Source organism: Palaemon carinicauda, chromosome 5, assembly GCF_036898095.1.
Source record: "Palaemon carinicauda isolate YSFRI2023 chromosome 5, ASM3689809v2, whole genome shotgun sequence".
NCBI classification, from domain to species: domain Eukaryota; kingdom Metazoa; phylum Arthropoda; class Malacostraca; order Decapoda; family Palaemonidae; genus Palaemon; species Palaemon carinicauda.
In genome coordinates, this window is record NC_090729.1 from 181,600,649 (window position 1) to 181,672,737 (window position 72,089).

At 41.9% G+C, this 72,089-nt stretch overlaps 2 protein-coding genes across 3 annotated transcripts in view; one reads left to right on the top strand and one right to left on the bottom strand.

The window, feature by feature from the left end:
• Positions 1-222, top strand: part of LOC137640697 (probable methyltransferase-like protein 24) — a 1,299-nt gene extending 1,077 nt beyond the window's left edge. Inside the window, exon 1 of the mRNA XM_068373191.1 lies at positions 1-222. This exon is cut by the window's left edge and continues 1,077 nt beyond it. Coding sequence (XP_068229292.1) covers positions 1-82 — 82 coding nt within the window. The 3' untranslated portion in view covers positions 83-222.
• Positions 223-25,117: 24,895 nt separating this feature from the next.
• MBD-like (methyl-CpG-binding domain protein 2) lies at positions 25,118-59,518 on the bottom strand. Of its 2 annotated transcripts, none has more exons than XM_068373193.1 (6): positions 59,272-59,518; positions 42,174-42,326; positions 41,145-41,292; positions 33,222-33,350; positions 26,327-26,443; positions 25,118-25,655 (listed from the first exon to the last, which is right to left on the bottom strand). In XM_068373193.1, exons 1-6 carry the CDS (start codon positions 59,391-59,393, stop codon positions 25,557-25,559), a joined length of 768 nt encoding a protein of 255 aa, XP_068229294.1. In that variant the 5' UTR covers positions 59,394-59,518; the 3' UTR covers positions 25,118-25,556. The 2 variants fall into 2 exon arrangements, with proteins under 2 accessions (XP_068229294.1, XP_068229293.1); XM_068373192.1 differs by having other exon boundaries at positions 41,145-41,313; positions 59,272-59,516.
• Between the last annotated feature and the right edge of the window lie 12,571 nt (positions 59,519-72,089).

Sequence of the window (72,089 nt, forward strand, 5' to 3'; positions counted from 1 at the left end):
GCCAAGAAATTTTCTTTTTGGTGATTTACATATTCCTGTATATCGTGAGGTGACTTTGATAAGGAGAGACTTCAGCTTGTAAATAACACTAGACAAATCATACCTTGATTAAACCTAACATTACGGTTAAGAATCCTGTATCTCTCTGAATCATTCTAATTAGTAGTCTACCACCTCTGTTTAGCGTACTATACTGAATGCCTAAATTGCACATGTAGGCTACAGTATGTATACATTAAAACATTAGTCTGCTTTTCTGTTTGTTTGGTAAATAAAAATATATCATGTTAGATTTAAATTTCTTTTCCTAATTCCTTACAAATGCACTACAATCAATTCAACAGCTTCCGTTTGCGAGATCTAAGAATACTGAGCATCATTTTATAATAAAGTACCTGTAAGGTTGTTCATGGTCAACACAGAATGCTTTTCATTAAAGACACTTGACTTACAGAATTGGGGAAGAAAGAAAACAGTTTATGCAAGCTAGAGTGTTAAGTAACATAATTTTGTGTGGCTTTTGGAGGTAAAAGAAACTTTTTCCTGTGTAATTTTGTGTAATTCTATTGCTGGTACAGTACAGTATTGGGATTTTTGTACTGTGATTCTAAATAGACGGTTGGCAAGAATGCCACAAACCTTAGCTTTATATCTATAAGATACATTTTATGCAAATGCTGAACTATGGCCTATCCTTAATATTTTCATTACATTACTCTTAAGAACTTGTTTATTTTGCTACTGCTATGACCTCTGCAAATATTGTAATTCTTTTACGTTATATAACTTTTGACTATTTCATACTGAATCAATAACAAAGGACAGGAAGGATACAAAAGAAATAAAAAAAAATCTACAAACTTGGTAATGCACCTAAATACATATCCTCATGGCTGCAAATACTGTACTAATATTTCAGTAACGAGTAAACTCAAAGCTATCAAGATAGAAGAATACCACACAGTTATATACATGTATGTAGTAATGGGTTACTTCATTATTTATTATCAACAGATTTACTTATGAAAATTCTGCAATGCAATGCTGCTATATCATGGAATTCATTAAAAGGTTTGATAAGAATAAGCCAAAACATTGTTTTTATTTCTTATGAGATAAATATAAGATTAAAAGTTCTGTAATATTCCCATTTAAATAATCTATTAATGGTACAATGTTTAAATTCTTAAGCTTCTGTTAATTGAATAACTTGCAGGTAATAGCCACATCTTTTTTTTTTTCATATTGGTTTTCAAATTGAATATAACAGTATGCATGAGTGTTGGGGCTACCGTATACAGCTGGCCCTCCTTATCGTGGGGTTTAGGCGACAGACACACCTGCAAAGCGCAAAACTCTAGGAATACTTGGTGCCCCAAGGTGGAACAACTCATAACCCCCAGCAATACAGACCACTCCCTATACGCAGTAGATGAACATACTAGGTAACCCACTATACTGCACTACATTATTTTCTCGTGGTGCGGTATTTTGTATACACTACAGTACAGTACAGTACTTTGAATACACACTGTACTTTTCACTCGGTACTGTAAAGAATGAATATTTATCCTACCACAATGGAAAAAAGTAACAGCACAACACCACTTACCGTTTACGTACGAAGTTCTACACAATAACATCTCATGATTCATGATGCAATTCTTAAGCTGTACTGTAGTGGACTGGTTGCATCCACTGAATGTGAAGTGTACTCGCAGTGTACATAGAAATGCTTATAATGTATACAGTAATATGTACAAGTAACACCTGTAAAAAAATACAGTACATAATTAGTTACAAATACAATTAAGGGATTTTTCTCTCTTTCCCTCTTATGTACAATATATTATGAATAGTACAGGGATTTACAAAAAAAAAGTTTAAATATCATGACAACTTACCAGATATCCTGCAAAACGGCACAGTTGGTGAGGTGGATGAGGATAAGCCGTGCAATTGTAAATGGATGAATGATGAAGGGACGGACCTGGAAGATGAAGCAGCTCTCTTAGGGGGCCATGGTGTCGATGAAAGAAGATCACATGTTGTTTGACAAACACAAATGGGAGATGCTTTCGCGATAACAAAAGCTGGGAAAGTGTGACATGGTCCGGGAGAGATGGGGTGTGGTGCAGGGAGGGAAACATTACTAAGTCTGGGTGCAAAGAGCACGGGTGGTTTGAAAACGTCGGGCCGCGTGCACCAGTACTAACCACGAATACATGAAATTTTTATATAATGGTTATATGATTCTCTATGCCCCTCTGATGGTCCAGCACTTTGATACAGTAAAGGGGCTTGAGTGTCCCAATGATGGGCTGGGCAATGGCGGTGGGGTAGTTTATCCACCCTGGCAGGCTCAACCATACCGCTAAGGCCAGTTCTGAGAGACCAGACCAAGACTGGACCCCTATAGGCCTTCTCCTTTATTTTAAGATAGGCAAAGGCTAGGAGAAGGAAAAGTCCAAAATCAAACCAAACAAGACCCCAACGGCGGAGCTTTCCAGCGCCGGCGGAAGAGGGCAATGCCTGTCGGGCAGGCAACAAGGCGGGCCTTGACATAACAAGAACCCGGCAACCCGATGCAACCAACATCGGAGAAGCCGCCTGTCTTATATGTCTTGAGCCGCGGTGAAAACGATGTGGGCCAAGTGTGTGTGCGTGGCCGTTGCAAAGCCACGACCACCCAAAACAATATACCCAGCTACTGGCATTCTGTCGTTTCCTCCACCCTTCTTCATCTCTTTCTCACCATCATCATCATCATCACCACCAGCAAGTCCTGAGGCGACAGCACTGTGGGTAAAGGGGGCAGGCCTGGATAGCTGGAAGCCCTTAGCCCACGACTGCACTCAGGCGGCGAGTCTAGGATTCAGTCGCTCTCTGGTGACGGTGCCGTGACACCAGAGTTCGGCAGCTGGACCCGTGACTGGGCTGGCCTATTGAGGACACCGCAGCCCACCTCACATGGGGAGGCCCCTAGAAAAGGTGGGGTAAACATCGGACACGGCAAACCCGTCTGGTCAGCTCACCGCGGCTGGCGGACATCCCACTAATGCGGTCGAAATAACAAGAAAAAAATATTAACCTTAGGTGCGTGGAACATCCGCACCCTCCAAGACGTGACGAACACCAACCGCCCGGAACGACGTACAGCCCTCGTCTGCAAGGAGCTAGACCGCTTCAATGTTGATGTGGCGGCTCTTAGCGAGACCAGACTACCCGAAGAGGGCAACATCAGGGAAGCTGGAACAGGCTACACCATCTTCTGGAAAGGCAAGGCCCTAGAGGAGCCTCGCATCCACAGTGTCGGCTTCGCCATCCGTTCCCAGCTAGTGCAGCAGCACAACCTCGCTCCCAAGGCCATCAGTGAGCGCCTGATGACTGTCCGCATCCCCATCACGCGGGACAGACATCTCACCCTGATCTCTGTCTACGCCCCGACTATGACCTCAACCGATGATAACAAACCTGCATTCTACACCCAGCTCGACCGCACCATCCAGGCAGTGCCCGCCAATGACAAGCTCGTTGTGCTTGGCGACTTTAATGCCCGAGTAGGCAAAGACCATCGCCTGTGGGAGGGAATCATCGGCCGCCATGGCATTGGAAATTGCAACGCCAATGGCCAACTCCTACTGGGTCTGTGTGCAGAACACCAACTTGTGGTAACCAACACCATGTTCCAGTTACCAAAGCGACAAAAGACCACATGGAGACACCCACGGTCTAAACACTGGCACACCCTGGACTACGTCCTGACCAGAGCCAGAGACCGAGGAGACGTCCGCATCATCCGATCCATGCCCGGAGCGGACGACTGCTGGACGGACCACAGACTCCTCATCTCCCGACTCTCCGTGACGACCCTACGACCACCCAGAAGGGCACCTGACAGTGTACCACACCAACGCTTTGATTGTAGTAAGCTCCGCAACCCACAGGTGGCACAGAACTACAAGGAGGCCTGCGAACAATACCTCGCAGACCCTGTGGGTCAGGCCACTGTTGAGCACCACTGGACCACCCTCAGAAACGCCATGGCCCGTGCCGCGGAGGAAACACTAGGCTACACCACCAAGAAACGGCAGGATTGGTTTGATGAGAATGATGCTAGCATCTCTCTTCTCATTGAAACCAAACGACAAGCACGCCTGACTTTGGAAAACTAATCAACAGCAGCTAACAAATGTGCTCACAAGGTGGCTGAAGCTGGTTGCCAAAGAGGTATCCGTGAAGCCCAGAACACCTGGTGGCAAAGAAAAGCTGCAGAAATACAGAGTTTCGCTGACCAACGTGACCTGCGCAGCTTCTATGCAGCAACAAAGGAAATATTCGGTCCCACACGGTCATCAGTGGGCAGCCTGAAGGACGCGGATGGGGCCACGACCATCACCGACAGCGAGGGCATCCTGGCCAGGTGGAGGTCTCACTTTGAGAACCTCCTCAATGACCAAGCAGACACCCCAGACGATCTCCTGCGAATGACCCCGCAGCATCCCGTCCGTCACTGGATGGCACTACCACCCTCCATCCATGACTTCAACAAGGCCCTGCAGCGCATGAAGCCCGGCAAAGCCCAAGCCCCAGACAACATCCCGTTGGAGCTCCTCACTCACGGTGGCCCCGGCTTGAGGAACCGTTTGATGCTCCTTATACTGAAAATATGGGAGACCAAGACCCCCCCAGTGACTTCCGCGATGCAAACATCATTACCATCTTCAAGAAGGGAGACAGGGAGAACTGTAACAACTACCGGGGAATATCACTACTTAGCATCGCGAGTAAGATTTTCGCTCGGATTCTCCTTGACCACCTCCTTATTCTTGCAGAAGACGTCCTGCCAGAGTCCCAGTGCGGCTTTCGACCTTCCCGCGGGACCATAGACATGATCTTCTGTGCGCGACAACTACAAGAGAAGAGCCTCGAACAACAACAGCCCATAATGTTCATCTTCTGGGATTTGAAAAAGGCCTTCGACAAAGTACCTCGACCTGCCATGTGGGCTGTCCTCAAAAGATATGGCTGCCCACCCGATTTTGTCAAGCTGGTGCGTGCCCTCCATGACGGAATGGTTGGGAGAGTCTGCCACCAGAACTCTCTTTCAGACCCATTCCCCATCAACGGCGGCCTGAAGCAGGGCTGTGTTCTGGCCCCGACGTGTTTCTCGCTATACACCGCAGCAATGCTCAACGAGATTCCCCCAGACACACCCTCAGTCGACCTACGTTTCCACATGGATGGAGGCGCTTTCAACCTCGCTAGACTCCACGCCAGAACCAAGACCACCTTGTGTGCAGTGCGAGAACTGCAGTATGCTGACGACAATGCCACCCCAGGTCAGACGGCAGAGGACCTGCAGTCGTTAGCTGATGCATACAACTCTGCCTACGAACGTTTTGGGATGCAAGTCAACACAGACAAAACCAAGACCCTCGTCCAACATCCACCAGGACTGATGCTCCCCAACTTCAATACCACAGTGAATGACCAACCGTTAGAACAGGTGGACCAGTTCTCCTACCTAGGGAGCATCCTAACATCAGCTCCCACAAGCAAAAAGGACGTGGAGAACAGGATCAGGGCAGCCCACTCCGCCTTTGGCCGACTCAACTGCCGCGTATTTAACAACCACGCACTGACAATGACCACCAAAATAATGGTGTTCAGGGCAGTAGTCCTCTCCACGCTCCTGTATGCATGTGAAACATGGACGCTATATAGAAACGATCTTAAAAACCTAGAACGCTTCCAACAAATGAAACTGAGGCAGATCTTGAAAATCCCCTGGGAGAGCCACACCACCAACATTGAAGTCTTAGAACGTGCCTCGCTGACCAGCGTGGTGGCCACCATCATCCACCACCGCCTCCGCTGGATAGGACACGTGCATAGGATGGATCCATCTAGGCTCCCAAAGAAAATATTCTACGGAGAACTGACCCGGGGCACCAGACCACGAGGAGCCCCGAAAATGCGCTATAAAGATCAACTAAAGCGCACCCTGGCTCTAACTGACATCGATCCTTCCTCATGGGAAGAAACAGCCAGGGACAGGAAAACCTGGAGGAGTACAGTACACCATGGCACCGTGGACTTCGAGGAGAGGAGGAGACAAAATGAGGAGGCTAGGAGAAGAAGGAGAGAGCGATTAGAACAGCCCCGCCCACCACCTACCCTCCCTTGTGAACACTGTCCGCGACTCTTCCACCACAGACTAGGACTTAACAGCCACATCAGACATAAGCACCCACCCCATAGATAGGAGGCTGATGGCTAACGACAGAACCCAATACTCGGACACGAGTGGGCGCCGACGACGACGACATCGAATAACTGAAGCCGTGAAGATGGAGGGCTGACAGTACTCCAACTGACTATTAAATCTAAACTTGTGATTCCATTGCTAATTAAATGTTAACATGACAATTATATTCTAGCATTTTTTCTCTCATGATACAATAAGTACACCCTATGGTTTTGAACCTTTCTCATCAAGCCTTAAAAAGACTCCAGAATTTTACAGCTTATTCCATATGTATTGATGAGTCTACTTTTGTAATCTTTGGCCCCTTGCCTGTTGTAGTTATTGTCTATTTTAATAAAATATACTGTTACCATCTTCCTTGTCACTGCAAATTTTCTATACAATGATGTGATTAACTATTTTTATCATTCATTTTCTTTACTTCCTGATTACACAGTACTCTCATAAAGGAACATATTTCAGACGTATGCTTTGACCCCATCTCTGCGAATCTACAGCTCTTTCTTTCTACACCACTTATTTGCATACGGTATATGTTACAGCGGCTTTATTGTTAAAACAACTCATATCAATAATACAATACTGTAACTAGATAGGCTATTTCATTTTTAGTTTAGGGTTGGTGTTGATTTACTGCTGACAGTTATCCATTTAATGACAGAAAGGTAGCAGTGACATACAATTTCTATAGAAAACTACCCTGTTATGAGCAAACAGCTTCTTCAATAGTGTAGAGACTACACTAGCTTTCTACAGTATCCCATCAGTATACACAGGAATAATTCACAAGGCTAATGCATGTCAGTTAATTTCCTATGCATTAAAGACACAGGCTGTAGTAAGCCCTTGGGTCACAAAGTTGCATAGATACAGTACAACACAGCTCCCATAAAAGAATATTATCTTTTTTTTAGCTTTCCTTATCCTTCTATATTCATATCCCCTTGTGTTTTTCAGTCCTATTTATGTTCCCAAGTAATAAAGTGTGATTTTGTCATAGATTATGACTTTACTACTGCATTAGTATATGAGGTGAGTGACTTCAGAGGTTATGTACAATGCTGTACAGGTCGTCATCATCATCACCATCCAGGTGCCATAACCCCAAGAACATCGGTAATCATGGTTCGCCATTCCTCTCTATTCCCGGCTTTCTGTAGCAACTGAGCTGCAGATATTCATCTGTATTCGTTTGTCTAGGTCTTCCTTTTGGCCTCCTTCCATCGATTTTACCAGTGAAAGAAAGATGTTCTAATTGTTGTCTTCTCACTGTGACTCGCAAACCACAATTGCCTACCTCTCACTGAAGCTAAGAGCTCTCGCCCATCTCCTACCTTTTCCAATAACTCCTCATTAGTTTTCCTCAGTCTATATCTTCAAAACAAAATTTATGCAGCCTGTCACCTCTTCTTGTCTGCTTCCCTCAAGATCCAAGATTCACAGCCATACAACAGTACAGACCAAACCAACAATTTCACAGACCTTCTTAAATTTATAAATATTTTCGAGTTGGTGACTAATTTCTTGATTTTGCCAAATGCATCTTTTGCCATGGATATTAGTTTCTTGGTCTCTTCTTCACATTTTCCACTACTTGTGACACTGCATTCCAAATAATTAAAACTTTTGGTATGAGTTTCATCATTGATTCTTATATCTGTTCTTGGAGGGATTTCCTCTTTGGTGATAACCATAACTTTCGTTTTCTCAATCTTTATTGACAAACCTCTTTCTCTGCTTGGTTGTTTATTCTTAAGTACTAATTAATGATTAAAGCTTGAAATTTACCAGGGAATCTGCAACAAGTGCTGTATTGTACTGCAGTATATGCGTTATCATTAGTATTGACTCCCCCAACCTTAATTCCTTCCATATCTCTGAGATCTCTCAGGGTTCCGTTCCAGCGACCCCGTCGTTAAGCAAATTATTCTCCTTATTTTGACTAATAGTACTAATTTTTAGTCATATATTATACACAGAACTATAGGTTTTCTTTACAAAGTATATTAAATCCTTATTTATTGTTTTAGACGTGGATTTCAAGGTTCCTAAAACGTAGGCTAGGCTAGATTATCAGCACTGAACAGCCTTTCTCTTGGCCACCAGTCGGCAATATTTCTATTCCCATATTATGATTTTTCCTCTCTTGTATACAAGCTATCTGCGAGCACAGTACAGAGAATATTACTCCAGTTACTTGTATGTATGTGACACAAAAAGAATAGTTTTATATAATAAAGTACAATAGACACAACTACTGTATGTACAATTACACTCACGACTGTGTTACCACTGCACTCCGCACTCATCGTAACTTCTAGAGATTTTAAAATCAATATCAGACTGGTTGTAAAGCCGCCGTAACTCCGAGTTGTCGTAAAACGAGCACACCATTAACCGATAAGTACCTGTATTTAGATGTGTTCCGACTTATATCAATCCTCGAGTTACAACACGTCATACGAATGGATCTTCATTGTAACTGGAGGATCTACTGTACTGTACAAAGAAAATGGAAGGGAATTCAAACATATGCGACTTTAAAATTATTAAAGTCTAATATGGGGAGCATTGGAAAGACCATTCTGTACTACTGTATATATGAGGAATGACCATACTACAGTATTGTATATATGAAGATATTGAGAGATTGGGTGTCCATAGGCTAGAAAAAAAGACCGAGAATGTTTACATGTGACAATAAGAGAAGAGAACCAGTGAGGTAGATAAATAAATATGAGTAACAATAAAAACTATCATTAACATTAATTCGTTTGACCACTGACTTGCATTTATGCTCTCAATAGATTTGTTTAGTTAAAAAGAGCAGAGAATTAGAACACGGTAGTGTAAAAGATGATGGACAACAAAGTAACAATATCAAGACGTACAATGCGGCACAAAAAATAAGAGAAACTTCACCTGTATACAGTATATAAAATACTTTTATACAGTAGAAAATCTACAGATGCCACAAATGGAACTTTATTTCACTTCTAACAACACAATGTAAAAAAAAATTCAATATAAAAATATTGATAATGATGACTTAGAGGCTGAGAGGGATAAGGACGCCCAGTTCAGCATAAACACTGTGCTAATGAAATTCACATCAAAAGTGAAGACAAACTTACTTTTAGAGAAGAGACTGGTCAAAAGATCCAAGAAATAAAAAAAGTCAAAGAATTCCCCATTCCGACCGACTGTAAAATACCCTGTGTCACATCTACTAATCACATCCTGGAAGTAAAGGCATGAAAAATTAATCCACCTAATTGACTTCTGAACAGCATCTGTGAGATTATGAATCGTGACAGTTTGGCGTCTGCAAAAAAGACAAAAGGGTTGAAGAACCATACATTCAAAAGTTACTGAAATAATTGCCAAATTTATAACTAAATAACTGTCTTGGGGAGATGACATTGTGGACAATTCAAAGTGCATTTAAATTCAAAATTTGAGTCAAGTAAAGTATGTAGATAGAAAGGCTCTTATCAAAAAGATAAATGAAAAACTTTGCTAAATATAAAAACGATTGTCATATATATAGGCAGATGAGTTCCAGCAATGTAGGTGAGACATGACATACCGGTACTTAATTTCATGATAGAAACTTAGGAATACTGTGAGTATAAGAGCATTTACATGGAACGTAATAAACTAGGTAACATGAAACAAAGAACTTAGGTTGATGCATTGGTAATCCAAATTGGATTTGAGCTTCATATATCAAAAAGCTAAGTTTCTCAACTGTTACTATCTTTAGCAACTACAGTTCCAGATTCTGTTAAATGAAATCAGTTACAGTACTATATATGCTTACAATGGTTTTCTGGTAACTACAGTATACCAAAAAATACTAGTGTAATTTTCTTTTGAAAACCCTACATTCCATCTTTCTAACAAATCACCTTCACCATAAAAATATATCAAAAGGGAGTACAGTCATTAATACTCATAACAAAAAAGCATTTACTGAAGTTAAATGGAGATGTTTTCATCTCATGATAAAGCCATTTATAACAATTATATTGATTTTTTTTTTATGCATAACAGGCAGCATCCATTTGGACACCACCTTGAGTGGTTTGTCTTGCTACACTTCTTCAAATCTTATATTATTTAGCTTATTCTTACTTCCATAGAAATTTTGGAATTTATTTGTAAAGATAAAATTAATGATCTTTCAATCTGAAATAATAGTGTTTTAATATAAAAACTATGAAGATGATATTTTAATTATAAAATAAATTTTTGAATATACTTACCCGGTGAATATATAATAGCTGCTGCTCCAGCGGCTCGACAGAAAACACACACAAAAACTCACGAGCGATCGCTATGAAGGTTGCGGGTGTGCCCACCAGCGCCAACTATCGGCCAGATACCACACATGCATGTAAACAAGCCTTCAATTCTTCTCGTCCCGCTGCGTCTCTATTGGGGAGGAAGGGAGGGCCTTTGATTTATATATTCACCGGGTAAGTATATTCAAAAATTTATTTTATAATTAAAATATCATTTTTAAATATTAAACTTAGCCGGTGAATATATAATAGCTGATTCACACCCAAGGCGGTGGGTAGAGACCAGAGTTAATTAAGTTTACAGCGTATATGCTTAGAGTTTTTGACAGTTATCAATATAACAAAACCCAAATATATAGGTACCTGGTAAGGAAGTTGACTTAGACGATTACTCTGCCTTGTAAGTCTGTCTTCCTCACGAAGCCCAGCGATCCTCTTAGGATGCTGAAAGACTCCCAGGAGCTGAAGTATCAAGGGTTGCAACCCATACAAACAGGACCTCATCAAACCCCTAATCTGGGCGCTCTCAAGAAATGACTTTGACCACCCGCCAAATCAACCAGGATGCGAAAGGCATCTTAGCCTTCCGTACAACCCAAAAAAACAATATTAAAAACATTTCAAGAGACAGATTAAAAAGGATATTGGAATTAGGGAAGTGTAGTGGTAGAAACCTCACCCACTACTGCACTCGCTGCAACGAATGGACCCAGTGTGTAGCAGTCCTCGTAAAGAGTCTGGACATCTTTTAAGTAAAATGACGCGAACACTGACTTGCTTCTCCAAAAAGTCGCGTCCATGATACTTTGCAGAGATCTATTTTGCTTGAAGGCCACGGAGGTTGCTATAGCTCTAACTTCGTGCGTCTTAACCTTAAGCAAACATCGGTCTTTCTCATTCAAGTGAGAATGAGCTTCTCGTATTAAAAATCTGATAAAATATGACAAAGCATTCTTTGACATAGGCAATGATGGTTTCTTAACTGAGCACCATAATGCCTCAGATTTACCTCGTAGTGACTTAGTACGAGCTAAATAGAACTTAAGAGCTCTAACAGAATACTCTTTCCAGTTCGTTGCCTACGATCTCTGATAAGCAAGGAATATCAAAAGATTTAGGCCAAGGACGAGAAGGCAGTTCATTTTTGGCCAGGAAACCAAGTTGAAGAGAACAAGTGGCTTTTTCTGTAGAAAAGCCGATGTTCTTACTGAAGGCATGAAGTTCACTGACTCTTTTAGCCGAGGCCAAGCACACTAGGAAAAATGTCTTGAGAGTGAGATCCTTCAGGGAGGCTGAATGTAATGGCTCAAACCTGTCTGACATGAGGAACCTTAGGACCACGTCTAAGTTCCATCCAGGAGTTGCCAAACGACGTTCCTTAGAGGTCTCAAAAGACTTAAGGAGATCTTGTAGATTTTTAATGTTGGAAAGATCTAAGCCTCTATGCCGAAAGACCAAAGCCAACATGCTCCTGTAGCCGTTGATCGTGGGAGCTGAAAGGGAGCGAACCTTTCTCAGATGTAAGAGAAAATCAGCGATTTGGGCTACAGAGGTACTGGACGAGGACACAGATGTTGACTTGCACCAGTCTCGAAAGACTTCCCACTTCGACTGGTATACTCTAATGGTAGAAGCTCTCCTCGCTCTTGCAATCGCACTGGCTACCTCCTTCGAAAAGCCTCGAGCTCTTGAGAGTCTTTCGATAGTCTGAAGGCAGTCAGACGAAGAGCGGGGAGGTTTTGGTGTACATTCTTTACGTGGGGCTGACGTAACAGATCTACCCTTAGAGGAAGACTTCTTGGAAAGTCTACCAGCCATCGAAGTACCTCGGTGAGCCACTCTCTCGCGGGCCAGAGGGGAGCAACCAACGTCAACCTTGTCCCTTCGTGAGAGGCGAACTTCTGCAGTACCTTGTTGACAATCTTGAATGGTGGGAATGCATACATGTCCAGATGAGACCAATCTAGGAGAAATGCATCTATGTGTATTGCTGCTGGGTCTGGGACTGGAGAGCAATACAGTAGATTGGAAGTCTCTTGGTCATCGAGGTTGCAAAGAGGTCTATGGTGGGTTGACCCCAAGTCGCCCAAAGACTCTTGCACACTTCCTTGTGGAGGGTCCATTCCGTAGGAATTACCTGACCCCTCCGACTGAGGCAATCTGCTAAGACGTTCAAGTCGCCCTGGATAAACCTCGTTAACAGGGAGATGCCTCGATCTCTTGACCAAATGAGCAGGTCCCTTGCGATCTCGTACAGCGTGAGGGAGTGGGTGCCTCCTTGCTTGGAGATGTATGCCAAGGCTGTGGTATTGTCGGAGTTGATCTCTACCACTTTGTTTCGGAGGAGACTCTCGAATTTCATCAAGGCCAAGTGGACTGCCAAAAGCTCCTTGCCGTTGATGTGCATGCTCCTTTGACTTGAGGTCCACAGACCTGAGCATTCCCGACCGTCCAGGGTCGCACCCCAACCCAAATTATTATTATTATTATTACTTACTAAGCTACAACCCTAGTTGGAAAAACAGTATGCTATAAGCCCAGGGGCTCCAACAGGGAAAATAGCTCAGTGCGGAAAGGAAAAAAGGAAAATGAAATATTCTAAGAAGAGCAACAACAATAAATATCTCCTATATAAACTATAAAAACTTTAACAAAACGAGAGGAAGAGAAACAAGATAGGAGAGTGTGCTCGAGTGTACCCTCAAGCAAGAGAACTCTAACCCAAGACAGTGAAAGGCCATGGTACAGAGGCTATGGCACTACCCAAGACTAGAGAACAGTGGTTTGATTTTGGAGTGTCCTTCTCCTAGAAGAGCTGCTTACCATAGCTAAAGAGTCTCTTCTACCCTTACCAAGAGGAAAGTGGCACTGAACAAGTACAGTGCAGTAACCCCTTGGGTGATGAAGAATTGTTTGGTAATCTGTGTTGTCAGGTGTATGAGGATAGAGGAGAATATGTAAAGAATATGCCAGACTATTCAGTGTGTATGTAGGCAAAGGGAAAATGAACCATAACCAGAGAGGAGGATCCAATGTAGTACTGTCTGGCCAGTCAAAAGACCCCATAACTCTCTAGCGGTAGTATCTCAAATCCGACGCGTCTGAGAATAGGACGTGGTTTGGGTTCTGAACTGCTAGGGAAAGTCCCTCTCTCAGACTGATATTGTCGTTCCACCAATTCAGGCATGCCTTTACTGGTTCGGAGACCGGGATTGAGACCGTCTCTAACGTCTTGTCCTTTTTCCAGTGAAAGGCTAGATGGAACTGGAGAGGTCGAAGGTGTAACCTTCCTAGCGAGACAAACTGCTCCAGGGATGATAGAGTTCCTACTAGACTCATCCAATTCCTGACTGAGCACCGTTCTCTCTTCAACATCAGTTGGACTTTGAGCAGGGCTTGCTCTATTCGGGTGGCAGACGGGAAAGCCCGAAAAACTGGACTGCGAATCTCCATCCCTAAATACAGTATAGTTTGGGATGGGATCAGCTGGGACTTTTCTAGGTTGACCAAAAGTCCCAATTCCTTGGTCAGATCCAATGTCCAATGAAGATCCTGCAGACAGCGATGACTGGACGAGGCTCTGAGAAGCCAGTCGTCCAAGTACAGGGAGGCTCGGATTCCCGATAAATGGAGGAATTTTGCTACATTCCTCATAAGCCTCGTAAACACGAGAGGAGCAGGACTTAGGCCAAAGCACAGGGCCTGAAACTGGTATACCACATTTTTGAAAACAAACCTCAGAAACGGTTGGGAATCTGGGTGTATAGGGATGTGGAAGTACGCGTCTCTTAGGTCGAGAGAGACCATCCAGTCTCCCTTTCTGACCGCTGCTAAGACTGATTTCGTGGTCTCCATGGTGAACTTTGTCTTCGTAACAAAGACGTTGAGTGCACTGACGTCTAGCACCGGTCTCCAACCTCCTGTCTTCTTCGGGACTAGGAAGAGACGGTTGTAAAACCCCGGTGATTGAAGGTCCGAGACTTTCACCACCGCTCCCTTCTCTAGCAATAGAGACACTTCTAGGTTTAGGGCTTGTCTCTTTGACTCCTCTCGGTACCTGGGAGAGAGGTCGATGGGGGAAGTCGCTAGAGGAGGTTTGCGTACAAATGGAATTTTGTACCCCTCTCTGAGCAACCGAACAGACTGTTGGTCTGCGCCCCTCTTCTCCCAGGCCTGCCATTAGCTCTTCAATCTGGCTCCTACTGCTGTCTGAGGCTGTGGGCAGTCAGACTCTGCCACGTGAGGACTTGGCTCTTCTCTTCTTTCCTCTCTTTCCCTCGGCACGAGTACTTCCCCTGCTGGGAGCTCTGCCACGAAAGGGCGGAATAAATCTGGACGCCGGAGTGTCGATCCTGGGTCTAGCAGAAAAGGATGTAGAAGGAGTCCCTTTGCGAGCAGATGACGCCACCAAGTCATGGGTGTCCTTCTGCACGAGTGAAGAAGCTATGTCCTTAACCAATTGTTGCGGGAACAAAAACTTTGATAAGGGAGCAAAGAGCAGTTCTGATCTCTGACAGGGAGTAACTCCTGCCGAAAGAAAAGCGCAAAGGGACTCTCGCTTCTTTAAGACTCCCAACGTAAAAGAGGAGGCGAGCTCATTGGAACCATCGCGGATGGCTTTATCCATACAGGACATAATCAGTAAGGAGACATCTCTATCAGCCGATGAGATTATCCTACTTAAGGCTCCCAAAGACCAGTCAAGGAAGTTGAAAACTTCAAAGGCTCTGTATACGCCTTTCAGCAGATGGTCAAGGTCCGAGGAGGACCAACTAATCTTCGAGCGTCTCATGGCTAGGCGGTGGGGAGAGTCTACGAGGCTTGAGAAGTCACCCTGGGCAGAGGCAGGGACTCCCAAGCCGAGAACTTCTCCCGTGGCATACCAGACGCTCGATCTAGACGAGAGCTTTGACGGAGGGAAGGCAAAGGCCGTCTTCCCCAAACTCCTCCTGGTTTCTAACCAGTCGCCCAAAAGTCGTAAAGCTCTCTTGGAAGAGCGAGAGAGCACTAGCTTTGTAAAGGCTGGCATGTTAGCAGGTAAGCCTAGAGCAAACTCAGACGGTGGCGAACGAGGAGCAACAGTGATGAAGTGTTCGGGAAAAAGCTCCTTAAAAATTAACATGACTTTCTTAAAGTCCATTGATGGAGGAACCGTTCTAGGTTCGTCTACATCCGAAGGATGGTCATCATGATGAGGGTCAGCAACGTCCTCATCTGAAGGATCCTCATCTGACAACTGCTGAGTAACAAGCAAAGGGGTTGGCAATGCTTGACAAGCAGAGTCCACACGCACTGGTGTATTAGTAGCAGTCCAGGACGCTACGTCATGTAACTGCTTAACAGTCTGTGAACTGTCAACAACAACAGGAGCGGGAGGACGCTCGACGTCAACTCGAGACTGTTTTGACTGCCTAGTCTGAGCAGTCAAAACAACTCTAGACTGCGGTGGTTGACGCTCAGCGTCAAAACAAGTCAACTCCGCTGGTTGGCGAACGTCCTGAACGTCAACAAGAGCATTAGGAAGTGGTTGAACGTCCATATGCGGCTGAAAGTCAACACGTGACTGCATCGAGTGAGGCTCTACAAAGCGTGACTGACGTGACTTAGCTACGCCAACGTCAACAGGACGAGCAAAGGCTCGTTTGGGCGGCTGAAGGCCAGGATCTCGATGAGTAAAGCGGCTAGGATCATCGCGAACCTTATCGGCAGAATAGTCTTCCATAAGGGAGGCGAGCTTAATCTGCATGTCTTGCAGTACAACCCATTTAGGATCAACGGGGATGGGTGCGGTAAACGACGGGGTTAACGTCTGAGACGGCACAACCTTGCCTACACCAAGACTCTCTGAGCCTGTGTAACGTTGATGCTTAGGCGGCGAGCAGTCTTCCGATGACTGCAAAGGGTCAGAGCTGTCCCAATGGCTACAGCCAGGACGCTGGACCTGTCCTGAAGGGACCGACTTTCGCTTAAGGGGCCTAGAAACCTTGCTCCACGGTTTCTTATGCGAAAAGCCTTCGGATGACGAGGAGAAAATGGTCTCTCTCGTCTTATGGTAGGGGCGATCTTGGTGAGACACGCCTGATACCATAGAGGGAACATCTGTTCGCTGATCAAGGCCTCTCGAACCCATAAGTCGTATGACATTACTTCTCCCCTGGGCTTGGGAGCTTGCAAGAGGTCTCGGACTAGGTGAACGACAGGCACGAACAGACGAACCCTCGGTCGCAACACTGTTCACAACACTTTGCGCACTAATCACTTTCCCACGATTTTCCGCTGTGGCACTCTGACACTTAAGCTCTTTAACGTCAGCCATGAGTTGATTACGATCTGTTGCTAACGATTCCACTCTTTCACCCAAGGCATGAATGGCACGCAACATGTCTCGCATCGATGGTTCCTGAGTGCCAGTAGGGGGTTCAGGCACAACCACTACAGGGGAAGGATTAGGTTCAGGGGCATGTGGAGAGGAAAAATCTACTGACCTAGAGGAACTCCTCCTTACCCTATCTCTCTCTAGCTTACAAGAATACTTGTCGTATTCGAGCCAATCGAATTCCGAAAGGCCCACGCATTCCTCACACCGATCTCCTAATTGACAGGTTTTACCCCGACAATTAGAACACACAGTATGTGGGTCGAGAGAGGCCTTTGGAAGATGCCTATTGCAATCCCTAGCATTACACTTACGAAATCTAGGGGCTTGTGAAGCGTCAGCCATTTTGAATTAGTCAAAGAAAGTCCAAAAAACAATCCAAGTCATCAACAATTAAATCTGTCCAATAAAGAGTTCAAGAGTTTAAGTTGAGGAAAAACACCTGCACTGCGAAAGCTCAAACCAAAATGAAGTACTTCACCAAATATGTTGAGAAAACTCCAGGTTATACAGCGAGTATTGATACATCTTGTCGTCAAGGTCGACAGAGAAGAATTGAAGGCTTGTTTAAATGCATGTGTGGTATCTGGCCGATAGTTGGCGCTGGTGGGCACACCCGCAACCTTCATAGCGATCGCTCGCGAGTTTTTGTGTGTGTTTTCTGTCGAGCCGCTGGAGCAGCAGCTATTATATATTCACCGGCTAAGTTTAATATTTAAAATGTTATTTTTATAATAAAATAAATTTTTGAATATACTTACCCGGTGATTATATAAGCTGCAACTCTGTTGCTCGACAGAAAACTCTACGTTAAAAATCCGCCAGCGATCGCTATGCAGGTAGGGGGTGTACTTCAACAGCGCCATCTGTCGTGCAGGTACTCAGTACTCAATGTAAACAAAGAACTCAATTTTCTCCTCGGTCCACTGCGTCTCTATTGGGGAGGAAGGGAGGGTCCTTTAATATATAATCACCGGGTAAGTATATTCAAAAATTTATTTTATTATAAAAATAACATTTTTCAATATTTAACTTAGCCGGTGATTATATAAGCTGATTCACACCCAGGGGGGTGGGTAGAGACCAGCAATAAATGTTTACATTATTATGAGCTAAGGATTTTTTATTTCATTTTAGCAGTTATCAAAATAACAAACTTAAAATAAATAAGTACCTGGTAAGGAAGTCGACTTGAACAATTACTCTGCCTTATTAAGTACGTCTTCCTTACGGAGCCTCGCGATCCTCTTAGGATGCTAAGCGACCCCTAGGAGCTGAAGTATCAAGGGTTGCAACCCATACAACAGGACCTCATCAAAACCTCTAATCTAGGCGCTTCTCAAGAAATGACTTTGACCACCCGCCAAATCAAGTAGGATGCGAAAGGCTTCTTAGCCTTCCAGACAACCCAAAAACAATAATAAAACATTTCAAGAAAAAGATTAAAAAGGTTATGGAATTAGGGAATTGTAGTGGTTGAGCCCTCACCCACTACTGCACTCGTTGCTACGAATTGTCCCAGAGTGTAGCAGTTCTCGTAAAGAGACTGGACATTCTTAAGATAAAAAGACGCGAACACTGACTTGCTTTTCCAATAGGTTGCGTCGATTATACTTTGCAGAGATCTATTTTGTTTAAAGGCCACGGAAGTTGCGACAGCTCTAACTTCGTGTGTCCTTACCTTCAGCAAAGCTTGGTCTTCCTCATTCAGATGGGAATGAGCTTCTCGTATTAACAGTCTGATAAAATAGGATAAAGCATTCTTTGACATAGGCAAAGATGGTTTCTTAACTGAACACCATAAAGCTTCAGACGGGCCTCGTAAAGGTTTAGTTCGTTTTAAATAGAACTTAAGAGCTCTTACAGGGCATAAGACTCTTTCTAGTTCATTTCCAACCATACGATAAGTTTGGAATATCGAACGATATTGGCCAAGGCCGAGAAGGCAGCTCGTTTTTGGCTAGAAAACCAAGTTGTAGAACATGTAGCCGTTTCGGATGAGAATCCGATGTTCTTGCTGAAGGCATGAATCTCACTGACTCTTTTAGCTGTGGCTAAGCATACCAGGAAAAGAGTCTTTAAGGTGAGATCTTTCAGGGAGGCTGATTGTAGCGGTTCGAACCTGTCTGACATAAGGAATCTTAGTACCACGTCTAAATTCCAACCAGGTGTAACCAAACGACGCTCCTTCGTGGTCTCAAAAGACTTAAGGAGGTCCTGTAGATCTTTATTGTTGGAAAGATCTAAGCCTCTGTGACGGAAGACTGATGCCAACATGCTTCTGTAACCCTTGATAGTGGGAGCTGAAAGAGATCGTTCTTTCCTCAGATATAAGAGGAAGTCAGCTATTTGAGTTACAGAGGTACTGGTCGAGGATACGGATACTGACTTGCACCAGTTTCGGTAGATTTCCCACTTCGATTGGTAGACTCTAAGGGTGGATGTTCTCCTTGCTCTAGCAATCGCTCTGGCTGCCTCCTTCGAAAAGCCTCTAGCTCTCGAGAGTCTTTCGATAGTCTGAAGGCAGTCAGACGAAGAGCGTGGAGGCCTTGGTGTACCTTCTTTACGTGTGGCTGACGTAGAAGGTCCACCCTTAGGGGAAGTGTTCTGGGAACGTCTACTAGCCATCGAAGTACCTCGGTGAACCATTCTCTCGCGGGCCAGAGGGAAGCAACTAGCGTCAACCTTGTCCCTTCGTGAGAGGCGAACTTCTGCAGTACCTTGTTGACAATCTTGAACGGAGGGAATGCATATAGATCTAGATGTGACCAATCTAGGAGAAAGGCATCTATATGAACTGCTGCTGGGTCCGGGATTGGTGAGCAAAATATTGGGAGCCTCTTGGTCATCGAGGTTGCGAAGAGATCTATGGTTGGCTGGCCCCAGGTGGCCCAAAGTCTCTTGCATACATCCTTGTGGAGGGTCCATTCTGTTGGAATTATTTATCCCTTCCGACTGAGACAATCTGCCATGACATTCAAGTTGCCTTGGATGAACCTCGTTACTAGTGATATGTCTAGACCTTTTGACCAGGTGAGGAGGTCCCTTGCGATCTCGTACAACGTCAGAGAGTAGGTCCCTCCTTGCTTGGAGATGTACGCCAAAGCCGTGGTGTTGTCCGAGTTCACCTCCACCACTTTGCCTTGAAGGAGAGACCTGAAGCTTTTCCAGGCCAGACGTACTGCCAGTAGCTCCTTGCAGTTGAAATGCATTGTCCTTTGACTCGAGTTCCATAATCCCGAGCATTCCCGACCGTCTAATGTCGCACCCCAGCCTACGTCCGATGCGTCCGAGAAGAGAACGTGGTTGGGAGTCTGAACAGTCAGGGGAAGACCCTCTCTTAGGTTGATATAGTCCTTTCACCAAGTCAGACAAGACTTTATCTTTTCGGAAACCGGGATCGAGACCGCTTCTAGCGTCTTGTCCTTTTTCCAGTGAAAAGCTAGATGGTATAGAAGAGGACGGAGGTGTAGTCTTCTTAGTGACACAAATTGATCCACGGATGACAGCGTCCCTACCAGACTCATCCACAGCCTGACTGAGCAGCGTTCCTTCTTCAGCATCTTCTGGATGGATAGCAGGGCTGGGGGCTGATCGTCTTGTTCAGCAACGTCCTCATCAGAGGGTTCCTCATCCGAAACTGATGAGGAAACGGCAACGGAGTGGGCAACGTCTGACTCGCTGAATCCGGTCGCACTGGTGGATGCGTAACGGAGCCGGACGCAATATCATGGAACTGCTGCACAGTCTGTGAACTGTCAACAACCATGGGTGCGCGAGGAAGCACAGCGTCAACCCGAAACTGTCTAGACCGTCTGGGTTGTGCAGTCAACACCCTACCGGGTTGCTGAGGTTGACGCACTGCGTCAAAACAAGTCACCTCTGCTGGTTGTTGAACGTCCTGAACGTCAACAACCACCTCCGAGCGTCGCTTAACGTCAACGTGCGGCTGGCAACCCACACTGGGTCGCATCGGTGGAGGAACCACCTCAACTGGCAGACGCGAGTAGGTTACCTCAGCGTCAACAGGGCGCACAACCGACCGGTTGGAAGGTTGTTGGCCAGAAGGTTCTTCTCCGCATTTAAGACCTCTATCAAGGACGCAAGCTTGGACTGCATGTCTTGCAGCAAAGCCCATTTAGGGTCTACGGGAGCAGGTGTGGCAACAGACGGGGTTAGCGACTGAGGCGGAACCGTTTACCATCCCTGAAAGCCTTGTTATGCGTGACATAATAGTACAGCAAAACTTCAAAGGCTCGACAACAGCTGAGAAGTTGACCTGTAAACAACTTGGAGCGTCTCCTGGCTAGGCGCCAGGGAGAGTCTACCAGAATTGAGAAGTCTATCTGGGCAGAGGCATGAACTCCCAAGCCGAGAACTTCTCTCGTGTCATATCAGACTCTCGCTCTATAAACCAGTTTAAAAGAAGGGAAAGCAAAGGCTGTATCCCCCAAACTCCTCCTGGTGAAAAACCAGTCGCCTAGCCAACGTAACGCTCTCTAGGAGAGCGAGAGAGCACTAGCTTAAAAACAACGGCTTCGAAGTAGCTAGGCCTAGTGTAAGTTCTGACGTTTTAGGCGAACGAGGAGCAGCAGTTACAAGATCCGGACGAAGATCCTTAAAAAAATCATCATGATTTAATTAAAGTCCATAGGAGGCTAAGCAGCTTAAGGCTCCTCTCCATCTGACAGAGTCCTCAAGGGAATATCAGTAGGAGGGAGAACAGCAACTTCCTCATCTACAGGAACCTTGTCCGATAAAAGCTGAGTCTCTCACTGGTGCATTAGTAGCGGACCAGAACGCAACGTCATGTAACTGCTTGACAGTCTGTGAACTGTCAACAACTGAACTATCAACCACAACAGGTGCGTGAGGACGTACAGCGTCCACTCGAGACTGCTTTGACTGCCTAGACTGAGCAGTCAAAACAACTCTAGAATGCGGAGGTTGACGCACAGCGTCAAAACAAGTCAACTCCGATTGTTAGTGAACGTCTAGAACGTCAACAGGAGCATCAGCCAGTGGCCTAACGTCCAAATGCGGCTGAAAAACCACACGAGACCGCATCGAGTGTGGTTCTAAACAACCTGACTGACGTGACTAAGCTACGCCAACGTTAACAGTAAGCACAAAGGAACGTTAAGTTGGCTGAAAGCCAGGATATCGATGAGATAAACGGCTAGACTCAACGGACTAATCGACAGAATAGTCTTCCATAAGGGAGGCAAGCATATACTGCATGTTTTTCCATACAACCCCTTAAGGATCAACGGAAATGGTTGTGGTAATAGACGGGGGTAACGTCTGTGACCGCAACACTTTGCCTACAAAAAAAGACTTTCGGAGTCTGTGTTACGCTTTTGTTAGGCGGCGAGCAGTTATCCGATGACTGCATAGGGTCAGAGCTGTCCTAATGGCTGTAACCAGGACGCTGGACCTGTCCTGAAAGGACTGACTTTCGCTTAAGGGCTTCGAAACCTTGTGACAGGTTTCTTGTGCGAAAAGCCTACGGATGGCGAGGAGAAACAACGTCTCTCTCGTCTTATGGTAGGGGAGATCTTGGTAAGAAACACCCAATACCATAGAGGGAAAACGTCTGTTCGTTGGTCAAGGCCTCTCGAACCCATAAGTCTTTTGACATTACTTCTCCCCTGGGCTTGGGAGCTTGCAAGAGGTCCCGGACTAGGTGAACGACAGGCACGAACAGACGAACCCTCGGACGCAACACTGTAACACTTTGCGCCTCGGACGCAACACTGTAACACTTTGCGCAAATCACTTTATCACTTCGATTTTCTGTTTTGCACTTATTTCTACCTGAAACACGCAATTCTACCCTTCATTAAAAGGTAGTAATTGCGAAATTAGTCGTATAATGCACACTCATAATACCAGCAAAAAACAGAAAACATATTTTAAGATAAAAAGAAAAATCAGTGGCTGGGAAAGAGACTAAACACTAGTTCATATAACTACGTTTTCAATCTCTCACCGCACATAGCCTGGGGACGAGAATAAAAACCTAAAAACGTATTATCCTTCCTCCCCGTACAGAGACTAGGGACGAGAGTAACACGAGAACAACGTTACCCGCTTGAACGGAACGTTTTCTCTCCTCTCTCTCCCTCCGTCTCTATCTCTCTCTCTCTTTCTCTCTTGATTTCGCACCTAAGAGAAGAGCCCAATTATATATCGTCAAAAAAACATGTTATTTGACTAAAGGAAAAAACTGAAAGGTTTTTCAAATAAAAAGTTCCTTTAAATTAGAATTTAAAACATTTAAGCTAAGAAAGAATGAACAAAACGTCAGAATCGATTTACTCTTACTGCAAAGTGAAATCGTGATACACTCTCTCTCTATCGTAACGATAGAGCGCATGTTGAACGTCCTGAACGTCAACAACTGCGTAGCATAAAAAACTAAACGTTAGTTCATCTTTGAAAACAGTACGAAGACTATCAAAGAAATTCTTTCATAAAATATTACATTTAAAAAGTTTTAAATCCTTTAAAAGCTAAAGACGATATAAAGGGCTCAATGTTGATTAACTTCGGTTTCCAAGTTAGGACCGCCTACTCTCAGGAAAGGTCTATATAAACAAAGCATTAAAATTTATTTTATATGTTTATAAAAAATGGAAAGTTAATCGAAGAGGCCTAATAAAGGCGGAGAGATATAAAATATATAGAGGAAAATCTATAACGTGATAAGATAATTACTAAAAGCCTAAACACACTTCCGTCTAAGGGAAGGGTCGGCCATTTAAAAGTGAAAGAAAGTCCATACTCTCTTTGTCACCATAATTAAATCTATCCAAAACGAGTTCAAGTTTTGAGATGAAGATAAAACACCTGCATAGCGAAAGCTCAAAACTAGAATAGTGTACTTCACCAATAGTTGTGAAAACAAATCCAGTTAGCAACAGCGAATTAGTAGGTCTTGCCGGTAGCCCGACAGAGAGAAAATGAGTTCTTTGTTTACATTGAGTACTGAGTACCTACACGACAGATGGCGCTGTTGAAGTACACCCCCTACCTGCATAGCGATCGCTGGCGTATTTTGAACGTAGAGTTTTCTGTCGAGCAACAGAGTTGCAGCTTATATAATCACCGGCTAAGTTAAATATTGAAAAATTAAATGTTTCCAATAAATTCTACAAATACTAAAATACTATACTGTAATTAGATATACATTACCAATGATACTTACTAATGCAATTACATGTATTGTTTCAAGACAAGTAAGAATGACAATTAGATATACACTACCAATGATACTTACTCTCACAATTATTGTTTTCAAGACAAGTGAGAACCATAATTAGATATATACTACCAATGATACTTACTCCTGCAATTATTGTTTTCAAGACAAGTGAGAACCACAAGTAGATATACACAACCAATGATACTTACTCAGGAAACTACAGTATTGTTTTCAAAACAAGTGACAACCATAATTAGATATACACTACCAATGATACTTACTCCTGCAATTATTGTTTTCAATACAAGTGAGAACCATAATTAGATATACACTACCAATGATACTTACTCCTGCAATTATTGTTTTCAATACAAGTGAGAACCATAATTAGATATACACTACCAATGATACTTACTCCTGCAATTATTGTTTTCAATACAAGTGAGAACCATAATTAGATATACACTACCAATGATACTTACTCCTGCAATTATTGTTTTCAATACAAGTGAGAACCATAATTAGATATACACTACCAATGATACTTACTCCTGCAATTATTGTTTTCAAGACAAGTGAGAACCATAATTTGATATACACTACCAATGATACTTACTCCTGCAATTATTGTTTTCAAGACAAGTGAGAACCATAATTAGATATACACTACCAATGATACTTACTCCTGCAATTATTGTTTTCAATACAAGTGAGAACCACAAGTAGATATACACTACCAAGGATACTTACTCCTGCAATTATTGTTTTCAGTACAAGTGAGAACCATAATTAGATATACACTACCAAAGATACTTACTCCTGCAATTATTGTTTTCAAGACAAGTGAGAACTATGACAAGTTACCTTAAACCCTTAATCCTAAAAAAGCATGCATTGTTTGGCTAATCCATCATAATTCAAGTACAGAAGGATAATGTCAGCAGAAAACAACAATGCATGGTTTACTGTATATATAATTTTAGCAGTAAAAAGTATCAGATAATCATATTACATAAAATAACACTGAATTCAGAATTATAACACATTGGTTTTATATTCCATACTTAAGATACAATGGTTCATTCACTTAAAAAACATTTATTATTTCAGACGATATCTCTAATCACCATTAATAACCATCTACTTTTACATAAGCTATACGAAAATATCTTTTGAGCATGGGGATGTAAACTGATAACTGAGATCAACTAGCCATCTCTAAAAACTTTAAAGTGAGTTCATAGTCAAAATCATCTACAAATATTATGGTACTGACAAGGTATAAAAGAAAGTATTGTGTATTTGAACAGTATGGTACCTATACCATCCAATTCTTAGCTACAGTATTTGCAAATGATGAAGAAAACTAGCTTAAAAGGATATGGCAATGCCTTTTTACGGCTCCAAGCCTTTCAAAGCCTCTTGCAGCTGCTGTCTAGCATGATCGACACGTTCTTCCTGCTGGGTTATGTCCTTATCTTGAATCTGGACAGCCTGAAATATTTGTGGAAAGAGAAAAACTTCAATAATTTTCATACCAAAGAACTACAAACAAATCTCTTCTATTACTTATACAATAATTGGCACCTCCGGTTTTCAGCAAGTGAAGAATAAGATATTACTTTCTCAGACTTTAGGCAATGTAACATAATTGAGGAATCAGATTTTTCAACAATGTATAGAACACTATACAGTACGAATAAAAGCAATATTTGAGACATAAAGATATAATTTGGGGCAATGACAACATGAAAAATCTTAGATGAATAAAAAGCTTTTTAACACATCCATTACTGTATTATCAAATGTACTGTACAGATTACAGAAAATCATTTTATAATTAAAAAAAAAGAATAATGTAAAATTTCCTTGACAATTTTTCACTTAAAACTGGATACTTTTCAAGTGAATATGTACATTCTTGGATGATTTATGGATTTGGGCCAATGTCACAATGCTGGGGTCAGGGAGGCCATTTAGCACTCACATGCAACTCGAGGGGAATCTTGTAGTTGTGATACGAGGAAAAATATAAGAGGTTGGCTAACAACATGGAAGACAGGAAGAAGGAATGGAAGCAATGCAGAGTAGAAGTGGATATTAATAGATTTTAAAATAACCTAAAGACTTCAAAATTCACTCTTTAAGACTAAAATTGAACTTACAGCTACAAGAGGTTGGTTTGGATTGACGAAGACCCCAGGGTTTTTCTCCAGGTACTGTTTAGCTTCTGTCTGACCAGTAATGGGGCCAGGTAACAGATGCAGTGCTGTGGCTAAACTCTGCAATGAATAAAGTTTTGAGATATTTAAAAATAAAAGTTAATCTAGTCTTCCATGATATAAAATTTCGAGACAAAATATCAACAAGAAAATCTAAAACTCTTAAAAATGTTATTTTCCTTAGTAAAATAAATTTTTGAATATACTTACCCGATGATCATATAGCTGCATCCCTGCTGCCCGACAGAAAAAGTCTACAGGAGGAATACGCCAGCGATCGCTATACAGGTGGGGGTGTATATCAACAGCGCCATCTGTCAAGTAGGTACTCAAGTACTCGATGTCAACAACGAACCAATTTTCTCCTCTGTCCCACTGGTTCTCTATTGGGGAGGAAGGGTGGGTCCTTTAATTTATGATCATCGGGTAAGTATATTCAAAAATTTATTTTACTAAGGAAAATAACATTTTTCAATATCAAACTTACCCGATGATCATATAGCTGATTCACACCCAGGGGGGTGGGTAGAGACCAGCATAACAAGTTGACATTATGAGCTAAGTATTCCGTATTTTATTTTAGCAGTTATTCAAAATAACAAGCATAAAATAAATAAGTACCTGGTAAGAAAGACGACTTGAACAATTACTCTGCCTTTTTAAGTACGTCTTCCTTACTGAGCCTCGCGATCCTCATAGGATGCTGAGCGACTCCTAGGAGCTGAAGTATGAAGGGTTGCAACCCATACTAAAGGTCCTCATCAAAACCTTTAATCTAGGCGCTTCTTAAGAAATGATTTTAACCACCCGCCAAATCAAGTAGGATGCGAAAGGCTTCTTAGCCTTCCGGACAACCCAAAAATATTTCAAGAGAAAGATTAAAAAGGTTCTGGAATTAGGGAATTGTAGTGGTGGAGCCCCCACCACTACTGCACTCGTTGCTACGAATGGTCCCAGAGTGTAGCAGTTCTCGTAAAGAGACTGGACATTCTTAAGATAAAAGACGCGAACACTGATTTGCTTTTCCAATAGGTTGCGTCGAATATATTTTGCAGAGATCTATTTTGTTTAAAGGCCACAGAAGTTGTGACAGCTCTAACTTCGTGTGTCCTTACCTTCAGCCAAGCTTGGTCTTCCTCATTCAGAAGGGAATGAGCTTCTCGTATTAACAGTCTGATAAAAATAGGATAAAGAATTCTCTGACACAGGCAAAGATGAATTCTTAACTGAACACCATAAAGCTTCAGACGGGCCTCGTAAAGGTTTTAAAATAGAACTTAAGAGCTCTTACAGGACATAATACTCTTTTTAGTTCATTTCCAACCATACGATAAGTTTGGAATATCGAACGATATTGGTCAAGGCCGAGAAGGCAGCTCGTGTTTGGCTAGAAAACCAAGATGAAGAACATGTAGCCGTTTCGGATGAGAATCCGATGTTCTTGCTGAAGGCATGAATCTCACTGACTCTTTTAGCTGTGGTTAAGCATATCAGGAAAAGAGTCTTAAAGGTGAGATCTTTCAGGGAGGCTGATTGAAGTGGTTCGAACCTGTCTAACATAAGGAATCTTAGAACCACGTCTAAATTCCAACCAGGTGTAACCAAACGACGCTCCTTCGTGGTCTCAAAAGACTTAAGGAGGTCCTGTAGATCTTTATTGTTGGAAAGATCTAAGCCTCTGTGACGGAAGACTGATGCCAACATGCTTCTGTAACCCTTGAGTGGGAGCTGAAAGAGATCGCTCTTTCCTCAGATATAAGAGGAAGTCAGCTATTTGAGTTACAGAGGTACTGGTCGAGGATACGGATACTGACTTGCACCAGTTTCGAAAGATTTCCCACTTCGATTGGTAGACTCTAAGGGTGGATGTTCTCCTTGCTCTAGCAATCGCTCTGGTTGCCTCCTTCGAAAAACCTCTAGTTCTCGAGAGTCTTTCGATACTCTGAAGGCAGTGAGACGAAGAGCGTGGAGGCCTTGGAGTACCTTCTTTACGCGTGGCAGACGTAGCAGGTCCACCCTTAGGGGAAGAGTTCTGGGAACGTCTACTAGCCATCGAAGTACCTCGGTAAGTTATTCTCTCGCGGGCCAGAGGGGAGCAATTAGCGTCCACTTGTCCCTTCGTGAGAGGCGAACTTCTGCAGTACCTTGTTGACAATCTAGAACGGAGGGAATGCATATAGATCTAGATGAGACCAATCAAGTAGAAAGGCATCTAAAAGAACTACTGCTGGGTCCGGGATAGGTGAGCAAAGTATTGAGAGCCTCTTGGACATCGAGGTTGCGAAGAGATCTATGGTTGGCTGGCCCCAGGAGACCCAAAGTCTCTTGCATATATCCTAGTGGAGGGTCCAATATGATGGAGTTATTGTCCCTTCCTACTGAGACCATCTGCTAAGACATTCAAGTTGCCTTGGAAGAAACTTGTTACTAGTGAAAAGTCTAGACCTGTTGAACAGGAGAGGAGGTCACTTGCGAACTCGTACCATGTCAGAGAGTAGGTCCCTCCTTACTAGGAGATGTACATCAAAGCAGGGAGTTGACCGTGTTCACCTCCACTACTTTGCCTTGAAGGAGAGACCTGAAGCTTTTCCAGGTCAGACGTACTGCCAGAAGCTTCTTGCAGTTGAAATGCATTGTCCTTTGACTCGAGTTCCATAATCCCGAGCATTCCCTACCGCCTAAGGTCGCACCCCAGCCTACGTCCGATGCGTCAGAGAAGAGAACGTGGTTGGGAGTCTGAACAGTCAGGGGAAAACCCTATCAAAGGTTGATAAAGTCCTTTCATCCAGTCAGACCAGACTTATCTTCCGGAAACCGGGATCTAGACCGCTTCTAGCGTCTTGTCCTTTTCCAGTGAAGAGCTAGATGAAACCGAAGAGGACGGAGGTGTAGTCTTCCAAGTGACACCAATTGAACCACGGATGACAGTGTCTTAACCAGACTCATCCACAGCCTGACAGGGCCGCGTTCCTTCTTCAGCATCTTCTGGATGGATAGCAGGGCTGGGGGTTGATCGTCTTGTTCAGCCATGTCCTCATCAGAGGGTTCCTCATCCGAAACTGATGAGGAAACGGCAACGGAGTGGGCAACGTCTGACTCGCTGAATCCGGTCGCACTGGTGGATGCGTGACGGAGCCGGACACAAGATCATGGTACTGCTGCACAGTCTGTGAACTGTCAACCATGGGGAAGCGAGGAAGTACAGCGACAACCCGAAACTGTCTAGACTGTCTGGGTTGTGCAGACAACCCCTATCGGGTTGCTAAGGTTGCCGCACTGCGTCACAACAAGTCACCTCTGCTGGTTGTTGAACGTCTTCCTAGTGACACACTGAACGTCCACAACCACCTCCGAGAGTCGCTTAACGTTAACGTGCGACTGGCAACCCACACTGGGTCGCACCGGAGGAGGAATCATCTCAACTGGCGGACGTGAGTAGGAAATCTCAGCGTCAACAGGAGGTACAACCAACCGGTAGGAAGGTTGTTGGCAAGAGAGGTTCTTCTCCGTAAAAAATCCACTATCAAGGACTAAGCTTGGACTGCATGTCTTGCAACAAAGCCCAAGGTCTAAGGGAGCAGGTGTGGCAACAGACGGGGTAGCGACTGAAGCGGAACCATTTACCCTCCCTGGAAGCATGTTATGCTTTAATTAAAGTCCATAGGAGGCTAAGCAGCTTAAGGCTCCTCTCCAAATGACAGAGTCCTCAAGGGAATATCAGAAGGAGGGAGAACAGCACTTTCTCATCTACAGGAACCATGTCCGAGAAAAGCTAGGTTATCTCAGTGAGGGTTACACTGGTGCATAAGCAGCAGACCAGAAGGCAACGTTATGAAACTGCTTGACAGTCTGTGAACTGTCAAAAACTGAACTGTCAACCACAACAGGAGCGTGAGGACATACAGCACTGGTGTATTAGTAGCAGACCAGAAGGCAACGTCATGTAACTGTTTGACAGTCTGTGAGTTGGCAACAACCAAAGTTGTGTGGGGAAGCCTCAACTCCTGACTGACTAGTTTGCTGCGGGCGAGTGGCGGTAACCACAGTGTGTTGCGGAGGCTGACACACCGTGTCAAAACACGGCAGCTTGTGGTAGCTCACGCACGGCAACGGAGTGCTCCGTGCGTCTGTGGGAGTCATCATACGTCTGGCAGGGTTGACTGTGCATGGGTGGAGGAGCTCTCACAACAAGAGTGTGGGAGCAGGCAGCCATGCCGGGCGCACAACCGTGGTAGGCTGTAGGCCCACGGGTGCATCGTCAACCTTCTCCGCAGCAGAGTTGCCAAATTAGCGATTTTGTGCTAATTCATTGCCTTTTACAGTATTCTATTTTAGCTACTTTCTTTAGAGAAATTCCATATGACTTTAGCTACTTTCTAGCTACTTTGCAAGCCTATCTAGCGACATTTGAAAATTTGAGTTGGCAACCCTGCTCCGCAGTCGGAGTGTGGGAGCTGGCAACAACAAAAGCGGAGTGCTGGTGCGTGGGAGGGACTGCCGTGGGTTGCGGATCATGCCGCATTGCGGCAAAACACGGCAGCTTGACAGCACCTTCCCACTGCTGATGCGGTAGCTCACGCATGTCAACGGAGGGTGCAGCATGAACATGCGTCTGGCAGGGTCGACTGCGCATCGGTGGTGGAGCTCTCACAGGTGGAGTGTGGGAGCAGGCAGCCGCAGTATCTGCTGAGCGCACAACCGTGGCAGGTTGTAGGTTAACAGGTGCAGTGTCAACCTTCTCAGCACGATACTCCTGCATGAAGGAAGCAAGCTGAGACTGCATATCTGCAGCATAGAACACTAGGGTCTATAAAAGACGGCAACAAACGGAGCTACTGTCCGTTGTGACTGAGGGTCTAAAACAGCTGGTGCGGCAACAGACGGAGTTACTGCCTGTTGCGGAACCACCTTGCCTCTCTCGGAAGGTGTGCAGTCGTCGGATGACTGCAGCGAGTCCGAACTGACCCAGTGGCTACACCTAGGCCGTTGGACTTGCGCGGAAGGGACCGACTTGCATTTAAAAAGCAGCAAGATTGGTCCATGGTTTCTGCGAGAAACCTCTTCCGCAGACGAGGAATAAATGGGCTCTCTCGTCTTTGTGTGGGTGGGGTGATCACGTCGGCAACGTGTGTAGATACACCCGAAACCACGGAGGGAAACGTCTGTTCGTCGATCAAGGCCTGTGGAACCCATAAGTCCTTCGACATTACATCTCCCCTGTGGCTTGGGAGCTTGTAAGAGGTATCGGACTAGATGAACAACTGGCACGAACAGACGAACCCTCGAACGCAACACTAACACTTTGCGCATATCACTTTATCACTTTTGATTTTCTGTTTGCACTCATTTCACTGAAATCGAAACTTTAACTGATTTCCACCTGAAACACGCAATCCTATCCTTCATTAAAAGGTAGTAATTGCGAAAACAGTTTACAATGCAACAGAAAAACATAATTAAAGATAAAGAATTCAGTGGCTGGAAAAGAGACTAAACACTAGATCAAATAAACTACGTTTAAAATCTCTCACCGCATAAAGCCTGGGAACAAGAATAAAACTCTAGAAACGTTTTACCTTCTTCCCCTACAGCGACAAGGGAGAAGAGTAAAAAAAAACGAGAACAACTTTACCCGCTCGAACGAAACGTTTATTCTCCTCTCTCTCCCTCCGTCTCTATTCTTCTCTCTCTTCTCTCTTGACTTAGAACCAAAGAGAAGAGCCCAATTATATATCGTTAAAACATATTATTTGCTAAAGGAAAAAACTGAAAGGTTTCCCAAATAAAAAGTTCCTTTATTTAGAATTTAAACCATTTAGGCTAAGAAAGAATGAACGAAATGCTAGAATCGGTTTACTCTTACTGCAACGTGAAACCGTGAAATACTCTCTCTCTATCGTAACGATAGAGCGCATGTTGAACGTTCTGAACGTCAACAACTGCGGAGACAAAACTAAACGTTAGTTCATCTTTGAAAACAGTACGAGACTATCAAAGAAATTCTTTCAACAACATAAAATTAAAAAGGGGTATAAATTCTTAAAAGGTAAATACGATATGACGGGCTCAAAGTTAATTAACTTCGGTTCCAAGTAAGGACCGCCTACTATTATGAAAGGTCGCATATAAACAAACATAAAAATTTATTTTTATAAGTTTATAATAAATGGAAAGTTAATCGAAGAGGCCTTAAAGGCGGAGAGATATAAAATAAATAGATCTATAACTTGTTAAGCAAAATTACCAAAAACCTAAACACACTTCCGTCTAAGGGAAGGGTCGGCCATTTAAAAGTGAAAGAGAGTCCATACTCTCTTCGAGTCCATACTCTCTTCGTCACCAAAATTAAATCTATCCAAAACGAGTTCAAGTTTTGAAATGAAGATAAAACCCCTGCATAGCGAAAGCTCAAAACTGGAATAGTGTACTTCACCAAAACGTTGTGAAAACAAAACCAGTTAGGGACGGCGTATTCAGTAGGTCTTGCCTGTGGCACGACAGAGGGAAAATTGGTTCGTTGTTGACATCGAGTACTTGAGTACCTACTTGACAGATGGCGCTGTTGATATACACCCCCACCTGTATAGCGATCGCTGGCGTATTCCTCCCGTAGACTTTTTCTGTCGGGCAGCAGGGATGCAGCTATATGATCATCGGGTAAGTTTGATATTGAAAACATAGTCTTCATAATGTAAAATTTTAAAGACAAAATATTCATCAGAAACTCTCAGCAAATGTAAGCTTGGAATACTAGCTAACTTTGCATATACTATATAATAGTAATTACAATATCTATCACAACTATTATAATTTAAATTTTTTTCCACAAAAATTGTACCTGCAATACAGTCTGGTCTTCCACGTTTGGTCCAACGGCTTTAAGAGCAGCAGGTAAATCAACATGACGCATGACTTCTGTCTGGGCATCAAAGGCCTGTAGACCTTGTAGTCTTTTCTCCCAGAACAGCTGAAAAATTAATAAGACAACTTTGTTACCAATTCCCTACACAACATTCCTTTTATTCTCATAACTAAATACCGGTAATATCTATAATTCAGTAGTATTTTTACCCTTCTTTTAAAATGTTATTTTCCTTAGTAAAATAAATTTTTGAATATACTTACCCGATGATCATATAGCTGCATCCCTGCTGCCCGACAGAAAAAGTCTACGGGAGGAATACGCCAGCGATCGCTATACAGGTGGGGGTGTATATCAACAGCGCCATCTGTCAAGTAGGTACTCAAGTACTCGATGTCAACAACGAACCAATTTTCTCCTCTGTCCCACTGGTTCTCTATTGGGGAGGAAGGGTGGGTCCTTTAATTTATGATCATCGGGTAAGTATATTCAAAAATTTATTTTACTAAGGAAAATAACATTTTTCAATATCAAACTTACCCGATGATCATATAGCTGATTCACACCCAGGGGGGTGGGTAGAGACCAGCATAACAAGTTGACATTATGAGCTAAGTATTCCGTATTTTATTTTAGCAGTTATTCAAAATAACAAGCATAAAATAAATAAGTACCTGGTAAGAAAGACGACTTGAACAATTACTCTGCCTTTTTAAGTACTTCTTCCTTACTGAGCCTCGCGATCCTCATAGGATGCTGAGCGACTCCTAGGAGCTGAAGTATGAAGGGTTGCAACCCATACTAAGGGTCCTCATCAAAACCTTTAATCTAGGCGCTTCTCAAGAAATGATTTTGACCACCCGCCAAATCAAGTAGGATGCGAAAGGCTTCTTAGCCTTCCGGACAACCCAAAAATATTTCAAGAGAAAGATTAAAAAGGTTCTGGAATTAGGGAATTGTAGTGGTGGAGCCCCCACCACTACTGCACTCGTTGCTACGAATGGTCCCAGAGTGTAGCAGTTCTCGTAAAGAGACTGGACATTCTTAAGATAAAAGACGCGAACACTGATTTGCTTTTCCAATAGGTTGCGTCGAATATATTTTGCAGAGATCTATTTTGTTTAAAGGCCACGGAAGTTGTGACAGCTCTAACTTCGTGTGTCCTTACCTTCAGCCAAGCTTGGTCTTCCTCATTCAGAAGGGAATGAGCTTCTCGTATTAACAGTCTGATAAAAATAGGATAAAGAATTCTCTGACATAGGCAAAGATGAATTCTTAACTGAACACCATAAAGCTTCAGACGGGCCTCGTAAAGGTTTTAAAAAAAAAGAACTTAAGAGCTCTTACAGGACATAATACTCTTTTTAGTTCATTTCCAACCATACGATAAGTTTGGAATATCGAACGATATTGGTCAAGGCCGAGAAGGCAGCTCGTGTTTGGCTAGAAAACCAAGATGAAGAACATGTAGCCGTTTCGGATGAGAATCCGATGTTCTTGCTGAAGGCATGAATCTCACTGACTCTTTTAGCTGTGGTTAAGCATATCAGGAAAAGAGTCTTAAAGGTGAGATCTTTCAGGGAGGCTGATTGAAGTGGTTCGAACCTGTCTAACATAAGGAATCTTAGAACCACGTCTAAATTCCAACCAGGTGTAACCAAACGACGCTCCTTCGTGGTCTCAAAAGACTTAAGGAGGTCCTGTAGATCTTTATTGTTGGAAAGATCTAAGCCTCTGTGACGGAAGACTGATGCCAACATGCTTCTGTAACCCTTGAGTGGGAGCTGAAAGAGATCGCTCTTTCCTCAGATATAAGAGGAAGTCAGCTATTTGAGTTACAGAGGTACTGGTCGAGGATACGGATACTGACTTGCACCAGTTTCGAAAGATTTCCCACTTCGATTGGTAGACTCTAAGGGTGGATGTTCTCCTTGCTCTAGCAATCGCTCTGGTTGCCTCCTTCGAAAAACCTCTAGTTCTCGAGAGTCTTTCGATACTCTGAAGGCAGTGAGACGAAGAGCGTGGAGGCCTTGGAGTACCTTCTTTACGCGTGGCAGACGTAGCAGGTCCACCCTTAGGGGAAGAGTTCTGGGAACGTCTACTAGCCATCGAAGTACCTCGGTAAGTTATTCTCTCGCGGGCCAGAGGGGAGCAATTAGCGTCCACTTGTCCCTTCGTGAGAGGCGAACTTCTGCAGTACCTTGTTGACAATCTAGAACGGAGGGAATGCATATAGATCTAGATGAGACCAATCAAGTAGAAAGGCATCTAAAAGAACTACTGCTGGGTCCGGGATAGGTGAGCAAAGTATTGAGAGCCTCTTGGACATCGAGGTTGCGAAGAGATCTATGGTTGGCTGGCCCCAGGAGACCCAAAGTCTCTTGCATAAATCCTAGTGGAGGGTCCAATATGTTGGAGTTATTGTCCCTTCCTACTGAGACCATCTGCTAAGACATTCAAGTTGCCTTGGAAGAAACTTGTTACTAGTGAAAAGTCTAGACCTGTTGAACAGGAGAGGAGGTCACTTGCGAACTCGTACCATGTCAGAGAGTAGGTCCCTCCTTGCTAGGAGATGTACATCAAAGCAGGGAGTTGACCGTGTTCACCTCCACTACTTTGCCTTGAAGGAGAGACCTGAAGCTTTTCCAGGTCAGACGTACTGCCAGAAGCTTCTTGCAGTTGAAATGCATTGTCCTTTGACTCGAGTTCCATAATCCCGAGCATTCCCTACCGCCTAAGGTCGCACCCCAGCCTACGTCCGATGCGTCTGAGAAGAGAACGTGGTTGGGAGTCTGAACAGTCAGGGGAAAACCCTATCAAAGGTTGATAAAGTCCTTTCATCCAGTCAGACCAGACTTATCTTCCGGAAACCGGGATCTAGACCGCTTCTAGCGTCTTGTCCTTTTCCAGTGAAGAGCTAGATGAAACCGAAGAGGACGGAGGTGTAGTCTTCCAAGTGACACCAATTGAACCACGGATGACAGTGTCTTAACCAGACTCATCCACAGCCTGACAGGGCCGCGTTCCTTCTTCAGCATCTTCTGGATGGATAGCAGGGCTGGGGGTTGATCGTCTTGTTCAGCCATGTCCTCATCAGAGGGTTCCTCATCCGAAACTGATGAGGAAACGGCAACGGAGTGGGCAACGTCTGACTCGCTGAATCCGGTCGCACTGGTGGATGCGTGACGGAGCCGGATACAAGATCATGGTACAGCTGCACAGTCTGTGAACTGTCAACCATGGGGAAGCGAGGAAGTACAGCGACAACCCGAAACTGTCTAGACTGTCTGGGTTGTGCAGACAACCCCTATCGGGTTGCTGAGGTTGCCGCACTGCGTCACAACAAGTCACCTCTGCTGGTTGTTGAACGTCTTCCTAGTGACACACTGAACGTCCACAACCACCTCCGAGAGTCGCTTAACGTTAACGTGCGACTGGCAACCCACACTGGGTCGCACCGGAGGAGGAATCATCTCAACTGGCGGACGTGAGTAGGAAATCTCAGCGTCAACAGGGCGTACAACCAACCGGTAGGAAGGTTGTTGGCAAGAAGGTTCTTCTCCGTAAAAAATCCTCTATCAATGACTAAGCTTGGACTGCATGTCTTGCAACAAAGCCCAAGGTCTAAGGGAGCAGGTGTGGCAACAGACGGGGTAGCGACTGAAGCGGAACCATTTACCCTCCCTGGAAGCATGTTATGCTTTAATAAAAGTCCATAGGAGGCTAAGCAGCTTAAGGCTCCTCTCCAAATGACAGAGTCCTCAAGGGAATATCAGAAGGAGGGAGAACAGCACTTTCTCATCTACAGGAACCATGTCCGAGAAAAGCTAGGTTATCTCAGTGAGGGTTACACTGGTGCATAAGCAGCAGACCAGAAGGCAACGTTATGAAACTGCTTGACAGTCTGTGAACTGTCAAAAACTGAACTGTCAACCACAACAGGAGCGTGAGGACATACAGCACTGGTGTATTAGTAGCAGACCAGAAGGCAACGTCATGTAACTGTTTGACAGTCTGTGAGTTGGCAACAACCAAAGTTGTGTGGGGAAGCCTCAACTCCTGACTGACTAGTTTGCTGCGGGCGAGTGACGGTAACCACAGTGTGTTGCGGAGGCTGACACACCGTGTCAAAACACGACAGCTTGTGGTAGCTCACGCACGGCAACGGAGTGCTCCGTGTGTCTGTGGGAGTCATCATACGTCTGGCAGGGTTGACTGTGCATGGGTGGAGGAGCTCTCACAACAAGAGTGTGGGAGCAGGCAGCCATGCCGGGCGCACAACCGTGGTAGGCTGTAGGCCCACGGGTGCATCGTCAACCTTCTCCGCAGCAGAGTTGCCAAATTAGCGATTTTGTGCTAATTCATTGCCTTTTTTACAGTATTCTATTTTAGCTACTTTCTTAAGAGAAATTCCATATGACTTTAGCTACTTTTGCAAGCCTATCTAGCGACATTTGAAAATTTGAGTTGGCAACCCTGCTCCGCAGTCGGAGTGTGGGAGCTGGCAACAACAAAAGCGGAGTGCTGGTGCGTGGGAGGGACTGCCGTGGGTTGCGGATCATGCCGCATTGCGGCAAAACACGGCAGCTTGACAGCACCTTCCCACTGCTGATGCGGTAGCTCACGCATGTCAACGGAGGGTGCAGCATGAACATGCGTCTGGCAGGGTCGACTGCGCATCGGTGGTGGAGCTCTCACAGGTGGAGTGTGGGAGCAGGCAGCCGCAGTATCTGCTGAGCGCACAACCGTGGCAGGTTGTAGGTTAACAGGTGCAGTGTCAACCTTCTCAGCACGATACTCCTGCATGAAGGAAGCAAGCTGAGACTGCATAACTGCAGCATAGACCACTAGGGTCTATAAAAGACGGCAACAAACGGAGCTACTGTCCGTTGTGACTGAGGGTCTAAAACAGCTGGTGCGGCAACAGACGGAGTTACTGCCTGTTGCGGAACCACCTTGCCTCTCTCGGAAGGTGTGCAGTCGTCGGATGACTGCAGCGAGTCCGAACTGACCCAGTGGCTACACCTAGGCCGATGGACTTGCGCGGAAGGGACCGACTTGCATTTAAAAAGCAGCAAGATTGGTCCATGGTTTCTGCGAGAAACCTCTTCCGCAGACGAGGAATAAATGGGCTCTCTCGTCTTTGTGTGGGTGGGGTGATCACGTCGGCAACGTGTGTAGATACACCCGAAACCACGGAGGGAAACGTCTGTTCGTCGATCAAGGCCTGTGGAACCCATAAGTCCTTCGACATTACTTCTCCCCTGGGCTTGGGAGCTTCTAAGAGGTATCGGACTGGGTGAACAACTGGCACGAACAGACGAACCCTCGAACGCAACACTGTAACACTTTGCGCATATCACTTTATCACTTTTGATTTTCTGTTTGCACTTATTTCACTGAAATCGAAACTTTTGATTTTCTGTTTGCACTTATTTCACTGAAATCGAAACTTTAACTGATTTCCACCTGAAACACGCAATCCTATCCTTCATTAAAAGGTAGTAATTGCGAAAACAGTTTACAATGCAACAGAAAAACATAATTAAAGATAAAGAATTCAGTGGCTGGAAAAGAGACTAAACACTAGATCAAATAAACTACGTTTAAAATCTCTCACCGCATAAAGCCTGGGAACAAGAATAAAACTCTAGAAACGTTTTACCTTCTTCCCCTACAGCGACAAGGGAGAAGAGTAAAAAACGAGAACAACGTTACCCGCTTGAACGAAACGTTTATTCTCCTCTCTCTCCCTCCGTCTCTATCCTTCTCTCTCTTCTCTCTTGACTTAGAACCAAAGAGAAGAGACCAATTATATATCGTTAAAACATATTATTTGCTAAAGGAAAAAACTGAAAGGTTTCCCAAATAAAAAGTTCCTTTATTTAGAATTTAAACCATTTAGGCTAAGAAAGAATGAACGAAACGCTAGAATCGGTTTACTCTTACTGCAACGTGAAACCGTGAAATACTCTCTCTCTATCGTAACGATAGAGCGCATGTTGAACGTTCTGAACGTCAACAACTGCGGAGACAAAACTAAACGTTAGTTCATCTTTGAAAAGAGTACGAGACTATCAAAGAAATTCTTTCAACAACATAAAATTAAAAAGGGGTATAAATTCTTAAAAGGTAAAAACGATATGACGGGCTCAAAGTTAATTAACTTCGGTTCCAAGTAAGGACCGCCTACTATTAGGAAAGGTCGCATATAAACAAACATAAAAATTAATTTTTATAAGTTTATAATAAATGGAAAGTTAATCGAAGAGGCCTTAAAGGCGGAGAGATATAAAATAAATAGATCTATACTTGTTAAGCAAAATTACCAAAAACCTAAACACACTTCCGTCTAAGGGAAGGGTCGGCCATTTAAAAGTGAAAGAGAGTCCATACTCTCTTCGAGTCCATACTCTCTTCGTCACCAAAATTAAATCTATCCAAAACGAGTTAGAGTTTTGAAATGAAGATAAAACCCCTGCATAGCGAAAGCTCAAAACTGGAATAGTGTACTTCACCAAAACGTTGTGAAAACAAAACCAGTTAGGGACGGCGTATTCAGTAGGTCTTGCCTGTGGCACGACAGAGGGAAAATTGGTTCGTTGTTGACATCGAGTACTTGAGTACCTACTTGACAGATGGCGCTGTTGATATACACCCCCACCTGTATAGCGATCGCTGGCGTATTCCTCCCGTAGACTTTTTCTGTCGGGCAGCAGGGATGCAGCTATATGATCATCGGGTAAGTTTGATATTGAAAAATCAGATTTTACATATATTACTGTCTACAACAAGCACATAATTTTGAGGTCACGTGATTAAACAAGACTAAGTAACATTAGTAAGACCTAAATTATACTTTATATCCCTAGACAATGTTAAGCAATGCACACTCCAGTGTATGGTCAGCAGTTAAGACCCATACAAAGCAATGTGCTGAGTGAACAGTTGAACATCTGAGCTTTTGAAAATAATTTAAAGCTCTCATCTATAATCGATAAAACTTTAAAAAATTACCACTCATCAGCATGTCGTACCAAATATAAACATACAGCATGTATGACATTAAGAACTCTCTAAAAGCCAAGGTTATATCTAATTGGAAATATGATTTTATACAGTGAGATACGTTGCAATGTAAACGGTAATTTTCACATACAGGATGGGGTAATATCCACCATCGTAAAGGCCGTTATATAATGTTTTTATTTCTTTGTGTATTACTTTGATTGCATATATGAATCATTGACTAGTATTGATTTGCTGTATAAATTATGTTCTTATTAGTATATTATGGGTTGAAATCATCAAAAGACAGTTATAAACAGTCATACTGGCTTTAAGGTAAAAAATACACACAATATTTCATCACACTTATAGAACAGTATTACATAATCGAGCGTGTGTCCTTATTTTATAAGTTACTAGAATATATGAGTACTATATGGTTGAGTATATAAACTGACCAAGTTGGCTCACAGAGTTAATTAAATGCAGTTTCTCAAGAGCAATTTTTACTGTCTTACAAATCAATATTGATAATTTAAAGCATTTAAAAGTCTAATGTAGTTTTCTAAGATATATTAATTAGAGAAGTCATAAAAGATTTAATATTGTACAAATTTACTTTTAAAGACTATTCTAACAGTTTAATACGATAACAGCCCACCATATAGATTCATACTGGATATTATTGAAAGTATGCACATAGTAATTCAATGGATTATTCATCTAAGAAAGTTCACACAAAAGGTCTTAATAGTGGTGTATTCTTCAGGATAAAATTCCAATTGTGAAATAAAGCAAGTGACCATTATAATTTTTTGTTTCTTCTAATTCATCCTGTAGCATACACAGTCCACCACAACTATAATGATGAAAAACTATTTTAAAAATTACCTGTTTAGGTTTTTCTTGTAGGCCATGTTTAATCTCCAATTTTACTTTACTGGATGGCTGGGTCTTTACAACTGTGACTGGCTGCTTAAAAATGGAAGCCGTCTGGCGGATGGGAGGTACCAATGAAGCATCATTTCGCATGCCACGGCTTGGGAAAGACGGATGCAAACTATAATTCCATTAATATCATATTTTCTTTTAATGTATTTTAACAAATCAATTATCAACAAAACAATTGTATTTTAACAAATCAATTAGCAATTAACAAAACCACTAAGTTCAGCACTTAACTCTCATGTACCTGGTCAATTGGATTTGAATCTTCAGTAATTATCTACAAACAAATATTACTAGATGTAGAGTATTGTGGCTCACTGAATATCATATAAAATAATCATAAAATAATAATTGCATTGCACTGAAAAGAAAACAACACTAAGGACAGCATTCATTAACATTTTACCCTTAAAGCAAGGAAGGACATGTTTATCACCTGGCAATACTTACTGGTTTTCTTCCCCAAAGAGGTTCCTAACGTAAAAACTGAACCAACCTTCATTAACAAGATATGAGTAGAGTACAAAGTACTAATGCTGACAAAAGTAGAAAATAATGAGGAGACAAGAGACACTTGACATTGTTTCTGATGAAAACTCCACCTTCTAGTGATTATACTTCTCTGAATTTTTACCTCTGAATGAGATTTAAAATCTTATTACATATAGATATAAGAACCATACAGACTTAGTAAAATATTAGCAGTAATGGTAAAAGTAACAAGTCATATGGTGAAAGAGGCTTAGGAGAAAGGTTTGTTGAACGAAGATGCTTTCAAAATAAATAATTGGATATGATGGATCAAGGCAGCTAACCCCTTAGTTAAAGTATAGAGATTAGGACGAAGAAGAAGTATGTATAATAAGTGAATAATATACTACACTACATAATATTAAGGAAAGTGAATGCAGATATATTAAAAAATTAGATCTTACTGTAAATACAGATTTATTGGAATAAATGCACATTTACCTGTAGTCAAACAGAGTTCCTCGAGGCTTTTTATTCTTCCTAAGAAGAACAGGATTCACTTTTCCCGTTCTAAAGTCAAATGATGAAAGATCTACGGTGTCACCTAGATAGCGTGCTAGCTGTGGCTTACTGCGAAACTTTTTACCACTTGGGCTGAAAAAAAGTTAAAATTATTTAAATAGTAGTAGAATACTTGATACAAAAACATACGGGTTCATAAAAACTTTTTACCATTTGGGCTGATAAAAAAAAAGTTAAATTATTTAAATTGTAGTAGAATACTTGATACAAAAACAAATGGGTTCATAGAAAGAAAGGTACAGTAGTTTAGTTACAAGTTGCCAAAAAAGGTGAAAACATAAATAACTTTGATTATTAATAGAACAAAAGTAAAACCAGCTTGTGAATAATTTCACATGTAGCAACTCTGGCTAAATTAAAAACTCAATTGGATATTCCTCAGATTTTGGCAAATTTGCATGGAAATGACAAACTTGTACTGTTGTGAATGGAATAATTTTCATACAGGCTAAGCCCACCAATTAACAGCAGAGCGTATTACCTTTGGTTATTCTTATACGTGTACTGTAATAAGCTATGTGGAATAAAATTTTTGGAATAATTGCACTTTTGAAGGGTATCACCTAATGGCAAAGTCTAGCTGGGCAAAGTTTTTTATGGTAAGGAGTTAGGTTAGGTAGGATTTGGCTAGGTTAGGTTACTAAAGGAAGATAATACTTTGCAACAACAACCAGAATTAAGCTACTGTATTCCAAAATATCAATACCATTCTTAATTTAACACCTGTTCTTTTGAAATGGAATTCAACTTAGGCTAGGCTATTATGAATATCTCAGGAGAAATGGAATATCTGTCAAAAAACTATTAGTACAACAAGCAACTCCATTTGATAAAGGGACTCCAAGGAATGTAGCTATCAAAATAAATACAGAAAGTCCTTAACTTACAAACTCAATAGGTTCCAAAAAAGGGATTTTGACGAAGGAAAAATCTATTTCTGGCCGAGGAACCTGTGTCGCCCAGTGAAATGCTCCTTAAAGCACCATTTCAAAGGTATAAATACTGCTAAATATACCAGAGAAAAAAAGTTGCATGGAATGCTAGAAATATATCCAGCTCGCTCACCCCTAAAAGGGTGTCGGTATTAAAACTGGGGCGAGTGATACCACTACCAGAGATCCCTTTCCAATTAGACTTCTCCCTCCTCAAAATCCCCCGTTACTGTAAGTAGAACTTTGTTAAAAACTGGCCTAGGATAGGTTCCACCTAATTCTCATGCCTATGATTTACGGCTACAAAAGTCAACACATAGTGCAGTTTCATATTACAAATGTCATCTTGCTTACTGCATTAAAATATATGGTATTATTTTTTACAGTATTTCATTATGAACTTTTTATACAATATCCGAGTTTTATGATTTCAGTTGGGTTTGTTTGTAAGTTGAGGACCTTCTGTACTTTTATGAGGTCTTAACCTAACCTTATAAGGTATAGCTAAAACTGTACATATGTACAGTACTGTACATGTAGGTTTTGTAAACTTTTACATGTTGATTGTCAATATGTAATTAGTATCTGTATAATGAAAAGTTTATATATTTTTAGAGAGAAGTCACTCTGCTGTTGTGAAAATAATCTATTTAATGCTCAATCAGTTGTTTTAGTTGATACTGTACTACTCTATACTTATTAACTTATGTGAATTGTGTCTTTATAAAATGCTAAAGGTCTTAAATACATTTTACTAAAAGTTGAAACTCACTAACGTACAGCATATACAACCTGTTGACAACTATATAATAAATACATTCCTTACGTTAATTTTGTGTTACTAACAGCCATTCACCTCCAACAACCAGTGAGAAACAATTTTCTCATCTAAATCTAAAGAAACAAAAAGATGCCCAGATACTCATCAGAGGGTGTTTAGGTCTACACAAACAAAAATTATCCTCATTACAGTATAACATTTTAAAAATGTTATTTTCATTAGTAAAATAAATTTTTGAATATACTTACCCGATAATCATGTAGCTGTCAACTCCGTTGCCCGACAGAATTCTACGGAAGGGATACGCCAGCTATCACTATACTAGAAGGGGGTGTACTCACCAGCGCCACCTGTGGCCAGGTACTGCAGTACTTCTTGTTGACACCACCTCAATTTTTCCTCGGTCCACTGGTTCTCTATGGGGAGGAAGGGTGGGTCAATTAAATCATGATTATCGGGTAAGTATATTCAAAAATTTATTTTACTAATGAAAATAACATTTTTCAATATTAAACTTACCCGATAATCATGTAGCTGATTCACACCCAGGGAGGTGGGTGAAAACCAGTGTACATGACTAAAGGATAGCTAAGTATCCCGTATTTCATATAATCAGTTATTCAGAATAACAATGAAATAATAAGTACCTGGTAAGGAAGTCGACTTGAACCGTTACTCTGCCTTTAATAAGTTCGTCTTCCTTACTGAGCGCAGCGTTCCTCTTAGGAGGCTGAATCAACTCTAAGGTGCTAAAGTATACAGGGCTGCAACCCATACTAAAGGACCTCTACACAACCTCTAACCCAGGCGCTTCTCAAGAATGAATTGACCACCCGCCAAATCAAAAAAGGATGCGGAAGGCTTCTTAGCCTACCGTAACAACCCAAAAAACAACAATAAAAGCATTCAAGAGAAAGGTTAAAAAAGGTTATGGGATTAAGGGAATGTAGTGGCTGAGCCCTCACCTACTACTGCACTCGCTGCTACGAATGGTCCCAGGGTGTAGCAGTTCTCGTAAAGAGACTGGACATCTTTAAGATAAAATGATGCAAACACTGACTTGCTCCTCCAATAAGTTGCATCCATAATGCTCTGCAGAGAACGGTTCTTATTAAAGGCCATCGAAGTGGCTACGGCTCTCACTTCGTGGGTCCTTACCTTCAGCAAAGCAAGGTCTTCATCCTTCATGTGAGAATGGGCTTCTCTAATCAGAAGCCTTATATAATACGAAACTCCGTTTTTGGACATGGGCATCGAAGGTTTCTTGATTGCACACCATAAGGCTTCTGACTGTCCTCGTATAGGTTTTGACCTATTAAGATAATATTTCAGAGCTCTGACAGGGCAAAGAACTCTTTCTAGCTCGTTACCCACCATGTTGGAAAGGCTAGGAATTTCAAACGATCTAGGCCAAGGACGTGAAGGAAGTTCATTCTTAGCTAAAAATCCGAGCTGTAAAGAACATGTTGCAGATTCGGATGTGAACCCAATGTTCTTGCTGAAGGCGTGAACCTCACTCACTCTTTTAGCTGTTGCAAGGCAGACGAGGAAAAGAGTCTTGAGGGTAAGGTCCTTGAAGGAAGCTGACTGGAGAGGTTCGAACCTAGGAGACATAAGGAACCTTAAGACTACGTCTAGATTCCAGCCTGGAGTGGGTAAACGACGTTCTTTAGAAGTCTCGAAAGACTTAAGGATGTCTTGAAGGTCCTTGTTGGAAGAAAGGTCCAAACCTCTGTGGCGGAGAACTGAAGCCAACATACTCCTGTACCCTTTAATCGTAGGAGCCGAAAGGGATCTCTCATTCCTTAGATGTAATAGGAAGTCAGCTATTTGGGTTACAGAGGTATTGGTAGAGGAAACTGCATTGGCTCTACACCAGCTTCGGAAGACTTCCCACTTGGATTGGTAGACTCTACGAGTGGATACCCTCCTTGCTCTGGCAATCGCTCTGGCTGCCTCCTTCGAAAAGCCTCTAGCTCTAGCGAATCTTTCGACAGTCTGAAGGCAGTCAGACGAAGAGCGTGGAGGTTTGGGTGTACCTTGTCTACGTGAGGTTGACGTAGAAGGTCCACTCTTAGAGGGAGAGTCCTGGGAACGTCGACCAGCCATTGTAGTACCTCTGTGAACCATTCTCTTGCAGGCCAAAGGGGAGCAACCAGCGTCAGCCGTGTCCCTTCGTGCGAGACGAACTTCTGAATGACTCTGTTGATGATCTTGAACGGTGGGAATGCGTAAAGGTCGAGATGGGACCAATTCAGCAGAAAAGCATCCACATGAACTGCTGCTGGGTCTGGAACTGGGGAACAGTACAAAGGAAGCCTCTTGGTCATGGAGGTGGCAAACAGATCTATCGTAGGCTGACCCCACAAGGTCCAAAGTCTGTTGCACACGCTCTTGTGAAGGGTCCATTCCGTGGGGATGACTTGATCTTTTCTGCTTAGGCGATCTGCTGAGACGTTCATGTTGCCCTGAATGAACCTCGTTACTAGAGTGAGGTTTAGACTTCTTGACCAAATGAGGAGGTCCCTTGCTATCTCGTACAGGTTCCTCGAATGGGTCCCTCCCTGCTTGGAGATGTAAGCCAAGGCTGTGGTGTTGTCGGAGTTCACCTCCACCACCTTGCCTAGCAGGAGGGACTTGAAGTTCATTAGGGCCATATGAACTGCCAGCAGCTCCTTGCAGTTGATGTGGAGCGTTTCCTGTTCCCTGTTCCATGTTCCCGAGCATTCCTGTCCGTTCAAGGTCGCGCCCCAGCCCGAGTCTGATGCATCCGAGAAGAGATGAAGATTGGGGGTCTGAATCGCTAACGATAGGCCCTCCTTGAGAAGGAGGTTGGTCTTCCACCACAAGAGAGTGGTCTTCATCTCTTTGGTGACAGGAATAGAGACTGCTTCGAGTGACAAATCCTTGTCCCAATGAGCTGCTAGATGGAATTGGAGAGGGCGGAGGTGGAGTCTCCCTAACTCGACGAACAGGGCTAACGATGACAGGGTCCCTGTTAGACTCATCCACTGTCTCACCGAGCAACTGTTCCTCTTCAGCATGCTCAGGATGCATTCTAGGGCTTGGCTTATCCTTGGGGCCGATGGAAAAACCCGAAAATCCTGACTCCGAATCTCCATTCCCAGGTAAACTATGGATTGGGAGGGAATGAGCTGGGACTTTTCTAAGTTGACTAATAGACCCAGTTCCTTGATCAAGTCCAAAGTCCAGTTGAGACTCTCCAGACAGCGACGACTCGTGGAGGCTCTCAACAGCCAGTCGTCTAAATAAAGGGAGGCTCTGATGTCCGATAAGTGGAGGAATTTTGCAATATTCCTCATCAGATGCGTAAACACCATAGGAGCTGTGCTTAGGCCAAAACACAGGGCTTGGAATTGGTACACAACCTTTCCAAAAACGAATCTCAGGAAAGGTTGGGAGTCTGGATGAATAGGAACATGAAAGTAAGCGTCTTTCAGATCCAACGAGACCATCCAGTCCTCCTGCCTGACCGCTGCTAGGACCGACTTCGTCGTCTCCATAGTGAACGTCTGCTTGGTGACATAAGCATTGAGCGCGCTGACGTCCAGCACCGGTCTCCAACCTCCTGTCTTCTTGGCCACCAGAAAGAGACGGTTGTAGAAGCCCGGGGATTGATGGTCCCGGACTATAACCACTGCCTTCTTCTGTAACAGGAGCGACACCTCCTGGTGTAACGCTAGCCTCTTGTCCTTTTCCTTGTAGTTGGGAGAGAGGTTGATGGGAGAAGTGGTCAGAGGGGGTTTGCGGCAGAATGGTATCCTGTAACCCTCCCTTAGCCACCTGACAGACTGGGCGTCTGCACCTCTTCTTTCCCAAGCTTGCCAGAAGGTCTTGAGTCTGGCTCCTACTGCTGTCTGGAGAGGAGGAGAGTCAGTGTTTGCCTTTTGAAGTCTTGGAACCTTTCCTAGACCTGCTCCTGGAAGAGTCTGGACGGGAGCTTCCTCGGCTGGGGGCTCTGCCACGAAAGGGCGGAATAAACCTTGTAGCAGGAGTATCAGCCACTGGGGTGCGGTAAGTCCTGGGAACTGAGGGAGCAACCTTAGCTTTACGAGCTGAAGAGGCCACAAGATCATGAGTGTCCTTCTGAATCAGGGCCGCAGACAAATCCTTGATAAGCTCTTCGGGGAACAAGAACTTAGAAAGCGGAGCAAAAAGGAGTTGAGACCTTTGACAAGGAGTGATGCTGGAAGAAAGAAAAGTACAAAGTTGCTCCCTTTTCTTAAGAACTCCTGAAACAAACATTGATGCAAGCTCGCCGGACCCATCCCGAATTGCTTTATCCATGCAGGACATTAAAAGCATGGCTGAGTCCTTGTCCGCAGGGGAGGTCTTCTTGCTCAAGGCCCCCAGGCACCAGTCGAGAAAATTGAAAATCTCAAAGGCACGAAATACACCCTTTAAGAAGTGGTCTAAGTCGGAGAAGGTCCAGCAGACCTTAGAGCGCCTCATCTCTGATCTACGAGGAGAGTCGACCAAACTTGAGAAGTCAGCCTGGGCAGAGGCAGGGACTCCCAAGCCTGGTTCCTCTCCTGTGGCATACCATACGCCCGCCTTAGAAGTGAGCTTAGTAGGTGGGAACATAAAGGAAGTCTTCCCTAGTTGCTGTTTGGACTGCAACCAATCCCCTAATATCCTTAAAGCTCTCTTAGAGGATCTAGCAAAGACGAGCTTAGTATAGGCTGATTTAACAGGTTGCATGCCCAGCGAAAACTCAGATGGAGGAGAGCGGGGGGTAGCAGAAACAAAATGGTCCGGGTATACCTCTCTGAAAAGAGCCAGGACCTTACGAAAATCAATGGGTAGAGGAGAAGACTTGGCTTCCTCCACGTCCGAAGAGGGATCTAGGTGCGCGGCTTCCTCCTCAGAAACCTCATCACCAGAGTGTAGCGAAGTGAGAGGTAAGGTAACAGCGGTATGCTGAACAGCAGAATCTGAACAAGCGGGTGCATAAACACTTGTGGCTTCATCCTCAAGTCTCTGTTGCTGAGTTAAAACCTGAGGTTCAGGCTGCAAAGACTGGTCAAGAAGAGTAGAGGAAGGTAGGCGCATGGGTTGAGGTGGCTGACTCCTAGCATGAGCTTCTTGTCTCAAGAGTTGCGCTTGCTGCAAGGGTTGCGGATGCGCAGTAGCAGGTTCCTGAGGAACGAGTTGAGGTTCCTGAGGTGTGAGCTGCGAGAGCTGAGGTAGCGGCTGCGCAGAACGCAGTTCCTGTCTCGCGAGTTGAGGTTGCTGAGGTGCTTGAGGCTCTCGCCTTGAGGAGAGTTGAGGTCGCTGCAGCGAGAGCTGAGGTGTCTGCCTCATGGATGGAAGAGGTTGTCGTACCTCAAGAGGTTGTTGCTTCGATGGTCTAACCGCAAGAGGAAGAGGAGGAAGTAAGGCATAAGACTCCTGCTCCCAATGTTGAGGTTGTCTTAAGGAAGGCGGAGGTTGCTGCAACCCGCTGGTAACTGGCAACTCAGAACGCGGTAAGGTAGCCTGAGGAACCTCAACTTCGTACGCCTGGCAGACTGGACTGCGGTGAGGCGGAGCGCTCGCAGGAGGAGGTGTAACCTTCTCAGCCTGAAACTCACTCATTAAGACCGCAAGCTGTGACTGCATGGACTGCAGCAAAGTCATCTTGGGGTCAACAGACGCTAAGGTCTGCTGAGGCAAAGCCTTAACAGAAGATGAGGTCTGTTGAGGCATCGCCTTACCTCTCTTAGGAGGTGTGCAGTCACCTGATGACTGCGGAGAGTCAGAGCTAATCCAATGACTGCAACCAGGTTGTAGAACTCTTGAGGTTTGGACTCTACGTTTAAGAGGTCTTGAGACCTGAGTCCAGCGTTTTCTCCCCGACATTTCTTCTGCAGACGAGGAAAATAAGGGCTCAATCGTCTGCGGGTGGGAGTGACGGTCTCTGTAAGACACGCCCGCAACCACCGAGGATACTTCTGTGCTCCGATCAAGGCCTGCCGAACCCTTTTGCCCTTCGACATTGCTTCTCCCCTGGGCTTGGGAGCTTGCAAGAGGTCCCGGACTGGGAGGACGACTGGCACGCACAGAAGTACCCTCACGCACAACACTGACACTGACACTAGCACTCGGCACCGCACTGACACTAGCACTTGGCACAGCACTGGCACTATCACCTCCCACTGCACTTTTGACCTTAAGTTCTTTGACGTCTGCCAAAAGAGACTTATGGTCACTAACCACCGATTCCACTTTGTCACCTAAAGCCTGAATGGCACGCAAAACATCGGACATATCAGGTTGAGCACAAATAGTAGGTTCGGGGGTAGCCACTACAGGGGGAGGAAAAGGTTGAGGATCATGAGGTGAGGAAAAAAGTGAAGAGCGAGAAGAACTCCTCCTAACTCTCTCTCTCTCTAACTTGGTTGAATATTTAAGGAATCGAACAAATTCAAGTTCCGAAAGACCGGCGCATTCCTTACATCGATCTTCCAACTGACAGGGTCTTTCCCTACAGTCAGAACAAGCGGTGTGAGGATCAACCGAGGCCTTCGGAATACGCCTATTACAAGACCTACATCGTCTATGGGGTGGGGCTTGTGAAAGGTCAGACATCTTGAATCAAAGAGCTAGTCAAGGGGGATTCCAAATCAAGCAAAAGATCGTTAACCGTTAATCAAAACCAAATAAAAGCTATCTAAGCTAATAGAAGAGTTTCCAGTATAGCGAAAGCTGAAATCTTAGAGAAATACTTCACCAAAAACCGTGAACAATACTCCAAAATTATAAGCGTATCCAAGAACGTCTTGCCGGAAGCACGACAGAGGAAAAATTGAGGTGGTGTCAACAAGAAGTACTGCAGTACCTGGCCACAGGTGGCGCTGGTGAGTACACCCCCTTCTAGTATAGTGATAGCTGGCGTATCCCTTCCGTAGAATTCTGTCGGGCAACGGAGTTGACAGCTACATGATTATCGGGTAAGTTTAATATTGAAAAAATACTGTTAATTTCAATATTTTATTTTCTTTCTATTTCACTAACAATCGTTACAATTTCTTGGTTATAACATTGAAAATCAATTTAGCTTTTCAATTTAATGAGTGATCATTGTATCATTAGTTTATCAATGTAAAGTATCTAAATCTATTCTGCTGACAAGTGAAAAATATTAAATGGTGACATGATAAGATGATGAAATGAGAATATAAATATACCGGTACCTGTATTCATACTGGTTGATCAATTAAATACACAATGTGTGGTTAATAGAGCAATATGTTTCTCCATTATAATTTGATGAACTGTAAAAATACATTTATGTTCTTTATTATGTAAAGAATGTACTTCATGTAGGTCGATAATCATTGGTATATGCCATTAGACTGTCCAGTTCCTATGGTTATGAGTTTTTGTAAATTCTGAAGTTGAGTATGATGCAACCTCCCTGGTTGGGTTAGGTTATTATTACTATTATTATCATTATTACTTGCTAAGCTACAACCCTAGTTGGAAAAGCAGGATGCTATAAGCCCAGGGCCCCCAAAAGGGAAAATGACCCAGTGAGGAAAGGAAACAAGGAAAAATAAAATATTTAAAGAACAGTAACAACATTAAAATGATATTTTAATTATAAAATAGATTTTTGAATATACTTACCCGGTGAATATATAGCTGCAACTCTGTTGCTCGACAGACAAACTCTACGGAAAAAACTCGCCAGCGATCGCTACACAGGTTGCGGGTGTGCCCAACAGCGCCATCTGTCGACCAGATACCCAGCTCTTATGTAAACAAAGACTCAATTTTCTCCTCGTCCCACTGCGTCTCTATTGGGGAGGAAGGGAGGGTCATTTAATTTATATATTCACCGGGTAAGTATATTCAAAAATCTATTTTATAATTAAAATATAATTTTTAAATATTTAACTTAGCCGGTGAATATATAGCTGATTCACACCCAGGATGGTGGGTAGAGACCAGTAAGATATGTTTACATTTTATGAGCTAAGAGTTTTTTATTTCATTTTAGAAGTTATCAAAATAACAAAAACAAAATAAATAGGTACCTGGTAAGGAAGTCGACTTGAACAATTACTCTGCCTTTTAAGTACGTCTTCCTTACGGAGCCTCGCGATCCTCTTAGGATGCTGATCGACCCCTAGGAGCTGAAGTATCAAGGGTTGCAACCCATACAACAGGACCTCATCAAACCCCTAATCTAGGCGCTCTCAAGAAATGACTTTGACCACCCGCCAAATCAACCAGGATGCGAAAGGCTTCTTAGCCTTCCGGACAACCCATAAAAAACAACATTTCAAGAGACAGATTAAAAGGATAAGGAATTAGGGAATTGTAGTGGTTGAGCCCTCACCCACTACTGCACTCGCTGCTACGAATGGTCCCAGTGTGTAGCAGTTCTCGTAAAGAGACTGGACATCTTTCAAGTAAAATGACGCGAACACTGACTTGCTTCTCCAATAGGTTGCGTCCATTATACTTTGCAGAGATATATTTTGCTTAAAGGCCACGGAAGTTGTTACAGCTCTAACTTCGTGCGTCTTCACCTTAAGCAAAGGTCTTCCTCACTCAGATGTGAATGAGCTTCTCGTATTAACAATCTGATAAAGTCTGCCCAAGCATTCTTTGACATAGGCAAGGATGGTTTCTTAACTGAACACCATAAAGCTTCAGATTGGCCTTGTAAAGGTTTAGTACGCTTTAAATAGAACTTAAGAGCTCTAACAGGGCATAAGACTCTTTCTAGTTCATTGCCTACGATCTCCGATAAGCTGGGAATATCGAAAGATTTAGGCCAAGGCCGAGAAGGCAGCTCATTTTTGGCTAGAAAACCTAGTTGCAGCGAACAAGTGGCTTTTTCCGACGAAAATCCGATGTTCTTGCTGAAGGCATGAATCTCACTGACTCTTTTAGCCGAGGCTAAGCATACCAGGAAAAGAGTCTTAAGAGTGAGATCTTTCAGGGAGGCTGATTGTAACGGCTCCAACCTGTCTGACATACGGAATCTTAGTACGTCTAAATTCCATCCAGGGGTAGCCAAACGACGCTCCTTGGTGGTCTCAAAAGACTTAAGGAGGTCTTGCATATCTTTATGTTTGGAAAGATCTAAGCCTCTATGCCGGAAGACCGATGCCAACATGCTTCTGTAGCCCTTGATAGTGGGACCTGAAAGGGATCGTCCTTTTCTCAGGTATAAGAGAAAATCAGCTATTTGAGCTACAGAGGTACTGGTCGAGGATACAGAAACTGACTTGCACCAGTCTCGGAAGACTTCCCACTTCGATTGGTAGACTCTAATGGAAGACGCTCTCCTTGCTCTAGCAATCGCACTGGCTGCTTCCTTCGAAAAGCCTCTAGCTCTCGAGAGTCTTTCGATAGTCTGAAGGCAGTCAGACGAAGAGCGTGGAGGCTTTGGAGTACCTTCTTTACGTGTGGCTGACGTAGAAGGTCTACCCTTAGAGGAAGACTACTGGGAACGTCTACTAACCATCGAAGTATCTCGGTGAACCATTCTCTCGCGGGCCAGAGGGAAGCAACTAACGTCAACCTTGTCCCTTCGTGAGAGGCGAACTTCTGCAGTACCTTGTTGACAATCTTGAACGGTGGGAATGCGTAGAGATCCAGATGTGACCAATCTAGGAGGAAAGCATCTATATGTATTGCTGCTGGGTCCGGGACTGGAGAGCAATAGATTGGAAGCCTCTTGGTCAGCGAGGTTGCAAAGAGATCTATGGATGGTTTTACCCCAAGTGGCCCAAAGTCTCTTGCACACATCCTTGTGGAGGGTCCATTCGGTTGGAATTACTTGCCCTTTCCGACTGAGACAATCTGCTATGACGTTCAAGTCGCCTTGGATGAACCTCGTTACTAGGGAGATGTCTTGACCTTTTGACCAGATGAGCAGGTCTCTTGCGATCTCGTACAACGTCAGTGAGTGGGTACCTCCTTGTTTGGAGATGTACGCCAAGGCCGTGGTGTTGTCCGAGTTAACTTCCACCACTTTGCCTCGAAGGAGAGACTTGAAGCTTTTCAAGGCCAGATGTACTGCCAACAGCTCCTTGCAGTTGATATGCATGCTCCTCTGACTCGAGTTCCACAGTCCTGAGCATTCCCGACCGTCTAGTGTCGCGCCCCAGCCCACGTCCGATGCGTCCGAGAAGAGAACTTGGTTGGGAGTCTGAACAGCCAGGGGAAGACCCTCTCTTAGGTTGATATTGTCCTTCCACCAAGTCAGACAAGACTTTATCTTTTCGGAAACCGGGATCGAGACCGCTTCTAGCGTCTTGTCCTTTTTCCAGTGAAAAGCTAGATGGTATTGAAGAGGACGGAGGTGTAGTCTTCCTAGTGACACAAATTGTTCCACGGATGACAGCGTCCCTACCAGACTCATCCACAGCCTGACTGAGCAGCGTTCCTTCTTCAGCATCTTCTGGATGGATAGCAGGGCTTGATCTATTCTGGGGGCTGATCGTCTTGTTGTTCAGCAACGTCCTCATCAGAGGGTTCCTCATCCGAAAACTGATGAGGAAACGGCAACGGAGTGGGCAACGTCTGGCTCGCTGAGTCCGGTCGCACTGGTGCATGCGTGACGGAGCCGGACGCAACATCATGGAACTGCTGCACAGTCTGTGAACTGTCAACAACCATGGGTGCGCGAGGAAGCACAGCGTCCACCCGAGACTGTCTAGACCGTCTGGGTTGTGCAGTCAACACCATACCGGGTTGCTGAGGTTGACGCACTGCGTCAAAACAAGTCACCTCTGCTGGTTGTTGAACGTCCTGAACGTCAACAACCACCTCCGAGCGTCGCTTAACGTCAACGTGCGGCTGGCAACCCACACTGGGTCGCATCGGTGGAGGAACCACCTCAACTGGCAGACGCGAGAAGGTTACCTCAGCGTCAACAGGGCGCACAACCGACCGGTTGGAAGGTTGTTGGCCAGAAGGTTCGGTAGCAACCTTCTCCGCATTAAAGTCCTCTATCAAGGACGCAAGCTTGGACTGCATGTCTTGCAGCAAAGCCCATTTAGGGTCTACGGGAGCAGGTGCGGCAACAGACGGGGTTAGCGACTGAGGCGGTACCGCTTTCCATCCCTGAAAGCCTTGTTTATGCATGACATAATTGTACAGCAAAACTTCAAAGGCTCGAAAACAGCTGTGAAGTTGACCTGTAAAAAACTTGGAGCGTCTCCTGGCCAGGCGCCAGGGAGAGTCTACGAGATTTGAGAAGTCTATCTGGGCAGAGGCATGAACTCCCAAGCCGAGAACTTCTCTCGTGTCATATCAGACTCTCGCTCTATAAGCCAGTTTAAAAGAAGGGAAAGCAAAGGCTGTATCCCCCAAACTCCTCCTGGTGATAAACCAGTCGCCTAGCCAACGTAAAGCTCTCTAGGAGAGCGAGAGAGCACTAGCTTAAAAACAACGGCTTCGAAGTAGCTAGGCCTAGTGTAAGCTCTGACGTTTAGGCGAACGAGGAGCAGCAGTTACAAAAAGATCCGGACAAAGATCCTTAAAAAAAAATCATCATGATTTAATTAAAGTCCATAGAGGGCTAAGCAGCTTTAGGCTCCTCTCCATCTGACAGAGTCCTCAAGGGAATATCAGTAGGAGGGGGAACAGCAACTTCCTCATCTACAGGAACCTTGTCCGATAAAAGCCGAGTCTCAAGCAAGGGAGAGACCTACCGTGGTGGCAATGCTTTACAAGCAGAGTCCACACTCACTGGTGCATTAGTAGCGGACCAGAACGCAACGTCATGTAACTGCTTGACAGTCTGTGAACTGTCAACAACTGAACTGTCAACCACAACAGGTGCGTGAGGACGCACAGCGTCCACTCGAGACTGCTTTGACTGCCTAGACTGAGCAGTCAAAACAACTCTAGAATGCGGAGGTTGACGCACAGCGTCAAAACAAGTCAACTCCGATTGTTAGCGAACGTCTTGAACGTCAACAGGAGCATCAGCAAGTGGCCTAACGTCCAAATGCGGCTGAAAATCCACACGAGACCGCATCGAGTGTGGTTCTAAACAACCTGACTGACGTGACTTAGCTACGCCAACGTCAACAGGAAGCACAAAGGAACGTTAGGTTGGCTGAAAGCCAGGATATCGATGAGATAAACGGCTAGACTCAACGGACTAATCGGCAGAATAGTCTTCCATAAGGGAGGCAAGCATATTCTGCATGTCTTGCCATACAACCCATTAAGGATCAACGGAAATGGTTGTGGTAAGAGACGAGGGTAACGTCTGTGACCGCAACACTTTGCCAACAAAAAAGACTCTCGGAGTCTGTGTTACGCTTTTGTTAGGCGGCGAGCAGTTATCCGATGACTGCATAGGGTCAGAGCTGTCCTAATGGCTGTAACCAGGACGCTGGACCTGTCCTGAAAGGACTGACTTTCGCTTAAGGGCTTCGAAACCTTGTGACAGGTTTCTTATGCGAAAAGCCTTCGGATGACGAGGAGAAAAAACGTCTCTCTCGTCTTATGGTAGGGGAGATCTTGGTAAGATACACCCGATACCATAGAGGGAAACGTCTGTTCGTTGATCAAGGCCTCTCAAACCCATAAGTCGTTCGACATTACTTCTCCCCTGTTTGGGAGCTTGCAAGAGGTCCCGGACTAGGTGAACGACAGGCACGAACAGACGAACCCTCGGACGCAACACTGTATCACTGCGCAATATCACTTTATCACTTCGATTTTCTGTTTTGCACTTATTTCACTGAAATCGAAACTTTTACTGATTTCTACCTGAAGCACGCAATTCTACCCTTATCAAAAGGTAGTAATTGCAAAATCAGTCGTATAATGCACTCATTAATACCAGCAAAAAACAGAAAACATATTTTAAGATAAAAATTTCAGTGGCTGGGGAAGAGACTAAACACTAGTTCCTTCAAAACTACGTTTTCAATCTCTAACCGCACATAGCCTGGGGACGAGAATAAAAACTAAAAACGTTTTATCCTTTCTCCCCGTACCGAGACTAGGGACGAGAGCAACTCGAGAACAACGTTACCCGCTTGAACGGAACGTTTTCTCTCCTCTCTCTCCCTCCGTCTCTATCTCTCTCTCTCTTTCTCTCTTGATTTCGCACCTAAAAGAAGAGCCCAATTACATTTCGTCAAAAAAACATGTTATTTGACCAAAGGAAAAAACTGAAAGGTTTTTCAATTAAAAAGTTCCTTTAAAATAGAATTTAAAACATTTAAGCTTAGAAAGAATGAACAAAACGTCAGAATCGATTTACTCTTTCTGCAAAGTGAAACCGTGATACACTCTCTCTCTATCGTAACGATAGAGCGCATGTTGAACGTCCTGAACGTCAACAACTGCGTAGCATAAATAAACTAAACGTTAATTCATCTTTGAAAAAGGTACGAAGACTATTCAAAGAAATTCTTTCATAAAATATTTCATTTAAAAAGTTTTAAATCCTTAGCTCTTTAAAAGCTATTTACGATATAAAGGGCTCAACGTTGATTAACTTCGGTTTCCAAGTTAGGACCGCCTACTCTCAGGAAAGCTCGCATATAAACAAAACATTAAAATTTATTTTTTTTATGTTTATTATAAATGGAAAGTTAATCGAAGAGGAAAATCTATAATTAATTTATAACGTGATAAGATAATTACTAAAAGCCTAAACACACTTCCGTCTAAGGGAAGGGTCGGCCATTTAAAAGTGAAAGAAAGTCCATACTCTCTTTGTCACCAAAATTAAATCTATCCAAAACGAGTTCAAGATTTAAGATGAAGATAAAACACCTGCACTGCGAAAGCTCAAACCAGAATATAGTACTTCACCAAATATGATGGGAAAAACTCCAGGTTTCAACAGCGAGTAAAGTACGTCTTGTCGACACGTCGACAGAGAGAAAATTGAGTCTTTGTTTACATAAGAGCTGGGTATCTGGTCGACAGATGGCGCTGTTGGGCACACCCGCAACCTGTGTAGCGATCGCTGGCGAGTTTTTTCCGTAGAGTTTGTCTGTCGAGCAACAGAGTTGCAGCTATATATTCACCGGCTAAGTTAAATATTTAAAAATCTATAGATATTCACCATTGATCACCAATCAAAATGTTAAAAAAATCATAAAATAAACCATGTACCAGTCTCATTTCCTCATTAATTTTTATTGTTGCTTTCTATAATTTCTGTTGTTCTATATTTCATAGATGCTAGATAAAACAGCTATAGTACTAAAGCATCCCTGGAGCCTTTGTAAAATGATGGACAGGACCTCTCGCCTGCATAGAACACCTAACCCAAACTTCCCAACCTAACCGAACCTACAAGGTGTGTCCTGACATACTTATCTAACTGGGGCTACTTAATGGGGGGCTAACAGCCCCTGCACACCCCTTATATTGCCGTATTAGGGTGTATGTATGATGACGGCTGATTAAGAATATGGTAGTGTAAGGGGGAGTCGCAAGGGGGCGTTAGGCCCCCGTAAGGTAAGTAGGTAATGGGTGTATGTATGATAGTGGCCACCTGCATGTTTGATTAAGTTTAACTTGGAATACGGCAGTGTAAGGGGGTTGCACCGTTAGGTAAGCAGGTAAGGACACAGCTTGTAGGTTAGATTAGGGGGGAAAGTTCAGATTAGTTGATGTCCAATTTTAATTCAAACGGGAGGAACTGGTCACTGATATACAAAGCCTCCTAGGTAAGGACACGGCTTGTAGGTTAGGTTAGTTGTCCATATTTAAAGCTCGCTGGAGGAACTGGCCGCTAATATACAAAGGCTCCACTGCCGTATCTTTAGTAATTGGGTTGAAAATAAGAGAGTTATGGGGTATGGCCGTCATCATATCTACACCCAGCATCCCTTGACATTTTGACCGGTGTGACGGTCTGAACGATTCCCCGGTCTCAGAATTCTCCTTGATAATCTGCGCATGAGCGAACATTACCGTTTGCCAGTGCATACGAGGTTGTCTTATTTTCCTGAAATGTTAGCGTGCGCAGCTCAACATTACCGCTTGCCAGTACATACGAGCTTGATGTTTTATTTTCACGCGAGCGAAGCGAGCTAATGGCGGAAAAGACCCATTATACAATGTCAAGGAGAATTCTGAGACCGAGGGATCGTTCATACCGTCACACCAGGCAATAGCCTATCCCTTGGGACAATTAAATCTGGCTGGCCTAACCTGCTTTAGGTTATTTCAAATGAAGCAGTTCATTTTCCTTATAGATAAAATCCTTGACAGATGAATACGGACTAGTTTAATCCAATTTAACTTACGGTACTGGTACCGTAAGTTTAGTACAGTTTACAGTCAGTTATCCGCTTACCTATAATAAAAGACATCCATTTTGCCGGATGTCAAGCCTGTTTTTCTGAGCACTTCTTCCCTTTTCCATCCTTTTGGGAGGGCTGAACAGTCGTAACGTCTTTTTTCTATCTGCACAGACATTTTTATCGAGAAAAGTAGTAAAATTTACTTGTTTTCTTAAAGTTTTGGGCCGCTTCTCAATAAACAACCAAACTTACGGACAAATGTTTGTAAACACCAAACGCACTCTTCTTCTCAAAACACTACTGTAGGAATCAAGACTCCAGACAGGACTCAGTAGCACAGAGTGCAGCTTCTAATTTTTAAAAAAGGAAAAAAAAGTTTCATTAGAATAAGAGAACACAAGGAAAGAGATAATAAATAACATGGACAGATAGAAATATGGCAATATATACTATATACGTATACAGACTGAAAAGGGAAGAGTAAATCATAAATTAATAGACCAATAGACGAGAACAAGCAATACAAGAGATAATTCTACAAAATATTAGTCCTGGAAGACAATATATCAGAATACGGGAAAAATAGAATGAGAATAGTTTATAAATATAAAGACGATATTCAACATATCTTACAAAGAAAATGATAGAACATGGAATAAAACAGGCACCATAACTTTGTTTTTCCACAGTACAGTGGAAGAATTTATAGCCATAGTATATAACCTAGATTTATAAGATATAGAATCCGTGAAATGAGTTAACATAAAAGAGCAAAATATGAAAATAAATGAAGCTTCTGGACCAGAGGGACTAAAGTAATTACTTTTTAAATCTTTAATAGAAAAACCCAAACTTACTCGAGAATTTGGGAAATGTCTTATAATATATAAAAGATTGGACCACACTGAACAGTGGGTACAAATCTAAAATTTCACTCAACCCAAATAAACTACTTCACACCAATCTTATGCAATTGGTAGTGAAAATTTTATTAAAGAAAAAACATTTATGATGATTATGAAAATAGAAATAACCACATTAAAATCTATAAAGGAAAATACAAGAGTTACTTGATACTAAAAGAAATGAAGATATGTTTTGTAAAAAAATAATTTTTAAGAATAATGATGTTCTTTTTTATTAATATGATTGTCTGATTCATATTCATTCATCGGAACAAATTATAGATGAATTTGCCAGTGAAAAAGTATTGAAATAAAAAACAAAATCATTATGATATTTTTTGAGTGGTACAGCATGTATGATTTAGAATACGTCTAATACATTGAAGGCATCAAAGTTGTCAAGCAAATAAAATATCAAGGTGTTACAATTAACCACTCGAAATACTTCTATATGCACATGGAAAGAGACCATATGAAATGAATGTAGATGGCAAACATCGCAAATGCAGTCATAAATAAAAGTTGTAGAAAGGTTATGATAGGGAAAATTTATAGGAAAAGGTTAAAGTTGCCAACTTGTATGCATTGAATGTAAATAATGAAGCTACAGAAAGAAATACACAGACAGGTTTAAATAAATAGACAAGCAGGTATAACGTACAGAGCAACTCTGAAGATCTCTAAAGATCTGCAGGACGAAGAACATGATGATTTATATGAAATATCCCGAATAGTAAGAGGAATAGTCTACTCTATGAAACTAGTGTATCCAACCCGTCAAAAATTACGTTTAGATATTTAGATTGATATGCACACACACACACACACACACACACACACACACACACACACACACAACTTCAACCATTCCCCTGCAATATGCAGAAAATTTATTATCGTTAGTTACCTCCTACACAGACAGCACAGCTTACACACTTATACTTCCGAGTAAAGTAAAGTAATAATTTCAATGGACATCTGTTCTGTCAAGCTTTCAAGAAATAAGACTTTTTATATGCAATGAACCAAGGAGCCGAGAACGCTTGGAACTTACTGAAAATTCTGATCTAGGAATAGCTATCAAAGGATTCGGGTCATCAACTTTACTTCAGTTTCTTTCAAAAAGAAAATGAAGACTTTTTCTGTTCTTTGAGGTCTTAGATAATGTGGATTTGACAATAAACACCACTGACATAAGTCTTTTCATAGTTTATATATGACATATCTGTTTTGACGTTGTTACTGTTTTTAGAATGATCTATTGTTAATTTGTTCTCCTCATTTATTTATTTCCTTATTTCCTTTCCTCACTGGGCTATTTTTCCCTGTTGGAGCCCGTTGGCTTATAACATCTTGCTTTTCCAACTAGGGTTGTAGCTTGGTTAGTAATAATAATAATAATAATTATGCAGTGTGATATGCAAAATGCATAAGAATGTATACTATACATTATTCTCTTAGGTCCTGTAGAGAATAGAGTTCCCCTACCTACGTGATAGGACCAGGAAAGTAGCCCTCAAAGCACGGTCTAGGCCTGGGTCTAGGCAAGGTCTATAGATATATAGACCTTGGGTCTAGGTATCTCAACCGTGCCTCAAAGTAAAGCGTGTGTCTTCCATGGTCGCGTGTGGATCACGTTCCATAATTTGACTGAGTAGTATTTTAATGGCCACAGAATTGTATCACTTGCGGGGAAATTGGGGTCCATATATATAACTACTAATAAAACCACTTACACCGACATGTATGTCTCAAACTTAGAGCTTCTTTACAGGGATACGAGGAGAACAACGTCTTCCGAGAGAGAGAGAGAGAGAGAGAGAGAGAGAGAGAGAGAGAGAGAGAGAGAGAGAGAGAGAGAGAGAGAGAGATTAACTCAAGGTCTAAGCGGTAAAGGGCTTAACTACACTTCTTCAAAATGAGTCCCTCTTTTGAAATAAATAACTTGTGAAATATAGCTACTTTATACAATTCATTTTGATTTAATGTTATAAATTTTACGGAAATTCTACCTTTTACTTTGAGGCATCAAGCTAATGGCTAAACTACAGGAGACAAAAACATATAAAAAAATCTTGTTGGACGTAGTTCACTCAAGGTCAGATATTCCCTCATCTTTACAATGGAAACCTACAAGGTTTAATTTCATTAAGACGTTTTAGTTTCCTTTTGATGAGTCCCATCCCCACCCCCTTAAAATATAAACTAAAAAGAAGCAAATTTATGAGAACCGCCATTCACTGCCATATATATTAATTCAAATTACTCGTAATTTTTCGTTTAAATTACATATGTGTATCCAAAAAATTGATATTCAAATAATTCATAATTTTATTCTATAATAAACTGAGTCCCTCCGTAGATAAAAACGGATAAAATATTTAAATCTTGATTCGTTTTAACAAAGTATACATAACATTCTGAAGCATATAGCGGTAAATGCTGACAGCCAGCACCCCGATAAGGGGCGTTGAAGTTAGAGAGGGTCATGCTACAGAGATTTGTTTTAATTACGGGACCAAATACACACACACACACACACACACATATATATATATATATATATATATATATATATATATATATATACATATATATATACATATATATATATATATATATATATATATATATATATATATATATATTTATATATATATATATATATATATATATATATATGTGTGTGTGTGTGTGTGTGTATAACAGTAAAGAGTAGGCCTATGCATGGTGTGAGTGTTATATCGCCATATTTGAACCATACATTTTTTTGTAATGAATTGCGTGTCCTGTAGCCATTTTATGAGGGCAATGCGTAATATCCTCACCAATTATTTTTTCTCTTTCAGGTGCTATCTATCTATCTATATATCTATCTATCTATAAACACGAATAACAACTCTGTCCAGATATCTAGTAAAGTTCGTTATCTAGGAGTATCTCTTGACTGTAACTTGACCCTCATGTTCAAATAAATAATAGGGTAAAATCTGCTGGATAACATATTAGAAACATTGCCTTTATATAGAAGTACCTGGATGAACATTCTGTTAAGAAACTTGTGATAAACTGTTATTGCCAGAATTGACTACTGTAACTCTATCTACCACAATCTAGCAAAAATGTAACTTAGGAAATTACAAGACATAATTAATAGAGGAGGAAGAATGATCAACGGTGTCTCACCTAGAGAAAGGATTACTCCTATACTAATTGAATTACACTGGTTGCCTATTAAAGCAAGAATTTAGTTTAAAATATGTACAATAACCCACTGAGTTGTCAGAACCTGACGTCCAAAATATCAAAGAGAACTGCTACATATCGCGCAGCCAACAAATCGTGTTGATATGAGAATAGTTACAGATGTTTTCAAATTATTGAAACCAAGATATATGTCTACTGTAGGTTCTAGAACTTTCAAATATGCGGCCCCAAGACTATTCAATAAGCTTCCACTAGATATCCTAAAGTCTGAAGATATTAAGGCTTTCAAGAAGAAACTAAAAACTTTCTTGTTTTCTAAGCGTGTCAGAAATGTGGATTTGACACTAAACGTGCCAATATGCGATGTGAAATGCTGAATACCTGGGAATGTATAAGATAAAATGAATGCCTAGGTCCTATAGAGAGTAGGGCTCCCCTGCAATGTAGGACCAGAAAAGCCGCCCTTAATGTAAAGTAAATGAACGTATAAATATGAGGTCATTGTTTAAAATCTATTACTTCCAATGAATGTATAAACGTAGACAAATTTTAACGTAATATACTTCAAAAGAACATATACACGAAAACACATTACTTAATAATGCTTCAAACGAACGTATAAACATAAGCAAATTTCATATTATTTACTTGAAACGGACGTATAAATGTAGGTACATAGATTAACAATGTTAAGTTTAATTTTACCTACAAAAGAAACCAAATTGCTTAACACTGAAGCCAGTATGTGCCATCTCATTAAAAGGGGTTTGGGACATTTCATCGGAATTATGGAGTAGAGTGGTCTGCTCCTTGCTTTTCCACCCTAAGTTACGAGCTATGTGGTGGTACTTGTCTACAGCTGAGTCGACTGGGCGAGGGGCAAGTGAGACTCGAACCACAGACCTTGCTCTTGTCAATTTAGTTCCTTACCACTGAGTCTTACTAACCCGTGCCTAACTTTTCTGATCGAAATACCAGAGGTTCATTCGAAATGATAAATTCACGATACAACAACAACAAGAACAACAACAACAACAACAACGACAACAACAACAAAATTCCATAATGCTAATAAACTTGCCGAAGAACACGTAAATACCTTAAACAAAAAGATTTTCACAAAATTTCCAACATTAAAACTCTCGTAAGCTGTATTCTCTAGTACAGATGTAAGTGGGATTGGCTTAACTCAAATTTTATGAACGTTATAAATCAACAATTCCTTTCAAAAGAATCTTTCGTGATCCTTAGTTCATAGAAAACTAAATATATTTGGTCAACGAAAATATTCTCCCAAAATGTGGATCATAAGTCAGTTTAAAAAGTAGTGCATATATAGAGTTGGTTTATATCTGTAGAGAATATAAGAATATCTCGACGATCTAATTATTTACTTTATGTATAGATCTAAAGGAAAAGAAGCAATGAAAGAGCAAATATATTTTTTGAGTAATGATATATCTGAAGGATTGAATATATTCCCAACTAGAATATCGGTAAAATTTCAATAAAACGATCGATGGCACATCATCACGCCATGGAAGCAAATCCTTTTTGCACAAGGAAGTGCGAAATTGACATTAAGTGGAGGTCCAGATTTAAATTTGCCAAAGTATTTGTCTATTTCTTACTGATCTCTCCACTCTTAAGATTCGTAGATCTACAGAACGCCATTATTAGCAATCACGAATCTTTTTGATATAACAAAAGTAAGTGTCAATTGTTGTAAAATCTTGCATAGCTTGTAGAAGAAACCTGATTCTGTTTTTCTTATTTTCTTAATTGTGAAGGTTACTGTAGTTACTCAAGAAGAAGAAGAAGAAGAAGAAGAAGAAGAAGAAGAAGAAGAAGAAGAAGAAGAAGAAGAAGAAGAAGAAGAGTGGTTTCTGTACTCAGGATATAATATTTTTTTTTTAAATCAGAAAGCTATAAAGAACACACTATAATTGTATATAAAATTTTAATCTAAAAAAACAAGTCGTAATTTTTTTCTATTTCTAGTTTCCAAATTACCTTTAACAGATGAAAATGTGCTACAGTTTTACCGTGAAATATCAGGGCAGGACTGAATATACATAAAATGCAATTGAAATTTGCACTATGCTTTTACCCTGCACTCCGGTGTACTCGAATATCTGCCGAATATTTGAAATATTTTGTTGAACATTGCAATTTGATATTGACCGACCTATTATAAAAACTAATATACAAGAAAAGTTTTGGAAAAATCTTTTAGAAATGGCACTATCTTGGCAAATATAAGATCATACGGGATTATAACTTGAGGGTAGTTTATCTAGCATTAAATCAAAGGTAATTGATCAAATCACGGGTATATACAGAAACAAAATTCAAGAAGGGATTATTCTTGCTATGAGAGAGAGAGAGAGAGAGAGAGAGAGAGAGAGAGAGAGAGAGAGAGAGAGAGAGAGAGAGAGAGAGAGAGATATTACTTCTTCTAATTTCGGCAAATTTTGGTATCATTAATCTACTCTAAACTCTGAAAGACCTTTATTAACTGTAACAAAGTTAGAGATGTTTGCGAAATAAGAAAATTTAACGATATGTCGTAGAATATACTCGAACTATGTCAAGAAAATTTAATTAATCTCTCTTTAAAAAAAAAAAAATTCATCTCATAACTCTTAAAAAATTTAGTGATCTTTCGTAGAATATACTCTCGATCTATTGTGGCTACAATTTACCTTTACTCCATCATTCAAAAAAAAAAAAAAAATAAAATAAAATAAAATTAAAAAAAAAAAAAAAAAAAAAAAAAAAAAATCTCTAACTCTCCACTAAGAGGTCAGAAAGTTTTACATTTAACAGTTCGATGAACATATTCCAATGAGCTTCGTTATATTCTTAATGATGTACAACGGAAATATAAATACCGAAGTACTCAGAAATACATATAAAACAAATATTACTTCTTATGTGAGAAAATTTGTCGCAGTACAAAGAAAATGCTTTGACGTGATAATGCCTTATTATTATTATTATTATTATTATTATTATTATTATTATTATTATTATTATTATTATTATTATTATTATTATAATTATTATTATTATTATTTGTCAGTGCGTATGGGCCAGGTAGTGAGAAAAGTGAAGAAGAGCGGAATGAGTTCTGGAATGAATTAACTAGGTGTGTAGAAGGACTGGGTAGAAGGAATTATGTAGTTGTTATGGGTGACTTAAATGCTAGAGTGGGCGCTGGAGAGGTAGAAGGTGTCATTGGGAAATATGGCGTACCAGGTGAAAATGAGAGTGGTGAGAGACTGGTAGATATGTGTGTTGAACAAGAGATGGTAATAAGTGCTAGCTTTTTTAAAAAGAAAGATAAAAATAAGTATACATGGGTAAGAGTGGCAAATGGAAGAGTAGTAGAAAGGGCATTAATGGATTATGTGTTGATAACTAAAAGAATGTTTGGAAGATTGAAAGACGTGCACGTGTTTAGGGGTATGGCTAACGGTATGTCTGATCATTTTTTGGTGGAAGTAAAATTAGTTGTAGCAAAAGAGTGGGGGAATAGAGTAGGTGGATGTAAAAGGGAGCTAGTGAGGGTTGAAGAGCTAATAAAACCGGGGGTAAAAAGTAAATATCAGGAAAGGTTGAAAATGGCATATGACGAGGTGAGAGTAAGAGAAACTGGTAATTTAGAGGAGGAGTGGAAGTTAGCAAAAGAAAATTTTGTTGGGATTGCAAGTGATGTATGTGGCAAGAAGGTTGTTGGAGGCAGCATGAGGAAGGGCAGTGAATGGTGGAATGAAGGAGTGAAGGTAAAAGTGGAAGAGGAAAAGAGGGCTTTTGAAGAATGGCTGCAGAGTAATAGTATAGAGAAGTATGAAAAATATAGAGAGAAAAAGGTGGAAGTAAAGCGCAAGGTACTTGAGGCAAAGAGGGCAGCTGACCTGAGGTGGGGTCAGGGACTGGGTCAGTCATATGAAGAGAATAAGAAGAAGTTTTGGAAAGAAGTGAAGAGAGTAAGGAAGGCCGGTGCAAGAATTGAAGAGACAGTGAAAGATGGAAATGGAAGGTTGTTAAAAGGAGAGGAGGCAAGGAAAAGGTGGGCGGAATATTTTGAAAGTTTGCTGAATGTTGAGGATGATAGGGAGGCAAATATAATTGCTGTTCCAGGTGTTGAGGTGCCAGTGATGGGAGATGAGAATGAGAGAGAGATTACAATAGAGGAAGTGAGGAGAGCACTAGATGAAACGAGAGTAGGAAAAGCATCTGGTATGGATGGTGTGAAAGCTGAGATGTTGAAGGAAGGGGGTGTGACTGTACTTGAATGGTTGGTGAGATTGTTTAATGTGTGTTTTGTGTTGTCAATGGTACCAGTAGATTGGGTCTGTGCATGTATTGTACCACTATATAAGGGTAAGGGAGATGTGCATGAGTGTTGTAATTCAAGAGGTATTAGTTTGTTGAGTGTAGTTGGAAAAGTGTATGGTAGAGTACTGATTAATAGGATTAAGGATAAAACAGAGAATGTAATCTTGGAAGTACAGGGTGGTTTTAGAAGAGGTAGGGGTTGTATGAATCAGATTTTTACAGTTAGGCAGATATGCGAGAAATATTTAGCAAAAGGTAAGGAGGTGTATGTTGCGTTTATGGATCTGGAGAAAGCATATGATAGAGTTGATAGGGAAGCAATGTGGAATGTGATGAGGTTATATGGAGTTGGTGGAAGGTTGTTGCAAGCAGTGAAAAGTTTCTACAAAGGTAGTAAAGCATGTGTTAGAATAGGAAATGAAGTGAGCGATTGGTTTCCGGTGAGAGTGGGGCTGAGACAGGGATGTGTGATGTCGCCGTGGTTGTTTAACTTGTATGTTGATGGAGTGGTGAGAGAGGTGAATGCTCGAGTGCTTGGACGAGGATTAAAACTGGTAGGCGAGAATGATCATGAATGGGAGGTAAATCAGTTGTTGTTTGCGGATGATACTGTACTGGTAGCAGACACAGAAGAGAAGCTTGACCGACTAGTGACAGAATTTGGAAGGGTGTGTGAGAGAAGGAAGTTGAGAGTTAATGTGGGTAAGAGTAAGGTTATGAGATGTACGAGAAGGGAAGGTGGTGCAAGGTTGAATGTCATGTTGAATGGAGAGTTACTTGAGGAGGTGGATCAGTTTAAGTACTTGGAGTCTGTTGTTGCAGCAAATGGTGGAGTGGAAGCAGTTGTACGTCAGAGAGTCAATGAAGGTTGCAAAGTGTTGGGGGCAGTTAAGGGAGTAGTAAAAAATAGAGGGTTGGGCATGAATGTAAAGAAAGTTCTATATGAGAAAGTGATTGTACCAACTGTGATGTATGGTTCGGAGTTGTGGGGAATGAAAGTGATGGAGAGACAGAAATTGAATGTGTTTGAGATGAAGTGTCTGAGGAGTATGGCTGGTGTATCTCGAGTAGATAGGGTTAGGAACGAAGTGGTGAGGGTGAGAACGGGTGTAAGAAATGAGTTAGCGGCTAGAGTGGATATGAATGTGTTGAGGTGGTTTGGCCATGTTGAGAGAATGGAAAATGGCTGTCTGCTAAAGAAGGTGATGAATGCAAGAGTTGATGGGAGAAGTACAAGAGGAAAGCCAAGGTTTGGGTGGATGGATGGTGTGAAGAAAGCTCTGGGTGATAGGAGGATAGATGTGAGAGAGGCAAGAGAGCATGCTAGAAATAGGAATGAATGGCGAGCGATTGTGACGCAGTTCCGGTATTCCCTGCTGCTTCCTCCGGTGCCTTAGATGACCGCGGAGGTAGCAGCAGAAGGGGACTCAGCAGTATGAAGCTTCATCTGTGGTGGAAATGTGGGAGGTTGGGCTGTGACACCCTAGCAGTACCAGCTGAACTCGGCTGAGTCCCTGGTTAGGCTGGAGGAACGTAGAGAGTAGAGGTCCCCTTTTTGTTTTGTTTCTTGTTGATGTCGGCTACCCCCCAAAATTGGGGGAAGTGCCTTTGGTATATGTATGTGTATGTATTATTATATCATAATATCATATTATAATATAATATTATTATAATAATAATAATAATAATAATAATAATAATAATATTATTATTATTATTATTATTATTATTATTATTACTTGCTAAGCTACATCCCTAGTTGGAAAAGCAGGATGCTATAAGCCCAGGGGCTCCAACAGGGAAAATAGCCCAGTGAGAAAAGGAAACAGGAAAAATAGAATATTCTAAGAACAGTAACATTAAAATAAATATTTCCTATATAAACTTTAACAAAACAATTAGAAGAGAAATAAGATAGGATAGTGTGCCCGAGTATACCCTCAAGCAAGAGAACTCTAACCAAGACAGTGGAAGACCTTGGTACAGAGGCTATGCACTACCCAAGACTAGAGAACAATGGTTTTATTCCTTATATATTTCGAACAAAATACTTCAGACCATTCTCTCGGTATATAACATATAACTAACGTTTTAGTGATTGCTCATATTTTTTTCTTCACAATAATCTGCACTATATAATAAAGAGCAAGCGTCTGATTTTGTGTATATATACATACATATATACATACATACATACATGTATATATGTATATATATATATATATATATATATATGTATGTATATATAATTTATATTTCCTGTCACGCTCTGAGGGACTGGGGGAGAGGATGAAGTCTTACCCTTGTGAGACAGGGGTACCCGGAGAGGTACACTTGGAACCCACATTCTCCCACCAATTGCCGAACCAATTGGCCGTAGATATGAAAGGGGGAGGGAGGGTAAGGGTTGAATCTGTGTGTGTCTGTGTGTGTGTGTGTGTGTGTGTGTGTGAGCATATCTATCTAAATATTTACACGTCATTTTTGACGGTTCAGGTACAGTACTTCTTGAAATATTTCTCAGTTAATTAATTGCCCTAAATAAATCCTCTAAGCAAGATCATCAAGCGAAAATAGAAAACAAAATAGAAGAAAAAGCATATACATGAAAATACTCAGTTAATTAATTGCCCCTAAAAATTATCAATCGAAAATAGAAAAAAAAAAAAAAAAAAAACGTATATGAAATAACAACACTATAGTGGCCATGTACTACGTTCTGTTTCCGGGTACATTGTGTGATAAGGTGTTATTATAAATTGTTTCGTGATTCCGACCTGTTATGTATTGGGAGGAACAACACAGATAAAATAGCCCGGGTTTTGGGTAAAATACTTATGGAAATGATTTTCTGTCGTGACAATGCGAAGGGTTGTTTCATGGTGATGGGTTATGCATGCTTAGAGACAAGAATAATAGATTTTCTTCTTTTGTTAATAGTGGTGTAATATAGGGTTTGTTGGTTGATAATCTATTATGCATATTGGGAAAAATAAAATAGTAATGATATGACTTTAATTATAATTTAAATAGATAGGCAGTGGTGTAAATTATACATACACACAAACATACACACACACACACATATATATATAAATATATATATATATATATATATATATATATGTTTACATACATACTGTAAACACATATTATATGTACATATATATACTATCTGTATAAATATATATATATATATATATATATATATATATATATATATATATATATATATATATATATATATATGTATATATATACATACATCACATAGATATATACATACATATATACATATTCACATATATATATATATATATATATATATATATATATATATATATATATATATATATATATATGTACATGCATATACACATACTCATAAATAAATATATATATATATATATATATATATATATATATATATATATATATATATATATATATACATATGCATATACACATACTCATATATATATATATATATATATATATATATATATATATATATATATAGTTGAAGCGATATAAATTATACAAATAGATAAATAGATAAACAAGGCATAGACACATCAATAATCAACATCTATTGGTTGTCGCAGCATCTAAAAGATAAGGTGTTTTCATATGTCAAAGGTCCGCCAAGGTATCATAATTGTCGCATATTTAATGCAAAACACCAGTGCGAGTCGTATTATGCATTAATATAAAAATCACGCGGGAAGCAATAAATAATAACTGGCATTATTCCAGGAGACATATGGAGCGAAAAGAAAACTATTATCAAGGTATGAGAGATATAGAAAGTACTTCATGTTACATGCTTTTTTTCGTTATATTTTGTATAGTTTTATAATATATAACAATAAATAATAACTGGCATTATTCCAGGAGACATATGGAGCGAAAAGCAAACTATAATCAAGGTGTGACAGATATAGAAAGTACTTCATGTTACATGCTTTTTTTTTTGTTATATTTTGTATCGTTTTATAATCCAATGTTTATTTGTTTTTTTCTGCTGCGTGGAATAAGGATATACTCTTAGAATGTAAGATACTATAATTTCTTTACTCTACTGTATAATTCTATGATGACATATGGTCTATCTAATTATTTATATAAGTATATAAACATTTATCTATATATCTATCTACTGTATATATAATGAGAAATCAATCAACCAATCATTCTCTCTCTCTCTCTCTCTCTCTCTCTCTCTCTCTCTCTCTCTCTCTCTCTCTCTCTCTCTCTCTCTCTCTCTTTAAATAAATAAATATATATTTATATATATACAGTATATATATATATATATATATATATATATATATATATATATATATATATATATATATACTGTATATATATACATTATATATACATTATATATACACACATATATATATATCTGT

What these genes read in the sequence shown, in the direction of transcription:
- MBD-like (XM_068373192.1), bottom strand. Translation starts at nt 59,393, where the DNA reads ATGTCTGTGCAGATAGAAAAAAGACGTTACGACTGTTCAGCCCTCCCA. An exon ending in TACAAGAAAAACCTAAACAG is followed by an intron (nt 33,351 to 41,144) that starts GTAATTTTTAAA and finishes TTAATTTTTCAG; the next exon opens with CTGTTCTGGGAGAAAAGACT. An exon ending in CAAACCAACCTCTTGTAGCT is followed by an intron (nt 25,656 to 26,326) that starts GTAAGTTCAATT and finishes CAAATATTTCAG; the next exon opens with GCTGTCCAGATTCAAGATAA.